Source organism: Cnephaeus nilssonii, assembly GCF_951640355.1.
Source record: "Cnephaeus nilssonii genome assembly, chromosome: 5".
Taxonomy (NCBI): Eukaryota; Metazoa; Chordata; class Mammalia; order Chiroptera; family Vespertilionidae; genus Cnephaeus; species Cnephaeus nilssonii.
Genome location: NC_137076.1, coordinates 20,317,374 through 20,387,514, shown reverse-complemented (window position 1 = coordinate 20,387,514; position 70,141 = coordinate 20,317,374). Strand labels below are relative to the sequence as shown.

The window sequence follows — 70,141 nt, the reverse complement described above, 5'->3', positions numbered from 1 at the left end:
AGGGGAAGTGGTAGGGCCAGTGAGTGCCAGATTAGGAGGGGCAGGATCACAGGGTAAGGGGGATCCTGGAGTGGGGGAAAGGGAAGAGTGGGGGTGGAGGCTGAAGCCCACCTGCCAGGAGAACAACGTCTGCCTTCTTCAGGGCGGCACTGCGGTTCTGCCTGATGTGCAGGGGGTGGTTTCGGCCCAGCAGCCCCCGTGCCATCCCGCCCAGGAAGCAGGGGACACCCAGAGTCTCCACGGCAGCCCTGCAGGTCCAGGTAAACAGAAGTGAGTGTGACCACAGGCCTGCCAGTCCCCACAAGGCACCAGGGGACCAGGGACCAGGAATGTGATAGTAAAGGCAGGGCTGAGGCTTCTCACCGAAGCTTGCTGGCAGGTGTCGGGGGCAGTAGGGCCTGGCTCCCCAGCACCACAAGGGGCCTTTTGGCCCGACTCAAGATCTCCACACAGCGCTGAACCTGGGGCAAGAGGTGGAGCTCAAAGAGCCGACCCTGAGTCACCATTAGCCCCCAAGATCAAAGTCCCAATACTGACTCAGGGATAGGCTGTCCTGCCAGGTGGGGTCCTCGGCCAGGAAAGAGAGGCAATGTACCTGCTGGGGGGATGCCTGGGGGATGTCCAGAGGCAGGGGCCCTTCGGGCCGAGGCTCCCAGGCTCCTGCAAAGAGATTGGCCAGGTAATTCTCTAAGTACCTGTGAAGAGGAAAGGAAAGAGTGGTTACCAGGATTCATTACTGAGGTTCCAGGAGCTGAAGGAGGGAAGTTGGACAGGCACAGGGGTGGTCGAGCAATGGCCCATGGACAAACCCCAGTGATCAAGTCTCTAGCAGCCAGTTTCCCCTCGGAAGCTTCTGATGACCACTCCAACCTGACACAGACCCTCAGAAACAAGTGACACAGGCATGGAGTGCCAGGATGAGGGCCACAGCTACAGGGTTAGGCAGAGGTGGCTCTGCCGCTTCCTAGCTGTGTGACTTTGGCCAAATGACATAACTTTTCTGAGCATACTGCTCTGTAAAATGTAAAAGGAAGCCTCCCTCCCAAGGTTCAGTGAACTATCCATTCAGGATATAAAGCACTTTGCAAAACCCTCCATCAGTGGAGCTATTCACATCATCAGGACGCTTGCCTTTCTCTAGCTTCTGACATCCCCTTCTCTGTATCCTTACTCATTGGGTCACAGGGCCCTGGCTGTTCATGAAGCCCCATGTAGGGCTCTGGAGATACACAGATAAATCCTGCTCAGCCCTGCCCTTAAGAACACCCAATCCAGCCAAAACCAGATACATGGGTGTTGACAGGAAGCAGCTGGAAGGGGAAGCTTCTGTTTCTCTTTAGAGTCAAGACTGCAGAGAATGAGAAGAGGCCAAGAAGGAACCATGGAGTCCCCCCAACATGGAAAGAAAACGCAAAAGCCAGCCTTGCAGGGAGCTGAGGAGGGAAGCCTGAGAGGAGGGGAGGTGGAGGGGACTATGAGGCCCGGGAGCAAAGAGGCTGTCAGGGCCACAGAACAGAACTGCTTAAAACTTCTGCCTCCCAGATATGACTACTGACCATTTCCTATGTGTTAGGACCCCTGAACCCCACTCTATTTCTGGTTCCCTAACCATGCTGAAGGAAGGATAGGAGACAACTTGCCTTTCACCTGACATGACAATGGATTCAGCCCTGTTCTTATTTAAAACTAGAGGTCCGGTGCACGAAATTCGTACACTCAGGGGGGTCCCTCAGCCTGGCCTGAGCCCTCTCACAGTCTGGGAGCCCCGGGGGGATGTCCAACTGACAGCTTAGGCCCGCTCCCCGCCTAAGCCATCAGTTGGACATCCTTAGCACTGCCGCGGAGGCGGGAGAGGCTCCCACCACTGCCGCTGTGCTCACCAGCCATAAGCCCGACTTCTGGCTGAGCAGTGCCCCCTCCTGTGGGAGTGCACTGACACCAGGGGGAAGCTCCTACATTGAGTATCTGCCCCCTGGTGGTCAATGCACGTCACAGCAACCGGTTGTTCTGCCATTGGGCCAAAACCAGCTCTCTGACATCCCCCAAGGGGTCCTGGATTGCAAGAGGGCACAAGCCAGGCCGAGGAACCCCACCTGTGCATGACCACCTGTGCACGATTGGGGCCAGGGAGGGACACAGGAGGTTGGCCAGCCAGGGAGGGACCACAGGAGGGCTCCAGGGCATGCCTGGCCTATCTCACTCAGTCCTGATTGGCCGGACCCCAGCAACAAGCTAACCTACTGGTTGGAGCATCTGACCCCTGGTGGTCAGTGCATGTCATAGCGACTGGTCAACCGGTCAACTGTCTGCCCCCTGGTGGTCAGTGCATGTCATAGCGAGCAATTGAGCGGCCTTAGCGTATCATTAGCATATTACACTTTGATTGGTTGAATGGACAACCAGACGACAGGACACTTAGCATATTAGGCTTTTATTATCTATCCTAATATATAAAAACCCTGGGTCCATCATGACCGGAGGCTCGACAAACCAGAAATCAGTCCTGCAGTCAGAGTTGGGTTGCCATGGCGACCCAGCACTGACTGCTGATGGGGCTGCGAATCAGGCCCAGAGAGAGGCCTGAAGAAAGAAGCAGGGTCTGATCTGTAGCCTCTATGGCAGCTGTTGATCAGCACTTGCCTCTCTCTTTCTCTCCAGCAGCCACACCTCCATTTCTCTCCAGGCCTCCACTGGGGCTGCTGATCAGCCCCACCTTTCTGATCAGGCCCCGTTGATAGGCCCAGAGATGCTGAATGGCATAGAAACCAACCAATCAGAACCAAATCTGGGTGAACTGTGAGGAGCCAATGGCTGCCTAGGAGGTGGAGCTTTTGATGCTGACTGGCATAGAAACCTACCAATCAGAACCAAATCTGGTAAACTGTGAGGAGCCAATGGCTGCCTAGGAGGCGGAGCTTTTGACACTGACTGGCATAGAAACCGATCAATCAGAACCAAATTGGCCAGCAGAGGAGAGCAGTTGGGGGCAAGATCAGGCCTGCAGGGGAGGGCAGTTGGGGGCGAGATCAGGCCTGCAGGGGAGGGCAGTAGGGGGTGACCAGGCAGGCAGGGGAGCAGTTAGGCGTCGATCAGGCTGGCAGGGGAATGGTTAGGGGGTGATCAGGCTGGCAGGCAGAAGCGGTTAGGGGCAGGCAGGCTAATGGTTGGGAGCCAGGAGTCCTGGATTGTGAAAGGGATGTCCAAGATTGAAGAGGGTGCAGGCTGTGCTGAGGGACACGCCCCCACCCGTGCACAAATTTCATGCAAAAAGGCTTCTAGTATATATATAAAAGCCTAAGCTATGACCTGTACTGACCACCAGGGGGCAGACACTCAATGCAGGCCTGGAAAAATGGAACAGATTGATGAATCTCAGAGGGAAGAGCTGAGGGGGGAGGGCAGGAAGAGATTAACCAAAGACCTTATATGCATACTAGAGGCCCGGTGCATAGATTTGTGCACCGGTGGGGTCCCTCAGCCTGGCTTGCAGGGACCGGGCCAAAACCAGCTCTCTGACATCCCCTGAGGGGTCCCAGATTACAAGAGAACGCAGGCCAGGCCAAGGGACCCCACTGGTGCACAAATCCATGCACTGGGCCTTTAGTATAGGATAATAATGGTTAATTCTTTTAGATTTCAGCATTTGCACTATCAAAACTATCTCATTTTATTATTCACAGACTCTTAGTCTAGAAAGAAAAGCAGACAACGTTCACCCATTTTACAGATGAGGAAGCTGAAGCCAAGAAAGGTTTAATCACATTATATGGAAGTCAAATCATTATGCTGTACACCAACTTAGAGTGCTGTCTGTCAATTATATCTCAATAAAAATGTGGGGAAATGGTTTAACCATTTGCTCAAGTTAACACAGCTAGTTAGCGGCAGTCCTGGGATTTGAACCCATGTTTCTGGACTTCCATTTCACTCATTAGAGATGGCACATAGCTCTGTGGGTAAAGCGCTGAAGGCTCCTCCAGGCTGAATCCTCGTGTGCCATTAACAAGCTGGATGACTTCATGCAAGTCATTCAGTAAAATACCTTAATTCGAAGGGTTGTTATAAGAGACCTGGAGTAAAACCGCTACTCCTTGAACTGCCCCTCAAGGTGCATCTCCCATGCCCAGGGTTCAGGAATTTGTCTTGTCTTGTTTACTGTCAACCATGTTCATCCTGGTACATGGCACATAGCGCACTTGCTAAATATATAAAGGAGGACTGGAAGGAGCAGGGGCAAGGACAGGCAAAGGGGGGGGGGGGGGCAGGGGAATTGATTCTCCCTCCTCCTGGGCAGTTTCAGCCAGGCCCCCCTAGTGGTGACCAAAAATGGACCCTTTCGCACACCTCCGCTTGAGCTGTGCCCCTACCCCCTTTATCTGCTCAACTGAAGGAAGTGCCCCTCAAACTCCTTAGCTCTTTTAAACCCTTCAGGTTTGTCCCAGACCAGCCCCACTAGCCTGCTCTCTCCAAGATTCTAGCCACTTGCCACTCAAAGCCCCAAAGTGAGCTGTGCCCATGTCACAGGCCTGCAGGGACCCACTCCAGTCCCTTTCTCCAGGTACTCATAAGTGACCCATCCATGTCTCTGCATCCTACAGCCACTACCCAGATCAAGGCCATCATCACCTCTCATCCTGGGCACAACCACACCTCCCCCTGGCTTCCCACCTTCCACCCAACCACAGTCCATTCTCCAAACAGGCAGAGAAACATAGTAAAAGCCTGAATCAGGGTACCCCACACCTCTGATTAAGACCCTGCAATGCTTCTTAATGGACCTCGAATTAAAAATAAAACTGCAGGCACTCCCAGTTAGCCATGCTGGCTGCTCTAAACTTAGCCCCTGCCCCCTCTCCTCTTTGCTCACCTGCTGCTGCCACAGGCCACCTTGCTTTCCCAACCCACCGAGTTCGTTCCTGCCTTAGGACCTTTGCATATGCTATACCCTCCACCTAGAATTCTCTTCCCATGATTGGTTCCTCTCCATTAATGTGCAAATCAATAAATGGCTCCAAGAGGGATAAATGCTGGCAAAAGGTTGCAGAAGGGAGGAAGTCATGGTAGGAGTGGGGCTACCCACCAATAAACTGCTCGACCCATGAGGCCCTTGGGTGGCTTGGCTGGCACCATCTCCTTCTGGACCATGAAGTAGGGATACAGCACATCGATGGGCAGCTCCACAAACACAGGGCCTGCGGGAGCAGGGAGGACACTGAGCTTGCTGGACTTCCCTAACCCCCAGGTCCTAGGACCTGACCACTACCCAGCCCTCTACCACCTACCTGGGGTGCCCGACTGGGCAGCAGCCATTGCAGTCCTCAGAGTGGGCATGATGTCCCGCACCCTGTGCACAGAAGCACAAAACTTGCAGAGTGGCCGAAACAAGGACATCTGATCAATGGCCTGGAGTGCGCCCCGGTGCTGGTGGAAACGGGTTCAAGGGAGTTATGGGGTAGGAGCCCTTCAAACCTCCAGGGAGCCCCTACCACCCCCTGAGGGCAGGGTACCTGCAGCAGAGTACTGGCGGCCCCACCCAGAAGCAGTACTGGGGACTGGGCTATCTGGGCATTCTTCACTGCTGTCACTGTGTTGGTCAGGCCAGGGCCTGCCGTCACTGCCACCACGCCCACCGTTCCTGGAACATAGACCCTGTCACCCTCTGCACCCATGCCCAGCCTATGGCCACCCCCCAAAGAAAACCCTGCCCCTCAAAGATCCCCCATCCCAGCCCCCAGCCCTCTCTGCTCTGCCCTCACCAGTCAGGCGGGCCACAGCATCAGCAGCAAACACGGCTGTGACTTCATGGCGCGTGTCCACCACGCGGATGCCCAGCTTCTCACAGGCCACCAGCAGCGGAGAAATATGCCCACCAACTAGTGTGAAGAGGAACTTCACACCATGAGCCTTCAGCACAGCTGCCACGCTCTCCCCACCGTGCCGGATGCTCACCTTGTCCACCTAAGCCCATGAAGCAGAAGAGGAAGACTGTCAAGAGCCAGGGCAAGGGCACCAGGGCAGGTGGGCAGAGGGGTGATCCCCACACGCAGGAAGGAGGGAGGGAGCAGGGCCAGAGGGATGTGGGGAAGGCACATCATCTTACCATCCTCATGTCATTACAGTTGACCCTTGAAAAGCACAGGGGTTAGAGTCAAAAATTCACTAATAACTTCTGACTCCCCCAAAACTTAACTGCTAACAGCCTATTAACCGGAGTCTTATCAATAATATAAACAGTTGATTAACACATATATTGTAGGTTATATGTAGATTATGCTGCATTCTTACAATAAAATAAGCTAGGAGGAAAAATGACATTATTAAGAAAATCATAAGAAAGCCCAGCTGGCGTGGCTCAGTAGTTGAGAGTCGACCTATGAACCAGGAAGTCACGGTTTCATTCCCAGTCAGGGCACAAGCCCAGGTTGTGGACTCGATCCCCTGTGCGTGGTGTGCATGAGGTAGCCAATCAATTATTCTCTCTCATCATTGATGTTTCTCTCCCTCTCTCTTCCTCTCTGAAATAATAAAAATATATTTAGAAAAAGAAGAGGAAAAAAAAGAAAGTCATAAGGAAGAAAAAGCACATTTACTGTATTCTGTATGTATTGAAAAAAAATCTGCACATAAGAGGACCCATGTTAGTCAAGGGTCAACTGTATATCCTTTTACAGCTAAGGGGACCAAGACTTGCCCAAGCAAGATTCAAAGTCCCATAAAATCAACATTGTTAAGCATCCTGCTCTGTTACACTGTCCGCCCAGAGATGTTGGGAGAATCAGGGAGAGAGGGGGAAGGTGGATCTATAACACCCAGGGAAGTGTGGCCAAAAGCACAAGGCAGGAGTTATCAGCTGTGACTCCAGAACTGCCTGCCCTCCAATATCAGGGCCTGGCAGCCTGACTGTTGACTCCAGACTGCCAGATTCCCTCCCACTCCTGGGCCAGGCCCAGCTGACCAGCTGCCAGCCACCAAATGCCTGGGAGTGGGAGCGGGCTCCCAGCCCAGCTTCCACACAACCCCAAACACCAACAGCCCTTTGCCTTAAAGCTCCACAAGCCCTCAAGGCCAGTGGTGCTGCTTCGGTCTAAAAGAGGAAGTTCTGGGAAGAGATCAAGATTGCTCCAGGCTGGGAAAGATTGGGGAAGGAATCTGGGGAAGGGGTAAATTTCTGAGGTGCCAAGTAGTTCAGAGACAGGTCAAGCTTTTGCCCAAAGAGGTCATTTGAGGCAAGCTACCACATAACCTCTCTGAGCCTCAGTTTTCTCGAAGGAAAATGCAGACAGAAACAAGGGCATCTATTCTGGGGCATGTTGGGTACATGAGATAATCACTCTGAAACACAGAGCTCAGCAGAGAGCAACTGTGCTTGCCTTCCTAGCAGTAGCAATGACCCCCCCCCCCGCCCTCCCCCCCCCCCCCCCGCCCGTGTTCAGGGAAAAGGACTCGAGCCCCCTGGGGAAGGAGGTGGATGGAGTGTTGAGTGCCCTGGCAGCTGTAACTTCCCAATTAGCTCTCACAAGGCAAAGTCCAGGGCTTGGTATGGGGTAGGGCCCTGGAAAGACTCTCCTGACAGTCCCTCGCTAGGTCTTCCTTTGGCTGCCCCCAAACCCGCCTCCCATCGGTGCCCCCGCACCTTGTGCATCAACCGATAGAAAAGCCCCAGGCGATGCGCGGCACCCAGCACGGCAGCCACTAGCGTCCCGCAGACCAGGAGCTGGAAGGAGGGGAAGGCGCTCCCCGCAGGGGCGGCGGCCGTGGACATCTCCTTCTGGTGACACCTAAAGGAGAATGGGCAGTTCCAGGGCCAGAACGCAGAGATCAATTATGCCAAGGCCGGCACGCCCCGTCTCCCGCCCGGATCCCGGGCCACGCCCCTCCTCCGGAGTTTCTGCATGGCCACGCCCCTTACGTGCTGAGCTTGGTCAGAAGCCACGCCCCTCGAGATCAGCCCACGCCTCTCGGGATCCAGACCGAGCCCCCTTGCCACGCTAGGTGCCCACCCTTAAGTTGCCAACACCCCCAGATTAGGCGACTACAGGTCAATGCAACTACAATGGCTTCAAACCCTTTTCGTCCCGCTTACCTACTTCTCCATGAATCGCCTACCTTTCACGTCAAAGTGCCGAATCTCAGCCCCAGTGGGGAGCCCCACCGGTCTAGCCAGGCCCCGCCCCCGAGCGAGCGCCAGACCCCCAGCCTGACCCCAACCCCGAGGTCAGGTCACATCAGGATGTTTCTCCAACCTCCGGAGCACTTCAACCTTCACCTACAAGAAATGACTTCACAGGAATTCAGCGCACCTCCTAGTCACGTGATCCAGGCGGACGGCCGCGTCCCTTTCACCCAAACTGGCCGGCGGCGCCAAGGAGTATGGCCACTCGCGCGTGCGCAGAGTCGTAGCCACGCTTCGGGACCTAAGCAGTTCCTACAAGACCTCGGTCGCTACTGGCCGCCTTGAACACAGGCCCCGCCTTTTCTCGCTTTTCATTGGTTCGCAGTGCAAGCCTCACGACCTTCTGTACAGGAGGCCACGCCCATCGACGTCTGCCGTTTGCCAAGACCCACTCGGGCCCACCTTCCGTGGTCTTCCATTGGCCCCACATTGCAGGCCCTTGTTTCGGGCCTCCCGAGTCCAGCCCGCTTTTCATGCCCGCGGTGCGGTAAAACCCTTCAGGTTGGGCGGTCGTGGAAGGTCACAGGGCGGCTGCCCAAAGTCCACCATCTGGGGCCTCTTCCCAAACAAGTCCCGCCCCTCGTTCTAACACCAGGTCCCGCCTCCTAGCCAATCGTAACCCGGCAAAGGCAGATGCCCCGCCCCCGCCGGTAGGCCCGCCTCCGCTGTTGTTGCCGCCCCGCCCTTGGAGTTTCTGGACGCTCCGAAGCCCAGTGGTTCGTGGTTCAAGCCCGTGGTCCAGCCGTCTGGCCTCGGGAAAATTATCTCCCCATCAGTAAAGGGAGAATAATTCTAGTACCGAGCACTCTGCTTCTGGTCCAAGACAAATCCTGCCATTTTTACACTGGCTCCCATCCCTTGACAACTTTTAGGATTTTCCTCTGAGGATTTCATCGTTAATTTTATCATCTAGTGAATCATTCCTAGGTTTTAATTCAACCTATTTTTTAAAAAAGAGAGAAAGAAAAAGGAAAAAAGTACTTTTAATTCTTTTGGCCCCACATTCTCTACCTGTTGCTGTCCTTTGCTCCTCTTTTTAGCAAAATTCCTCCAATGAGTTATCTGCACTTGCTGTCCCCTGAACCCTCCTACTTATCTTCTTGAAAAAAAACTTTAAACAGGCTCTTCCCCATCACTCTGAGAGCTGTTCTGTATTATTCCAACAGTCTCCAAACAGGTCCCCTCTCCTTCCTGTCTCTCACCCACCAACCAGCTCAACCCCGCTCTGCAATCCTATCTAATAAAGAGGGAATATGCTAATTGACCTTCACACAGTTGCAAAGATGGCAGCGCCTACAGCCAATAAGGAGGGAATATGCTAATTGGCTGGCATGCCCTCAAATATGGCGGCACCCACAGCCACAAGATGCAGCACCCAGTCCCCTCAGCCCAGCCAGGGTGGCAGGCGCACCTGCCTCCGGGGTCCCCAGTCCCCTCAGCCCCCCAGCTGCCCAGGGCCAGCCGCGGCTCAGGTAACCAGGGCCAGCTGAGGCTTGTGCTACCGGCAGTGCCAGCAGTAGAGGTGTGATGGGGCGTCACCTTCCCCTGATCACCGGGTCACCTCTTGCCCCTGAGGGCTCCAGGACTGTGAGAGGGGGCAGGCCGGGCTGAGGGGACCCCCCCCCTCCAGTGCATGAATTTTCATGCACCGGGCCTCTAGTTAATAGAATAAAATTCAAACTTCCTAGAAGGGTCTTCTAGACCCAATTAAACTCCCTAAGCCAATAATGAAATAGTGATCATATTTTTTGTCAAGCACTTATGTGCAAAGGGCTGTTCCATGCACTTTTGACATGTTAAATCGCTTAATCCTCACAACAGCCCAGTAAGGGAGGTGTATTATCATTATCCTATTTTACAGATGAGGAAACTGAAACACACAGAGGTTAAGGAATTTGCCCAAGGTCACATAGCTTGTAAGAGAAAGAGGCAGAATGTGAACTCAGGCAGTGCTGCCTGGGTTCCCATAGTGAGAGCATCTCAAGAATGGGTACACACACACACACACACACACACACACACACACACACAGAATGGGTACAGTGTTTCAACCATATGGTTTCCCAATGCTTGCAGGGTGTAGTGTTTGGGGCCCACCCAGGTCCCCTTGTGCTTACATCAGATTTTATTCTAAGTTACTTGGGAAGCCAGAGAGGATTTTGAACAGACTAAGTCACACAAAATGCACATGGTTGTTTATAGGGGCCTTATTTGTAATAGCCAAAAACTAGAAAAATCAAAATGTCCCTCCATAGATGAGTGGTTAAACAAACTGTGGTCCATCCTCACCATTGAACACTACTCAGCAATAAAACCTGTAGTTTCAGCCCTAGCCCATTTTGCTCAGTGGATAGAGCATTGGACTGCAGACTGAAGGGTTCCAGGTTTGACTCCACTCAAGGGCATGGTTGCAGGCTCAATCCCTGGCCCTGGGAGGCAACCAATCGATGTGTCTCTCTCACATCGATGTTTCTCTCTGTGTGTCTCTCCCCCTCCCTTACACTCTAAAAATCAGTGGATCTGGTGAGGATTAACAACAACAACAAAGTTACACACTATATGATTCCATTGATATGACATTCTCCAAGTAACAAAACCACAGTGAGGGAGTACAGATGAGCGGTTGCCGGAAGTGTGGGATATGAATGGATGTGATAACCACCACACTCACAGCCCTTAAAAGGGAGGGGTGTATGCCCCTTTGAGCACTACACTGTTTCCTATAGCCTGGGATGTAGATATGATGGCTGGACCTAAAGGAGTTACTTTGAACCCAGAGATGGAAGCCATGATTTAATTAAAGCAGAGCCACTTTACCAGCCCTGAACCACACACCTCTAGACTGTTGTTACATGAGGAAAACATAATATCTCTCTATTTTCAGCTACTGTGTTTCAGGGTCTCTTTGTCATAGCAGCTCATACTGTACAAAAACTACATAAAAGTTAATACCAGAAGTTGGTTCTGCAGTAGTAAGTGCCAGAAGTGGTGTTCTAGTACTACGAGGCATTGAGTTACCAAGGAGGTCATGAAGACACAGATACAAGGTGGAAAGCCAGTGATCTACGCAATGTCTTCCATGACATATTACACTGAGTGGCCAGATTATTCTGATCTCTGAACACATAATAATCTGGCCACTCAGTACACACACACACACACACACACACACACACACACACACACACACGTATTAGAGGCCCGGTGCATGAATTTGTGCATGGGTGGGGTCTGGCCAGCCTGGCCAGGGGGAGGGGACATGGGCGGTTGGCTGGCCTGCCTGCTGGTTGAACTCCTGGTCGAGGGGACAATTTGCATATTAGCCTTTTATTATATAGGATATACACTGAGTGGCCAGATTATTATGCGTTCAGAGATCATAATAATCTGGCCACTCAGTGTATTGTCTATTGAGTCTGTAGCCCTCCAGCAAGTGGTTGGGAGAAGCCACACTATTTGTGTGTTTGCTACTACTTGACTCTGTTTAAAGAGAGAGAGAGGTGGCCTGGGCAAGCAGAGATGAAAGGGACCATAATCATATTAAGGCAGTCTCCCTTCATGCAGGCTACAATTTAAATTGACTAAGTCTGGTGATTTGGGACTCACGGGGAAGCAATAATACAAAGGTGGCCCTGAGGAGGCAATTATAGCAAGATATTGTGCCTTTCTCAGCCTCAAGAGAAAACCAAGGTCCAAGCATAGAGGTCAGGAAATGAATGAGGGCAGCATTCAGGTTGGAGGACTATGTCAGGTGGATGAACCTTGAGGACATGATGCTAAGTGAAATAAGGCAGTCACAAAAAGACAAATACTGAATGTTTCCACTTACATGAGGTACTTAAAGCATTCAAAATCATAAAGGCAGACAGTAGACTGATGGTTATGAGTGACTGAGGAGGGAGAATGGGGAGTTAGGGTTTAATGGGGACAGAGTTTCAGTTTTACAAGGTAAATAAGTTCTGAAGATGGATGGTCGTTGCTCAACCATGTGAATGTATTTAATGGCACTGAACTATACACTTAAAATGGTTAAGATGGTAAAAAAAATTGTATTGATTCTCTCTTTTTTTTTTTTTTTTTTTTTTTTTTTTTGAGAGAGAGAGAGAGAAAAAAAAAATGGGGAGAGGGAGAGGGAGAGAAAAACTGTGATGTGAGAGAGAAACGTCAACTGCCTGCCTCCTGCACACCTCCTACTGGGAATCCAAGCCCAAAACCCAGGCAATGTATTCTGACTGAGATTTGAACCAGCAACCTTTTGGTGCATGGGACAATGCCCAACCACCTGAACAACACTGGCCAGGGCAAAATGGTCAGTTTCATGTTATGTGTATTTTACCACAATTTTTAAAATTGAAAAAGAAAGTAACTTTATCAGAGGAAATGTTGGGCTGTGGTTGCTTGCACATGGAGCTGCCTGGAAACAAAAAGATGGGATGCCTAGGACATTTTTGAGAGAAACCAGGCCTGGACTGGAACACACTATGATATTTGGCTTATAAAACAATGTCCCAAGGTTGAACCATGAGGCCCTCAAGATTGGACCAACAGGCAATGAGGTGCAAACGCTGCAGTAGTAGCCAGGGGGGACAGAGGACAGTGAGGAGCCTCCCAGAGGCCAGAGCCAGGGGCCATGGAGGACAGTAAACAAAGAACTCATTCACAGCAAGGGAAGGAAACTTCACAAGGCCTGCCTAACAAAATTTATCAATGGCAACATTCAGAGACTTCTGTGTGTTTCCCACGCTTCTACTAAATTTTTTTTACTATGGTTTTAACATTTACTTCTCATATAGATCAGAAAAATAAATTTTAATCCTCACCCAAGGGTATTACTTTATTGATTTTAGAGAGAAAGGAATTGGGGGGGGGGGAGGAATACACATCAATGTGAAAAAGAAACATCAATCAGTTGTCTCCCATACATGCCCCCATCCGGGGTCAAACCCACAACCTGGGTATGTGCCCTGACCGGGAATTGAAACTGCAACCTTTTGGTCTATGGGTTGACACTCCAACCAACTGAGAAATCCAGCCAGGGTGATCTGAATTTTTTTCTTTTTTAAAGCTTGTAGGTCACCAGACCAAGAGAGGCCTTCCCAGGGCTTGAAGGACAGATCTTAAGATTTCAAACTGGATGCAGTGAATGGCTGACTCATCAGGCTATATTCCTTGGAGGGGGGTACTGTATGTATGAGAAGGAGGGATACAGGGATATTTTGTGACTTTGTATCAGGCTTATTTTATTTGGCATAATGTCCTCTAAGTTCATCCACATTGTGGCATGTGTCAGAATTTCCTTCCTTTTAAAAGCTGAATAGTATTTCATTGTATGTATATGCCACATATTGCTTATCCACTCACCCACTGATGAACACTTGAGTTGCTTCCATATTTTGGCCATTGTGAGTAACGCTGCTATGAACATGGGTGCACAATGCATCTTTGAGATCCTGCTTTCAGTTCTTTTGGATGTATATCTAGAAGTTGAATTGCTACATCATATGGCAGTTCTGATTTTTTTATTTTTTGATGAACCACCATAATGTTTTTCACAGCAGCTGCATCATTTTATATTCCCAACAACAGTGTATAAGGGTTCCAATTTCTCTATATCTCTGCTAACACTTGTTATTTTGGGGGAGGTGGGAGGTTGTACTAGCCATCCTGATAGAAGCAATAGCATACTTTTAATTCATCATTTTGTCAGCAGTCTTTCTTTCTTTGATTTTGCCAGTGCTTCTCCCAGAAAAGCGATAGAATGAAAGCCCTATCCTAACACAACACACATGTCAAATTCTGTTGTGCTACCCAGTGTGTCTCAGTTGGTTGAGCATTGTCCCATGCACCGAAAGGTCACCAGTTGGATTCCTGGTCAGGACACATGCCCAGATTGCGGTTTCAATCCCTGGATGGCGTGCATACAAGAGGCAACTGATCAATGTTTCGCTCACGTCGATGTTTCTCTCTCTCTCCCTCTCCCTTCCTCTCTCCCTGAAAAATCAATAAAAACTTTTTTTTTATTCTGTTTTCCCAAAGAGGGGGTTAAGGTAATCCAGTCACACTGAAGGAACACTACAATCCATGTTTCCCAACAAGATGTTCATGCACTATTTCTGACTAATTGTTTTCTAGAACAACCACCCAATTCCCCCAAAATTGTACCAGCAGGAAAGGAGCTGAGAAAGTTTCAGTAGAGGCCCTGGGGACGGAGGACAGAGAGGGGCCTCCCAGAGGACAAAGCTAGATATGGAAAGAAAATGAGCCATCTTTACTTCCTATAACTTTTAAAATCTTGGGCCTCAGTTGTTGGCATCTGGATAGTAGCAAGGGAAGTAAAACCATTTCAGCTTGAGGGGTGGGCTTTGGGGTGCAAGTATTGAAAAACCCAAATGCAAGTGGGTTTAAATGAGACCCCTAAATAAAATGACCATTTGTTCTTTTACACACCAAGAAATGTCAGAGGATAGAGTTTTTTCATCCTTTCTACTCTGCCATTCTTGGATGCTGTGTCACAAGATGGCTGCAGAAGCTCCGGACATCACCTTCTCACAGAGACTCGGAGGCAAGAAAAGAAAATGTCTCTTCTCACAGCTTTTTTAAATGTAAGGAAACTACAGACTCCCCTCTGCTGCCTTCCCTCCCACTCATATTGGCCATAACGGAGTCATGCATGTGCCCATTTCTTATCAATCTCTAACAAGAGAATGTAGTTATGATTGGCTTAGAATAATCACAATTTTCAACTCTGGATCTAGCAGAAGCCCAACTTCCAAGATTTCCCTGAGACCTAATCTAAAGCAGGGTTCTGTGAGCAAGAAGAGAGAACATGGCCCTAACCGGTTTGGTTCCGTGGATAGGGCATTGGCCTGTGGACTCAAGGGTCCCAGGTTCAATTCCGGTCAAGGGCATGTACCTTGGTTGCAGGCACATACCCAGTAGGGAGTGTGCAGGAGGCAACTGATCGATGTTTCTCTCTCATCGATGTTTCTAACTCTCTATCCTTCTCCCTTCCTCTCTGTAAAAAATCAATAAAATATTTTTTTAAAAAAAAGAAGAAGAGAGAACATGGACGCTGTGCAAGCCGTCCTGCATCGTAGGCTCTTCCTAGAGTTCACATCAGAGAGAAGAAGGCCTTCAATGTGCTTCTTCCCCCATACACACCCCTTATGAGTTACCTAATGCTGCATTACAGATTACCCCAAACTTGGTGACTTAAAAACACACGTTTATTATCTCAACTTTTCTGTAGGTCAGGAATCTGAGTATGGCATAACTGGTACCTCTGCTTCACAGTATCTCATGTTGGTCAGGGCTGAGGTCTTCTCTGAAGGCTCAACTGGAGAAGATTGTTTTCCTAGTTCTCTTATTTGGTTTTAGGCTGGAGTCAGTTTCTCAAGAGCTTCAGGACTAAGAGCCTCAGTTCCTCACTGTTGGCTGGAGACTACCCTATCATGGCAGCTTGCTCCATCAAAGCCAGCAAAGGCAAGAGACTGCGAGCAAGATGGAAGTCAGAGGCTTTGTTACCTGATCGTGGAAGTGACATTCCCTTAGTATTTTCATAATTTGTTGGTTAGAAACAAGTTACTCAAAGGGAGAGAATTACATGAGGTCATAAACACCAGGAGGCAGGATTACTGGAGACCATCTTAAAGGCTTCCATCCCTTCTCTTCCCCTTCTTTTATTTATTTTTTATTTTTTTATTTATTTTGTTATTGTGTTGTTAATCCTCAACCAAGGATATTTTCCCATTGATTTTTAGGGAAAGTAGAAGAGAGAAGGAAAGACAAAGAGAAACATCGATGTGAGAGCAACACATCGATTGGTTGCCCTCCCGCACAAGCCTCGACCAGGGCCCTGGCTGGGGAGGAGCCTGCAACCAAGGTACGTGCCCTTGACCAGAATCGAACCCAGGACCATTTGATCCACAGGCCAACACTCTATCCACTGAGCCAAACCGGCTAGGGCTGCCCCCTCTTTTAGGTTTCAGGATTTCAGTGCCTGACCACTTGTTTCCCCAACTTCCACCTCCACCCTCTCTTCTCTCCTCCTGGTACTAGGAAGGCATTCTCCACCCCGCCCCCCAACCCCTGCCTGAAATAGGCATCACCCTCTTTTTTTTTTTTAAAGAGAAAATTTTTTGTTTGTTTGTTTTTTAAAATATATTTTATTGATTTATTACAGTGAGGAAGAGAGAGGGATAGAGAGTTAGAAACATCAATGAGAGAGAAACATCGACCAGCTGCCTCTTGCACACCCCCTACTGGGAATGTGCCCGCAACCAAGGTACATGCCCTTGACAGGAATCGAACCTGGGACCTTTCAGTCCACAGGCCGACACTCTATCCACTGAGCCAAACCGGTTTCAGCAACATCACCCTCTTTTTTTCACTGGACAACAACAGCAGAATAATTTCAGGGGAACCCAACTCAATGGGAGAGAGGGGAGGATTTCAAGAAACCCATCCATTTAGGATTTTCAAAATCTTATTCCTTTGAGAGTCATATAATCATACTAGAAGCCTGTTGCACGAAGTTTCGTGCAATAGACTTTCACTTGGCTGCTGGCACCAGTTTTCCGCCAGCAGCAGTTTTCCTCTGGCCACCCGCTGATCAGAGCGCCTCCCGCCAGCGCGATCAACTACCCCGAGAGGAACTCCGATCAGGAGGCGCTCCCCATCGGCGGGTGGCCAGAGGAAAACTGGTGCTGGCTGAAAACTGGTGCCAGCAGCCACGCAATTGGCCACCCCGAGTTCCGCCACCAGCGTCTTCCGCAGGCCCCATTTAGGTCCCCGACCCCCGCTCCTACCGCCAGCCAATCGGCCACCCTGAGTCCCGCCCCCCGCGCCTCCAGCCGGCCCAATCGTGGGCGTAGCGGAGTGATGCAATTTGCATATTACCTTTTTATTATGTAGGATACATGCTGAGCTATGCAAAATGGGCAGTAAAATTAGAAAACAAAGAAGCCAAAAGAGGCACCCCAAAGGCAAGGCACAGTGGACCATGTGAGAAGTCAGAGTTTCCGGAAATGGTGGCTAGGTTTCCCCAACACGATCAGAGGTGTGTAGATAGGGAGAGTTTTTCTTAGGTTTTGCCTCCCTCTTTTTTAAGAGATTCCACTTGTAAGTGTACCAACCAGGGTCCAACAGGAAACGGTTGACACACGCCTGATGGACAATACAGGAACCGATTCTTAAAGGGGCAGTTGGTAAAGGAATGGGTAGAGTTAAGGGCTGGTGAAGCACCCCAGAGCTAGCAAAACTGGAGATCTGTTCATACCCACTTGCCTGAAGGTACAAAGGAGAGGGTGGTTGCAGCTACCAGAGAAAGCGGCTTTGGGGAAGGCACTGTGGTCTCTGGTCTTGAAGCATAGTAACCTCCATCTTGTGTAAAAAACTGCTGTTTGAATTCTCTGCTATTGTTAGATAGTTCCTAGTCCTGTAAATTCTGTCATTATAAACTCTGTCACTTTTTTTTAAAATATATTTTATTGATTTTTTACAGAGAGAAAGGGAGAGGGATAGAGAGCTGGAAACATCGATGAGAGAGAAACATCGACCAGCTGCCTCCTGCACACCCCCCACCGGGGATGTGCCCGCAACCAATGTACATGCCCTTGACCGGAGTCGAACCTGGGACCCCCCTAGTCCACAGACTGACGCTCTATCCACTGAGCCAAACCGGTTTCGGCAAACTCTGTCCCTTTAAGACAGTCTGTTGTTCTGTAAAATGACTTTGTTTTTTAGTTCAAATAATAGGAAAAGATACACTTAACTGTCTAACCTTGCAAGCTAGCCATCCAATGTAATAGATAATTCCCATATTCTTATGCCAAGTACAAACTCATTATGTATTCAAGGTTACAACTGTCTGTAACAATAACTCACACAGAGCCCTTTGTAATATCTGCAAGCAAAGAGGCTGGAAAAGTATAAATACGAGACACTTCCTCTACGTCGGGGCTCAGAGATTTGGAAAGAAACACCTCCCTCTGGGCCTTGCGCAATAAATGACTCCTAATTAATTGGCTCATTAAGGCGTCTTGTATCTCATTCGATGATTTACAATACAACAGTTTTAAGAGAACAGTCGCCGATGGCACCAGTTAGAGAGAGATCCAGGAGAGGAACACCCTGACCTTTCTCTCCTCCTGTCCTCCACCTCCTGCCTGTGCCTGCCATTGGCCAAAACCAACCAAAAGCCGGAGAGCAGAGAACAACCACTGTGGTCCATACAGGTTGGTCTCCTGAGACACAGAGCAGGTGGACCTGTTGGGACAAGGGGAAGGTGCAGCACATTAAGCACCGACCATAGTTTCCTGGAAAATATCATGTTGGAAGACCCATCACCCGTATTTCTCTTGGTCTCTTTTCTAGTTCCTTGAGGTATAAAGTTAAGTTATTAAATTGGAATCTTTCTTCGTTTTAAGTGTTAGCAGTTACAGTTATGAACTTTCCTCTGAGCAATGCTTTTGCTGCACCCTCTATGTTTTGGTATGTCGTGTTTTCATGTTCCTGCATCTCAAAGTATTTTCTAATCTAACTTGTAATTTCTTATTTGACCCATTGGCTAAGAATGTGTTGTTTAAAAAAGCTCCCAACTGCTCTGAACTCCAATTCTGGGCGAGACAAAAAAAAAAAAAAAGAATGTGTTGTTTAATTGCCACATATTTGTGAAGTCTCCAGTTTTCCTCCTGTGACTGATTTCTCATGTCATTTCATTGGGGTCAGAGAAGATATTTTCAATTATTTCAATCCATCTCTAGGGTTTAATTAAACAAAAATGAACTATTAAACCACGATGAGATACCATTTTGCATCTACTAGGATGGCTATAATTTTTAAAAATGGAATATAACACATGTTGGCGACAATGTGAAAAAAATTGCAACCCTCCTACACTGCTGGTGGAAACATACGCCGCTATGGAAAACAGTTTGGTGATTCCTCAATAAGTTAAACAATAATTACCTTATTATTCAACAATTCCACTCCTAGGTACATGCCCAAAGGGACTGAGAACAGGGACTCAAACAAATACTTACCCGTGAATGTTCATAGCAGCACTATTCACAGTAGCCAACAGATGGAAACAACTCAAGTTTCCATTAACAGATGAGTGAATAAACAAAATGTATATCCATGCAATGGAATATTATTCAGCTATAAAAAAAGAAGGCTGTTCTGACACATGTTACAACATGAATGAACCTTCAAAGCCTGTTAAGTGAAATAAGCCAGACACAAAAGGACATATATTAAATTATGCCATTTATGTGAAATATCTAGAATGGTACATTTATAGTAACAGAAAGTAGATTAGAGGTTACCAGGGACCAGGAGAAGGGGGAAATGGGGAGTCATTGCTTAATGGATACAGAATTTCAGTTTAAGATGAAAAACGTTTGGGCCCTAGCCGGTTTGGCTCAGTGGACAGAGCATTGGCCTGCGAACTGAAGGGTCCCGGGTTCGATTCTGGTCAAGGGCACATGCCCGGGTTGTGGGCTCGATCCCCAGTGGGGGACTTGCAGGAGGCAGCCGATCCATGATTCTCTCTCATAATGGATGTTTCTATATCTCTCTCCCTTTTCCTTCCTCTCTGAAATCACTAAAGATATATTTTAAAAATAAGATGAAAAAAGTTTGGGAAATAGACCATGGTGATGGCTGCACAAAATTGCGAATATAATTGATGCCACTGAATGGTACACGAAAAAGGTTAATACAACAAACCTTATGTTCTGTGTATTTTACAGCAATAACATTTTTTAAATACCCCTTCTTCCTTTTTCTCCCATCACGCACCAAAGAAATGAAGGCTCCAAAGGGAAGCGAGCCCGGGGATAACCATGCAAACAGCTGCCGTTAGTGTACAATCCTGCAGGGAAAACACAGGGAGCCTGGGGCTGGTGACACAGACCCCCCCCCCCCGCCCCCCCAAAGCGGGAAAGGTTCTGAATGAGACAAGATAAATGGATGCTGGACCCGGTACAAACGCCTGCTCGCTGCTGACTAAATCGCCACCTTCCACTCCTGCAACAGCTGGGCAGGGTCAGTGGCGCCCCCACTGGTGACTAACCTGCACTGCAGGCCGTATTGCAGTCCCTCCACCCGCCTCCCCCCAAAGTGGAGGTAATCCAGACGAAAGGAAAAGGCAGCCTTTACGGAGTTCATGCTAGGTCTTGGGCACTGTTTGTTAATATGTATGTATATATGTGTGTGTGTGTGTATATATATATATTTATAATATGTATATATATATATATATATATATATATATATATATATATATATATAATTTTTTTTAAAATTTCAGAGAGGAAGGGAGAGGGACAGAGAGATAGAAACATCCATGATGAAAGAGAATCTCTAATTGGCTGCCTCCTGCACGCCCCCTACTGGGGATCGAGCCCGCAACCCCGGGCATGTGACCTTGACCGGAACCGAACCGGGACCCCTCAGTCCGCAGGCCGAAGCTCTATCCACTGCGCCAAACCGGCCAGGGCAGACCATTTCATCCAAGGTTCTGGGAGCTGCCCCCGTTTTCCAGGCGGAGACGTTGAACGTCAGGCCGGGCACACGACCTCGAAAACGCCAGAGCCGCACTGCGGAGCCAGTGTTCATGCGAAGGCCCCGCAGCCGCGCGCCAGGGCCCTCCTCAGCGCCTCCCGCACCTCCCGGTTGCGCAGCGTGTACACCACGGGGTTGAGCAGCGGCGTCACCACCGTGTAGAAGACGGCCACCAGGCGGTCGCGGGCAGGGTCCCCCCCGGACGCGGGGCGCAGGTAGATGATGGAGGCGCAGCCAAAATGCACCACCACCACGGTGAGGTGGGCCGCGCAGGTGGAGAAGGCCTTGCGCCGGCCCGCGCCGGAGGGGATCCTCAGGATGGCAGCCGCGATGAGGGCGTAGGAGAGGAGGAGGAGGAGGAAGGAGACCAGCACCACCAGCACGCTGAGGAAGAAGATGGCCAGCGCTTTGCCCGCGCTCTCGGCGCAGCTGAGCTTCAAGACGGGGGCGATGTCGCAGAAAAAGTGCTCCACTCGGCCGCTGCTGCAGAAGGGCGACGAGAAGATCATGCTGGTCTCCATCAGGGCCACCGAGAACCCCGAGCAGAAAACCAGGGCCCCCAGGCAGAGGCAGACGCTGGGTCTCATGAGCAGCGGGTACCGCAGCGGGTGGCAGATGGCCGCGTAGCGGTCATAGCCCATCAGGGTCAGGAGGAAGCAGTGGCTGCAGCCCAGCCCCAGGAAGAAGAACATCTGCGCCCGGCAGCCAGCCAGGGAGATGGCCTGGCTCTCCGTGAGCAGGCGAGCCAGCATATTCGGGATGGTGACCAGCGTGTAGCAGGTCTCCGAGAGGGACAGCACCGCCAGGAAGCGGTACATGGGGGTGTGAAGGGTCCGATCCACGTGGATGATGGTGATGATGGTGACATTGCCGCTGAGGGTGACCAGGTACATGAGGAAGAACAGCGCGAAGAGGGTGGTCCTCAGGTGTGGGAGGTCGGAGAAACCCACCAGCACAAACTCGGTCACCAGCCAGGTGGCATTTTCCCACTGCTCTTTAGGGGTCTGAGAAGAGAGGACAGAGCAAATGCAATAGAGCAAGTTACGGAGGGGGTCGGCGACGCATCCTTGTTTGACAAAAAGGAAAAGGGAGACCCGGAAATGGTGTCACACAGACAACAGGGTGGTGGAGGGAGGGAGGTGTGGTGGAGGTGGAAGAGGGTGTAGGGGGGACAAATGGTGATGGGGAGAAAAAAGAAATGATGTCACTTGTTTTCCTAATATCACCCAGCTAGCAAGTGTCTCTTTAATAAGAAGAAAATCATAGATGTGGGAACAGCCTAAGTGCTTGTCCACAGGTAAGCGGATAACGGAGACGTGGTGACATATGCAGTGGAATATTATTCAGGCATGAGAAAGACCGAAATCCTGCCATTTGCAACAACATGGGTGGACCTTCAGGGCATTATTCTAAGGGAAATAAGTCAGACAGAAAAGGACAAATACCATTTGATCTCACTCATATGTGGAATCTGAAAGAGTTACACTTTCATAAAAACAGAGTGAAATGGTGGTTGCCAGGGGCTGGAGGGTGGAGGAAGAGGAGAAATATTGTTTAAGGATATAAACTTTCAACTAGGAGATAAATAAGTCCTAGAGATCTAAGGCACAGAAAAGTGAATATAGACAACAATATTGTATTATAATTATCAAACTTTCTAAGAGATCTTAACTATTCCCACCACACAAAAGAAATGATAATTTTGTGACAGGACAAAGATGCTAGTTATTGCTACAATGGCAATTATATTACACCATATGAATGTATCACATTAGCACGTTATACACCTTAAACTTACACAATGTTACATGTCAAATACATTTCCATTTTTTTAAATATATTTTTATTTATTTCAGAGAGGAAGGGAGAGGAAGAGAGAGATAGAAACATCAATGATGAAAGAGAATCATTGATCGGATCCAGCCTGCAACCCCAGGCATATTCCCGGACCAGGAATCAAACTGTGACCTCCTGGTTCATAGATCGAAACTCAACCACTGAGCCACGCCGGCCGGGCAAATACATTTCAATTTTTAAAAAAGAAAAAAATCACAAAAATCTATAAGGAATAGATACTTATATTGGGGTTAGGGAGAGGTGGTAAGAACACCAGTGCCTTAATCTGAGTCCCTTAGAAACAGATCCTGAGGCAAGGATTCATAGTTTATTTGGACCATCATCCTCCAAATCATTGGCGGGAGACTGGGGGAGGGAGAGAGATAACAAAGGCACGTTGTCAAGGAAATTACCACTGGCGACTAGAATTTAATCCCACCTGAGGAACCCTTCGGGGCAGTGAGGAAACTGGGGTGTTTACCCATCACCTCCTCATTTGCCATTGCTTGAGAGTTTCTACCAGGAGACATTAATCTCCCAGCACTTCCAATTTGCCAACATGTACAGAGAATTCAAGGAAATAATAAAAGCCAAGGGGGTGTGGGCCAAGCATTTACTACTGTGTCTGCTACAGTTCATATACGCGAGAAAAGCAAAGCTTGTAACATTGTCATTATCTACATGTTTTTTACTTTTTAAATTTTTATGCTTTAGGACTGCATTGGTGTAAAGATGAATGCACGCTTCAATCCTAAAACTGCATTTATCTCTTCTGATCTTAAAAGAAATTTAAACAACATCACGGGCCCCCTTAATAGTATGGCGGGCCCCAGGCATTGTGCCCCATGAACACATCTGTATTCATTAAATGGAACATAACTCTGAAATAATTGGCCATTTTAATTCAAATTATGAGACATCAGTATAAATACTGAATGGTTATCATTGATTACTCTATACCTCAGAAAAAAAGATACAGTAATCTATATTAGAGGGCTTTTTTTGGTGTGTGTTTTTAATACATTTTATTGATTTTTTACAGAGAGGAAGGGAGAGGGATAGAGAGTTAGAAACACCGATAAAAGAGAGACATCGATCAGCTGCCTCCTGCACACCCCCGACTGGGGATGTGCCCGCAACCAAGGTGTATGTCCTTGACCAGAATTGAACCTGGGACCCTTCAGTCCACAGGCCGACGCTCTATCCATTGAGCCAAACCGGTTAGGGCAATATTAGAGTGTTTTTGAGGGTATTTTTCACTCAGTTGGAACATGGGACTCTGCTTTAAGGGAAATGGCCCCAATGCAATCTTTCCCTGCTTATTCAGAGTTAATTGGTTGAGAGATAAACATACTAGTAGTTCAACCTGGAGATGCTCAAACAACACCAACTCAGATAAGAAGGTGGGGTCCACAGAGAGCAGAGTCCTGATTTATCCGCCATCTAGTGGCACTTGGGTTGATCTGCAAAACCAGTGATCCTTATAAGAAGAGAACAAAGTGTGTCCCTGAAAATACTCACCCACAGCAATGGGGCCAGAGAAATTGACAATGGCCATCTAAATGTCTTGGAAGTTTGCTGCAAGTTTAATTCTGCAAAAATCAATTATAGATTTTAGTTCTGAAGTTATATCAAGAAAGGCAACAAAAACATGTGTTTGGTCAAGTCCAGAGATATCCTGGTTATGAAGATCAGACAAGTCAGGACCGTCAGAGAACTTAACAGAAGCAAATAGGTAATGAGGGAGGGATGCCCATGTTTTTCATGAAGAAAGAAAAACCAGTTAGCAGGCAGCAGGCAGCCATGTTGATCAAGCACCAAGTGCATACTTGTTCTGTAAAGAGAGAGATGGTGACTATTTTAGGCTTTGTGGGCTATCTGAGCTCTGTCTTAACTGCTCCATTCTGCCATTCTAGTGTAGAAGCAGCCATAGACACATATAAACAAGTGTCATGGCTGTGTTTCTTATTCTTTTTAAAGATATTTTATTGATTTTTAGAAGGAGAAGGAGAGAGAAGGAGAAACATTGATGTGAGGGAGTAACATCGATCAGCTGCCTCCTGCATGGCCGCCACCAGAGATCAAGCCCACAACCCGGGTATGTGCCCTGACCAGGAATTGAACCCGCGGCCTTCTGGTGCATGGGATGACGCCTTATCAACTGAGCCACAGCGGCCAGGGCATGGCTGTGTTTCAATAAAACTTTATTTACAAAACAGGCAGGGGACTGGATTTGGCCCTCAGGCTGTAGTTTGCCAGCTCCTAATCTAGCACAAGTAGAACTAAAAGAATATTCAGCTTAGGAAAACTCCAATGAGGTCCTCTGAAGGATTCATGCTATGAAAAAAAGGAAAGCCTGACTTGAAATGCTCAGAAACTAAAGCCAAATGAAAGTCTAAAACCAAGAATCTCAGACTCCACTTAGGAAATCCAGGTCTAAGAAACGGCACGCTGGGCAAAGATGCCCAGAGCACGTATCTGAAAGGGGCCCTTTAATGTAAATTAAACAATACCAGGGAGAACATCAAAGCCCTTATAGAGAGAGCATGATAGAAACTCAACTGCCTAGAACTCTTCACAGAGAAAGGAGTATTTGGATATGACTCTCAAAAAATGTAATTTCTGAATATCATTAAACATTGTTAAATTGAAACAAATGTACAGGCAAACCACAAACTAGAAAAAGTTGTGATCCAAAAAAAAAAAAAAATGTTTAGCTCTTACAAATCATTAAGAAGAAAATGAAAACTTCTAGTTCTAAATAAGCATTGGGGAGGTAATGCACAGCATGGTGACTATAGTTAATGATGCCGTATTGTATGTTTTAAAGTTGCTAAGAGAGTAGATCTGAAATGTTCTCATCACAAGTAAAAATTTTGTAACTATGTGTGGTGATGGATGTTAACTAGACTTATCGAGGTGCTCATGTTGCAATATACATGCATAACAAATCATTATGTTGCACACCCGAAACTAACACGTCAATTATACTTTCATTTTAAAAAGAAAAAAAGATGAACACCCAGGCCCATCTTACCCCCACCCCAATATTTGTGGAATTCAAATGAAGGCTCATACACCATATGACTGAATATTTAAAGTTAACGAACAGTTAAGTGAAGTATGTTCTAACTCCTCACATTGAGAAACATACCTTCCTAATGACCTGGGAATGGCCTACGGGAATAGGTCAGGCCTTCTCAGGCATCTTAACGACGCACTCAGTGTAGGAGTCTCTTCTACCACAATTATCCACCCTCTACTCGCATGCCTCCAAGGACAAGGAAGTCGCTCCCTGACAAAAATCCCATGACGTGGAGCAGAAACTCTGTGCTCAAAACAGCCCTTCTGGTACCTGCAAGGACAACCGAACTGGGCTCTGGAATCAGACAGGCCTACGTTTGAAAGTTGGTGCCTGCACTTCCTAGGGCAGTGTGACCTTGGGCAGCTGGTTTGGGCCCCGGGAGCCCCGTCTATGAAAGTGGAGACTGATCTGTGAGCTCTCAGATAATAGCTCGTAAGATGCCCTGAACAATGCTAACAAACCCTTTGGTCTCAGACTCCTTGCTAGGAGACACTGGATGGTCATTCTCGGCTTTGCACTGCTGAGGAAGCGGGGCCCATGTGGGATAATCTCTCCTTCTCTCCACGGCGGTGCCAGGATTCAAAGCCAGGAGTGTGTCGCTGGAGGCTGCGCTTTAGAGGACGGCGAGTCATTCTACGCTCACGCATTGAGCACCTGTTCTGTGCTGGGGGCTGCTCTGGGCACTGAGGACACAGCAGGAAACTGAACAGGCAGAGATCCCAGCTCTGGAGGAGCAGAAAGTTCTAGAGACGTGAACCGGGCAATAAATAAGGGACGTGATAACCGAATCAGTGAGACAGCATTTTGGACCATGAGCGCTGCCGAGGAAGAGAAGCAGTGTACTTAAAGGGTCATCGAGGGGTCTGAGGACGGTGGCGATTTTACATAAGATGGTCAGGAAAGGGCTTGTGGAGGCTCAATGTTCAGTCACTCAGGATTTCTTGTTTCCCCTCCCTCCTTTTCAGATCTCACCCGTAGGGCTGGGGATGGGCCAAGGTGACTTCTCCAGCCAAGCAAAGGCCCTGAATTCACACTTGAAAGAAATGAACTTGTATGCATCCATGCATGTCCCTTGGACAGACAATACAGGGGGGTGAGGGTCTGGCGAGAGGAGGAGGGAGGATGGGAGCGGGCTGGAAGAGGTTAATGGGAGGGAAAGTAGGACCTATGTAATACTTTCAACAATAAAGATTAAAAGAAATGAGCAAATGAGTCAAGAGGATACTAGGGGAAGGAGGTGTCCTAGGTAGAGGCCGCAGCCAGTGCAAAGGCCCTGGGGCTGGACTGTGCCTGGAACAGGAGCAGCAAGGAGGAAGAGAGATGCAGAAGGAGGAAGTGAGAGGGAGGGAGGTGGGGGTGGGAGGTGATGAGAGCATGTTTCATAGGGTCTTGTGGGTCACAGTGAGGACTTCAGCTTCTACACCTAGTGATGTGGGAGCCAGGAGGACTCTGGGCAGAGGAGGGACGTGACCTAACTCGAGTGTTCCCGGGTGCCCTCTGGCCACTGTGGGAGAACAGTTTGGGGAACATGAGTGGGAAGGATGAGGGCTGGACCAGGGAGGTGGTGAGAGATGGCCATTTATGGAGAGATTGTGCAGGTGGAGCCCACTGGATCTTCTGACAAGATGTGGGTGAGAGAAAGCAGTGTGTGGGAGCTGGCAGAGCTGCTACAGGAGGGTGGGGTGGAGGCCATCCAGCCAGAGGTCAGAGGAGACTCTGTTCAGCTCTGGGAATGCCAGAGGCAGACACACACCTCACCTGGTGGACTCATACGGACAGCCAGGCCCCGGACCACCCTGGCCACAGAGGTAGGTGGCAGGTGTGCCAGCCCCCTGCACACACCGCAGAGAGAAGGAAGAAGGGGGACTTCCGGAATGGGGCTGAAATGGAACCCTGCAACACCTGAGAACCGGAGACTTTGAGTTTGCCTCCAAGTGTCCAGATTGTGACAGGTGAGTGGCCAAAAGGAAGTCAGGTTACAGGATTAGGAAGTTCCTTATTTGCATACCTGGGACCTATGAAAATCCCACCTATGGCGAGATCCCCGGGCCAGCTGCTGGCTTGGTGGGAGAGTTAGCGGGAGGCCGTGGGTACTGAGCTCAGGGGCAGGCCCATGGCACTGCCACGGCGAGGGTAAGGGATGAGGAACGCACACGGTCTGGAGTCTTTCCTCTTCCTCTTTCTTCTCACCAGGAAACCACCCTGGAAGCAGGAGCCCCTTCCCCACCACCTTTAAGCCCTCGCTGCTGAGAAACTCAATGAGTATGTGTGCATTCACGCCTATGAAGCTCCTGGATATATGCGTGCATGTGTGTGCCTGCTGCTTGCAGGGCATGCGTGTGTGCGTTTGGTACCCCATGTGCTCAGACCACACATGAGCTGGGGGTGGGCTTGGGTGGCTTCTCCAGCCCGGCAAAGGCCCCGAATTCGTACTCACCATGGCCAAGGGAGTTTCCTGCCTGCATCCCTCACTGCTCGTAGCCTAAGAGGGGAGAGACTGAGGACCTGGGTCCTGTTATACAGGGGATCCCTAGAGCTGCTGTCTCAGGGGCCCCCAGCCACTAACAAGCCCCCCAGGGCTCAGGCTGGAGAGACCCTATGGGTTTTTTTTCCCTCCTGGAAACTGGAGACCCCAGGGTCCACTTCTCCGGCCCCCAGGCTCTCCCGGCAAAACATGGGAAAGGACTAATTATGACTTCTTGTTGTGGACGGCGGTCACAAATGCTCCCTCCACCCCATCAGTGCTCCCCAGGGCCTGTCAGTGCCCACCCTGCAGGGCAAAGCTGCTACCCCGAGGAAAAGGCACCTCCAGCCCTGCCCTAGAGGAGGGAAGGAAGAAGTGATCACTTGATGTTGTTATACAAACGTTCCCCAGGCTCAACTGCTTAGAGTGGCCACAGCCCCTCGATCCCTCTCCCCGTTCTCTTCAGAATTCGTCGCCAAATCCTCTCCACTCTTCCTCCCCAAGTTCCCATCCCCTCAGCCCCGCCCGAGGTCAGGCTACAACATTCCCACCTGTTGTAAAAGTTGGCAACATCACCTTCCTCTCGTCTGCCCTCTGCACCGGCCACCAGAACAGGAGCCCTGGCTGTGTTCCCGCTCTACTCAGGGACCTTCCAATGCTCCCCAATGCCCTCAGAGTAAAGTTTAAAATTCCCCACCTTCACATTTAAGACCCTTCTGATCTGGCCCCTGGTACCTTCTCCAGTTCCAAATCCATCCATTGCTCCATGCAAACGGTCACACATCCGTTTATTAAATTAACAAGTAAGAAAGTGAGGCATACACTGAGTGGCCAGATTATTATGATCTCTGAACGCATAATAATCTGGCCACTCAGTGTATATCCTATATAATAAAAGGCTAATGTGCAAATTGTCCCCTCGACCAGGAGTTCGACCAGCAGGCAGGCTGGCCAACCGCCCATGTCCCCTCTCCCTGGCCAGGCTGGCCGGACCCCACCCAGGCATGAATTCATTTACCGGGCCTCTAATACACACACACACACACACACACACACACACACACACACACACACACACACACTCTGAGTGGCCAGATTATTATGTGTTCAGAGATCATAATAATCTGGCCACTCAGTGTAGACCCAGCCATTCCAAATCGCTGACCCTTCCTCTGAGATTTCCATGCTGTATCACACCATTTTGCCCCTCCCTATGCTATTTCTTTTCCCCTCCTCTTAGCCTCCTGGCAAACTCCTAGCCCTGCTGAAAGACACAGCTCTAGCATAAAGAAGATATACACACATCGTTAGCCATTCGGCCATTGACTGACATTAGGTTGTTTCCATATTTTGGCTAATGTGAATAGTGCTGCAATGAGCACAGGAGTTCTGGCTGAGAAATTTAACTTCATGAATTAAATTTCATGACTGGACAGGAGTCTCATAATTTTGCAAACTCCTGCCCTATACCAACAACCCCTGTTGTATTTGGGGTCACCCCCAGAAGTGACCCTGAGACAAAGATTTGAGTAGAAGTAAGTTTACTTTGGAGGTGACCCTAGAAAATACAAGCAAGGAAGTGGAATAATGAGAAGAGACAGGAAAAGAAGCTAATAGAGCGTATGTCATCAGGCAACTTACCCCTGTGGCAGCTGGGATGCATTCCCACTGGAAACCTCTGGGAAACAGCATGGAGTATTTATTAGTTGCTTCCACAAAATTCCTGCTTCTGCAAACCTGATTGCCCCTCAATTTACCCCATCCCCAGTTCCAGAGCACAGACTGATCGCTTTAAAAAATCAGCACATCCCATATCCCATTACCATAATGACTGAGTAGAGCAGCAGTGCTGAAAAGCAAACCCCCAACCACCATCACCAGGGGACAACTGGCAAGACCTGGAGACATTTTTGGTTGTCACAATGGAAAAGGGGCATCTAGTGGGTCGGGGCCAGGGATGCCATTAAACAACCTACAACGCACAGGAGAGCCCCCTTTGGTAAAGAATGACCTGGCCCCAGGAATTAATAATGCCAGCATTGAGAAACTGTCAGTAAGAGGATGGGCACATGATCCAATCGGAGTCAATACAAAATCAACTCCAAGTCTAGAAGCTTCTCAGGTCCCTGGAAAGTGCCCTATGGTTAATGATCTTTGCACTTATTTTGCTAACACAGAAGGAAGGCTATAGCTGTGAGAGTGGGAAGATAAATTGGATTGGGTACCATGTGGAGCCTGAGGATGACACTGATGCCTAGAGAAAAATCTGTAGAGGTGAAGAGAAATTCAGCCCTCATTTCTGTGACTAGATGGTCCTGAAGCTGGTCCTTATTAGTTACATGAGCTAATAATTTTGTTTGTTTGTTTGTTTAAACCAGCTGGGTTAATTTTCGTGTCACATGCAACCAAGAGCACTCCAAGTGACAGGGGAATCAATGAACATTAACCCATCCTCTTTTCCCGGAGGACCCCCTATGTGAACACAACCTTCTCTTGGAGTACAATTGGTTGCAAGACAAAGAAACCCACCCAAGCTGGTATATGTAAAGGAGTATTTATTACATAGGTGCAACATTGTCTCCATACCCCAAGGAAACATGAAGTAGAGGTGACTTTCATGCAAAACTAGCATCAGGCACTTAGAAGGCAATGAAACAATAACTGTGATGTCAATGGAATGAATACTCAATTAACTGGAATTGATACTTGTGAAACTAAGATACTCCTTCCAACTCTAGAACCATTGGAGCACTTTTCTCTGATTCTCCCTGCATACTAGCTCCATTCTTATGCTGTTTGCAGAAGTACCTACCACTCCAAACTGGCCACCCATATTTCTTAATCTTCTGGTGACCTTAAAAGCTCTACCAACTGACAGCTTTCCTAGCACTTCCATTAAACAATGTTTCCAAGCAAATCTGATTGAATCATCATAGGTCAGGTGACCACCCCTGATCCAATCAGTGGAGTCATCTGCCAAAAGAAGAAGAAACACAAGTGGATAGGCAAGCTAAATGGGTTTAACCTAAGATGGCAGCTCGTTAGCCTTGGAGAGACAGAAGATCCACCACTATCACTCCCCACCTTATCTAGACACAGATGAATGATACTGAGTGTTAACTATTCCTTTATTAGGTGGTGAGGGGAGTGGGGGCTGTACAATGCAAGGCCTGGGAACTTAGCTACACAGAAATTGTGATCAGAAGCCATATTACAAAAATAGCCTAAAAATACTTATCTTCTGCCAGGGGACTGGGCCAGGGGAGTACCAGGAGAGGTGCCACTCAGGCAGCTCCTTCCCATCTTGCAGTCCCATATGTACAGGGAGACAAAGTGAAATGCACGTATCTCCCCTAATCCTCATGTTCCCACCACCCACCCCCAAGTTCCCAAAGGGAGGTGGCCCAGGCTCTAGGGAGGGGAGACTATGGGGGGGGGAGGGGCTCTCTGAGGCAGAAGGGCCCTTCCCCCAGCAAAGCTACAGAACAAGTTCCATCTGGAATGCAGTGAAGTGAGGGACGTGGGGTGGGAAGGAAGCTCCCACATCTTGCCAACCCCTGGCCCCAGAGGGTGCGCCCAAGGGTGACTACTTGGTACACACCAGGGTCATGTACTCGGTACACAGGATCCCAGTCATGCCTGTGTACTCGGTACACAAGTATCCAGCTTGGCCAAATGGGCCCACAGACTCAGCCCCATGGGGGCACTGGGGGGTTTGCAGGGGGCAGGGAGCAGCTCCATATATATATTTTGTAAAAAATAATAATAATAATAATAAGTTTGTTTAAATGAATTTTGTTTCTATACAAAATGTAAAAAATAAAAAATAAAAAATCCACTCGTGTCAGAGTGTGAGGAGTGAAAGAGGCCAGAGGAGGCAAGAAAGGAAGGAAGGGTGAGTTGGGGAGCAGGAAGAGGGGAGGACAGGAGGAGGTCCCAGACTCATCACAAGACCCATGGGTGGGGGTCAGCCTGAACCCCTTACAAATAAGGGAAGATTGAAGCCCTGGGCTGGCAAACTATGTCAGTCACACTGCAGGGGGATTGGAAAAGAGAAAGGAGAATGAAAAGGATTAGAGGAAAATGGGAGAGAGAACAGAATCAAGATAGGGCGTCTCTTCAGTTGCCCACACTCCAAGAACTGAGGAGCACCTCAAGCCAACACCTGCCTCTTGGGAGTGACTTCAGGCTGGGGCCCCAGCTGGGTCTGGGCCTGAACTAGGGGGCCAGGGACAGACAGGGAGAGTGGCTGGGCCGGAAGTGCCCCAGCAGCTGTGGCCGTGGCCCGAGTGGCAGTGGCAGTGGCCGGGCTGGGTGTGGAATCGGACCAGTCCGAGAGTGCGGGAGGCGAGGGGCTGGCCCAGTGCTCAGGGGACTCAGGGGACGGGGTCAGGTAGGGATGCTCACTCGGGACCCGGAGGAAGCGAGCCTTGGGGGGGCTGCCATGGGCCCCAGGTACTGGATACTCCTCACCATGTCCCGGAACAGCCAGATATGGTGGGGGCCGCTCCTGAGGAGACATGGGGGTCCCAGGGTTCAGCAGCTGGGGTCCCGGTGCCAGTGGCAGCAGGAACGAGGGACCTGGTGGGGCAGGTGGGGGCAGCCGGGCCCAGTCGAGGGGAACGGCCACAGGTTTCAGCAAGCCCAGGCTGAGTACACAGCCCCCGGGGGGCTGGCGCCCTAGACCTGCCCTGCCCGCACCACCAAGCTGGGCCAGGGACACCGCCGTGGTGGTGGCACTCATGTAGGGCCCCTCGAGGGGGAAACCTCCAGGGGACGCAGGGGGCCCACCAAAGGGCCGTGGGGAGTCCAGAGAGTCTACAGGCGACAGTGTGACTGAGCTCTCAGCCAGAGGACCCGGGCAGGCCAGTGTCAGCTTCTTGCCCCGGCCCCGGGTGCCCTGTGGTCCCAGCCCTGCTTTCCCTGGTGGCCTTCGGCTCTTCTTGCCCCCTGACTGTGCCGCCTTGAGGCCAGGGAGGAAGGCCCCGGGCGGGCAGAGCAGGGGCCCCAGGCCATGGGAGCCCGGGGGACTGCGCGGCCCACTGGGCTGGTCTAGCAAGCGCACGATGTCCTGGTGCAGCCTCTCCTGGGCCACGTCACGGGGCAGCCTGTCCAGATGGTCAGTGATCTCCCGGTTGGCAAAGTGATCCAGCAGGAGCTTGGCAGCCTCATAGCTGCCCTCCCGGGCAGCCAGGAACAGCGGTGTCTCCTCCTGGGGGGAGCCGAGAGCCAGCAAGGTGTCAGGGTCACAAGGGCCAGGACGAACTCCTGGCCAGCAACACCAGGGCCTCCGTCCTCTGATGGAACCTGAGAGCTAAGAGTTCATGCTCTCCAGCCTGAGAAGACCTGGGTTCAACTCCCCGCTCTGATGGGGAAGCCGAGGCAAGTTCTTTTATTTAAACCACATTCGTGGCACACCTACTAAGTGCCAGGCCGCAGTGCCAGGAATAGGGTGAGAAAAGTAAGGCACTTGCCTTAGGCACAAATTTTAAAGGGGCACCAAAACTCTCAGTCATCAAAATAAATATTTTAATGCAATGTTTTTTTAAAAAAAATTTAAGTTAATGCAAAAATTCCATAATAAATAAAATATGGAAATTTTAAATAAGGACAGAATCCATCCTGCATCCCTCTGAGCCTCACTCTGCTTATCTGAGTAGAGTAACACCACCTTCCAAGGCTTTTTAAACAACGATCAAAAAGTCACCTTTTATTGAGCTAACTGAATCCTTGGAAGAGGCAATGAGATAGGCACTGTTGCTTCTCCATTTCACAGATGAGAACACTGAGGTCCAGAGGAGTTAAGCAACTTTCCCAAGGTCACATAGCAACTGCCACACACTTCCTCCTCTGATCTACTGTTGGAGCCTCTTGAGCCCAATGCCCACCCCTGAAAGCTGGCTGCAGGCTGGGTGAACGCTCCCACTTGCCTACCCCACCCCACTCTCTGCTACCTGGTAGGGGGAGGTCTGTGCTAGGGATGACCCCCTGGTGAGCCAAGGGCTGGGGCTCACCTTGCTATCTTGCATGTCCTTGTTGGCTCCATTTTTGAGCAGGGCCAAGGTGGCCTCCACGTTGTTGACAGCTGCAGCCCAGTGCAAGGCTGATTTCCCTGGGGGGAGTGGAGAGAGGTCAAGGTCAGAATCAGGCTCCTGTCCTGGCCCTCCAAGGCAGAGAAGCAGGAAATGCCCAGAATACCGCCTGGTGAGCAGGAGCGGACCTGCCATGCGTATCTGAGCCCCTGTGGATGGCTCTGTGTATGTGTGCAGATCTGTAGAATGACTCTCTGTCCAAGGGAGACACTGTACATGTGTCTTCCATGGCCTGGGGCTCCTGTACATGTGACTCTCCGTATACAGAGGGAACTATGCAGCCCTCACTTGTTTATTCGAAGAGGTGTGCTATCTGATGCAGTTGCCACCAGTCCCATGTGCCTCTTTACATTTAAATTAACTAAAATTAAATAAGATAGGTGTCAAAACCATTCAATGGGGAAAGAACAGCTTTCTCAACAAATGGTGCTGGGACAACTAGATCTCCACATGCAAAAAAATTAAGTTGGACCCCCTACCTCACACCATATTAAAAAATAATAATAACTCAAAGACCTAAATGTAAAAGCTGAAACTATAAAATATTTAGAAGAAAATATAGGAGTAAATCTTTATGATCTTGCATTAGACAAAGATTCTTGGATATGACACCAAAAACAGAAGCAATAATACAACAAAAATACATAAACTAGACATTATCAGAATTAAAACGTTTGTGCTTTGAAGGACAACATAAAGAAAGTGAAGTCCTCACTCAGTTGTTTACCGTGCCATCCTGATATGCCAAGGTTGCAGGTTCTATTCCCAGTTAGGATACATACAAGAATCAACCAATGAATGCATAAGTAAGTGGAACAACAAATCAAGGTTTCTCTCTCTCTCTCTCCCCCTACAAATTGGGAGAAATATATCTGATAAGAAACATACCTAGAATACATAACCTTTGTAACTCAATAATAGAAAGACAGCCTGGCCAGCTTGGCTCAGTGGTTGAGCATTGACCTATGAACCAGGAGGTCACGGTTCAATTCCCGGACAAGGCATATGCCCAGGTTGTGGGCTCAATCCCCAATGTGGGGTGTGCAGGAGGCAGTCTATCAATGATTCGCTCTTATCATTGATTTTTGTATTTCTCTCTCCCTCTCCCCTCCTCTCTGAAATCAATAAAAATAGATTTTAAAAATATAGAAAGACAAATAACCCAATTAAAAATGGGCAAAACATCTGCATGGACATTTTGCAAAAGAAGACACATACAAATGGCCAACAAGCATATAAAAAGGTGCTCAAAATCATGAGCCACCAGGAAAATGAAAATCATAAACCACAATGAGATACCAATTCACACCCACTATAAACTAAAAAACAGATAATAAAAAGTGTTGGCAAGGATGTGGAGATATTGGAACCTTCATACACTGTTGGTGGGAGTGAAAAATGGGGCAGCCACTGTGGAAAACAGCCCCTCAACACAGAAAGTTCTATTGGATAGTGCTCCTCTAAGGCCATATTTCTCAACCAGGGGTGATTTCCCCCCAGTGGCATTGGGCAACGTTGGGAGATATTTTTGGTTGCCACAACTGGGAGGTGGGCTACTCGCATCTCATAGTTCAAGGCCAGGGGTGCTGCTGAACACCCTGCAACGCAAGGATGGCCCCCGCCACCAAAGATGCTCCAAACCCAAATGTCATTGGTAGGTTACGAACGCCTGCTCCAAAAGTGGAGAACACCTACTCCAAAGGATGTTTGTGAGCATCTGAGTGTGTGTGCCTCTGTGTGAGGTCCTCGGAACACAAGGGCAGGTTGTGAATCTCCACAACTCTGTGCAAGAAGCCACCTCCAGGGACTCTGCTAGCAAGCCACCGGGGAGGGAGAGGCCACCGCATATAAATGGGTCGGTTAGCAAATTTATTATAACAGCTGCCTAGCAGATGGCAGCAGGGACTTCTTCTAACAAAGCAGGGGGAAATGAAGTGTCCTGGGGAGGGCACCTTTTCCTAAGTCGCTGATGTGTCGATGAGCTAGCGGACGCCTTAAGAAAATGCACGACAGTGTAAGTCCCTGCTGCAGCCCTGTTATGTGTACAGGAACCTCCATGATCGGGTCGCAGTGTTCACAGGGGGTGAGAGTTCACACAAACAAGACAGTCAGGGCCCCTGTGACATCCTCTCAGCCCCCACCACCCACCAGCCTACCAAGTTCGTCCACAGCATTGACATCAGCGTGGCTGGCAATGAGCTCTTCCACCATGCCCTCCACCGCCAGGCGGGCCGCCAGGATCAATGCGGTCGACCCATCTGCCATGCGGGCATCCAGGTCCGTGGAGCGGTTCCGGATGAGAATCTAGGGGAGGGAGGGTGCGGCAGGGGGAGTCATGGCAGAAACAGGGGGACCAGGAGCACTTCTAAGCCCTCTGAGGACCCAATCCCCACATCTCCTGGAATCAATGAGATTCAGGGAGCAGCTACTTGCCAGAAACTGTACTCCCATATATCCCCATTTTACCAAAAAAAAATAAAATCTGAAAGGCAGAACGGGGGCTCCAACCCAGATCAGTTCGATGCCTGTCCCAGCTCTGATGTCCAAAGAGGCAGGCCCATCTCACCTGGAAGACGCCCTGGGCATCGGCAGTGACAGCCGTGTGCAGGGGGGTGCGCCCTGAGTGGTCTTGGGCATTGGTATCTGCTCCAGCATCCAGCAGCCGCTTGGCTGCATCAGCCCGGGCATAACGGGCGGCCAGGTGCAAGGCCGTCTCGCCCGTGCGGTCAGTCCGCGCCCCAAGCTGGGCGCCCTGGCAAATCAGGTCTGAGATGATGCTGGCGGACGTGTCTTCTGCCTCGTCCTCCTCAGCTGGCATGGGCTCCAAGGCCCCCCCGCAGAAGGAGGCCAGCATTAGCGGGGTGAAGCCATCTGCAGGGAACAGGAACATATTACGGGAAGGTGGATACAGGGGCTTTTCCAGGGAATCCTGCTGAGGGCACTGTATTAGGAGGAAGTGGGACAAACGGAAGTACATCTGCATGCACACACACACACACACACACACGCACACATCTGTGTCAGGGGCCCCAGAAGCCAACCCAGGATGAAGATTCATGGGCATGGGATTTGCCCCAGCAGGGGCTCTGAGGCAGAAAAGGATAAAGGACAAGGGAGGGAGGAAGACAAACAACAAGCCCCTCAGACAGATTCCCAGTGGGTTACTTCAGCCTGATCCCAAAGGGGAAGGCTGAAGGCTGAGTTATACCTAGAGTTACAATCCAGTTCGAGGCAAAGGAGCTGTGCCTGTCAAATGCCCACACCCGCCAGTTATGAGCAGCCCGCCCCCAGGGACATAAAATCCCTTAGGGACTTCAAAAGACGCGGGCCTTTTAGTGCAAAACAGCGCTAGGGGGAGAATCCCCTGAAATATGGCAAAGATGAATCCAACTGGATCCAGATAACACGGTCAGCAGCACTTTGTGAGCATTTGGCCTGGTTTCCTTAGGAAGACACTTGCACCCCATTCTCCATCCTCAAGCTCTGGTTAGAGCCAAACCCCCTCCCCAAGGGACAGGCATATGGCCCAGGCTTGGTCAGTCTGCATATTCCAGGCCCCAGACCACACTGACTAGTTCAGGGATGGGCATGTGACCCTGGTCTGTCCAATCAGAACTTATTCTGGGACTTTTTCTGGTGTAGAGGGGAAAAAAGGTTTTATAAGGCTGGTCCTGCCTGTGGCCATAGCGTCCCCAGGAAAAAAGCCTTCCTGGGCTGGAGCCAAGGGGTGGTGAGTCCTGGATCCAAATGCATCTGATGCTTCCGGTTACAAGAACCAGGAAATCCCTTGTTTTACTTAAACCTGGGCTATTATCACTTACAACCAAGAGTCCTGATTAACAACCAGCCCCATGGGCCAGGCGTCCTCAAACTACGGCCCGCGGGCCACATGCGGGTGTTTTTGCCGTTTTGTTTTTTTACTTCAAAATAAGATATGTGCAGTGTGCATAGGAATTTGTTCATAGTTTTTTTTAAACTATAGTCCGGCCCTCCAACGGTCTGAGGGACAGTGAACTGGTCCCCTGTTTAAAAAGTTTGAGGACCCCTGCCATAGACGAACACCCTGACATACCTAGCTCTCCCCAGAACACAGACCCAGACACAAACTCTCACAAGCAGGAGCGGGCAGCGGGAGGTGCCATCACGGACCTGGGCCACGCACGTTGACATCCATGCCATCAGCATCCGCATCGCCCTGAGGTGGTGTCAAGGCCATGGCTGGTGCCACTCGGATGTCAGCAGCAACCAGGTGGTGTTGAGTCCACTGGCGGCAATCCACAGCATCCTCAGCCCCCACGCCAGGCTCCTCTACCTGGAGGCACAAGGACCCAGGTTCTCACCAGGGGTTTGGAGAGACAGAGGGACAGTCTGGGTTTCTCTCATGGAGATGCACACACAGCCCCCGCCCCCTCAATTTCCTGTTTTCTAGATCAGGGAACAGGAAATTGACATATAGGAGGTCAGAGAACTCGTTAGAGGAAAAACTGGAATTTTAATCCAAATTGGAAGGGGGAAGGGCTTGGAACCCAAGGTGGGTGATCGAGGAAGAGACACAGCATCGTAACGGTCAGCACACACCTGTCCATACACGAGACACAAACACACCGAAAACAAGATTAAGTTGACAATTCTACTGGCAACAGCATCAAGAAGAATAAAACATTTAGAATTATATTTCCCAGGGGGAAAAAATGCAAAACTTGTACTCTGGAAACTAAAAATCATTGGAAAAGAAATGTGGGGGCAAGGGAATCCTTCAAGGACCAGTATTAATCTGGGGACATGAATATGATCATGAGGTATAGGGACCAAATAGTCACACACAAATGTATCGATGCACCTTCATGAGCATAGCAGCTGGGCCCCTCGCAGGAGCTTGATAAATGTCAGACCCATGGTCCAAAAGTGAGTGAACAGGACAGAATATTCTTAACCAGTCTGCCAGCTCACTGAAGAGCCTTTGGGCACCAAACACAGAGCCTGATCAAGCTAGACCTGAGCTTAAGGATCCAGGTGACGTCCTCTGAGTTCTCCCCCTGACCTTCGGGGCCCCACCCAAGACCCTGAAGCAGGGTTCAGAAGAGGGGGTACAACCTTCAGTCGCTTGGCCTCTGGGCACTCTGTGTCCATCCAGTCTGTTGCCACCTCCCCCATCAGACTCTCCCCCTTGGCCATACTCCTGTGGAGACAGTGGATAGGGGGAAGGGTAGAGGGAACAATTGAGACATGTGACCTGGAAGAAGATTTGGGGTGGGGTCACAGCAGAGGTCCCAGAAGTGAGGTCAGGGTCTGGAGTTGGGATAGGTCAGTAGGCACAGGGAGCAGGGTTGAGATACAGGGTCCAATGAGGGAGTGCAGAATGGGGTCAAGGTCACAGGGAATGCAGTCAGAAGTTATGATGAGTGACAGCCAGGGTCTAAAGGTGGAACTGTGGAAGGAGACAGGAAGGAATGGGGTCAGGAGCAACCAGGTGGTGTTGGTCATGGGTATACATCCGGGGTTAGAGAGGATGATGTCGTAACAGAATAGAGTTAACCTCATAACAGGTAAGAGACATAGCCAAGATAAGGAGGTTGTGGAGAGGGGTCAGGGAGTCAGGAGGTCACAGGGGAGGGGTAAATTCGGGAGTTAGGCCAGGGAGGGGTTTGGGTCTTGAGGGACAGATCAGGGAGTTGGAGGTGGAGTCTAGGATCAAGGCCAGGATTGAAGGTGGTGGGGAATGGACATTGAGTTGGGATGGAAAGGGGATCAGAGAGGAAGTCAAAGGTCAGGGTGGATTAGAGCCAGAGGTGATCATGGGGGTCACAACAGAAAGGCTCAGGGGTCAGGAAGGGGTTGGGGTACCCAATAGGGGTCATGGAGCCAGCAAGCATGTGGGAATGAATGCTGAGTATTAACATGAGATCTGAGAGGCAAGGGTTGGGGTCGAGTCCGAGTGGGGTCAGGATAGAATTTGAGTTAGAGCAACTGGGACATAGGAAATGGAATCAGGGGTCACGAATCAGGGGTGATCCCCAAGGGATCATGAGTCAGTCAGTGGTCAAGGGGTAAGTACTGGGGTCCAGGCTGCCGTCTGAAGTTAGGGTCCAGTTGGGGTCAGAGTCAGGTCAAGGTGGACTCAAGGGCTCACAAGGCCCCTGCAGCCAGGGACAGGGAACGGGCAGGGTCCTCACTTCATGCCCAGCGCATCTTGGCCCACAGGCTCCCTCCGGCCCTTGTGGCCAGCGGCCACGTCCTTGTGCAGCGCAAAGCCCTCGGGGAACCAGAGGGTGCTGTGCTCACGCTTGCGCCGGGCCACCATGACCACCAGGACAAGGATGACCAGCAGGAAGACCGCACTGGCAGCCAGCAGCGGCAGCAGCGGCACACCTGGCTCCGGCGGCTCCAGCGGCTCTCCTGCAGGCAGGAAACGCAGGACTTCAGCCACGGCCTGGACCCCACCAGGGGAGCCCCGGTCCACCCCGGTCGCCCACCGGCCGGGCTCACCCCGCGCAGCCCACAGGGGGTACGGGAAGTCCAGGCGCTCCACCGCGGACAGCGCTCCCAGGTAGTCGGCCGCACTCTGGGCGTCGGGGAAGCAGTGGTCATTCTCGGGCAACTGCAGGCACAGTCGGTTGTCAATCTCCAGCATCACCACTGAGCTGTGGGGACACAGAGGGGGGATCGGCCGGCTTAGCGGGGCACCGACTGCCAGGCTGGCACCAAGCCCCATCTCCCACCCCCGCGCCAGGCTCCGAAGAGCTGTGTCCACTCACCATGTCACCATGGCCCACCTGCCCCCATCTGGCATCCAACCCCACCACACTCCCCAAACCAGTTTTGCTGAGGCCACCAGAGTCCCGCAGACCATGGCTCCAATGGGCACTGTTCTCATGGCAACATCTCTTATGGCTGCTGTCGGCACAGGCCCAGATCTCCCTTACCAGGTTGCTGCATCCGTCTCCGGACTGCTATGAGCTCTGGCTTCTAACAGCGGGAGCCCCCCTTCTCGGGAGAACTGGCCTCACTCGGCAAGGTGGGAACCCTCTCCCTTGGGAAGTGACACCCCTTAGGGGAGCATCAGCCAGAGACTGGCTGATGTGAGAGATACAAAAGCTGCCCCTCCTGTCTCAAGGCGGGACTGGCACTGAGGTGCTATTCATGCTCCGGAGCACTCCCAGGAATCAGGCTGAAGGCAGACAGTGGCCTGGGCTCCCTCCTGCCTCAGTTTCTCCCCTACCCCATCCTGCTTCCCTCACCCCTCTCTCCTGAGAGCACCCTTCCACAGGGCACATATATCTGAGTGCCCATCTCAGGCTCTGCTTCCAGGAACCCAAACCCTCCAAATCCCTTTTTCCTTGGGATCCCAAGTACCCCATAACCCATCTCTTCCTATTTCTCCAGCTGCCCCTTTTCCTCTTGTAACCACAGAACTGGCCCTATCCTATTTCTTTTTTCTTTTTTTTTTAAATATATTTTATCGATTTTTTACAGAGAGGAAGGGAGAGGGATAGAGAGTTAGAAACATCGATGAGAGAGAAACATCGATCAGCTGCCTCCTGCACACCCCCCACTGGGGACGTGCCCACAGCCAAGGTACATGCCCTTGACCAGGATCGAACCTGGGACCCTTGAGTCCAAAGGCCGATGCTCTATCCACTGAGCCAAACCGGCCAGGGCATGGCTCTATCCTATTTCTAACAAGACCCCAGAACTAAAGTTTAAACCTCGCTTGGGTAGTCCTAGCTTGTGTTGCTAAGTGGTTAGAGCAGGCGTCCTCAAACTACAGCCCGCGGGCCACATGCGGGTGTTTTTGCCGTTTTGTTTTTTTTACTTCAAAATAAGGTATGTGCAGTGTGCATAGGAATTTGTTCATAGTTTTTTTTTAAACTATAGTCCGGCCCTCCAACGGTCTGAGGGACAGTGAACTGGTCCCCTGTTTAAAAAGTTTGAGGACCCCTGGGTTAGAGCATCGGCCCGAGGGTCACCAGTTCGATTCCAGGTTCCAATCCCAGCCCCAGCCAGAGCACATGCCGGAGGCAGCCAATCAATGTGTTTCTCACATCAATGTTTCTCTCTCTCTCTTTCCTCCCCCTCCCCTCCTTCCACTCTAAAAATCAATGGAAAAAAATACCCTCGGGTAAGGATTAACAACAACAAAACACCGTGGATACAGAACTCACGAGTAACTTATGAACCCTCAACTGCTCTGCCCACAGAACCAGAACATGGCCAGAACCCGAATGCTGGAACCTTTTGAGAGGTGAAGGGTCTGGAGATCTGACGCTGAAACCCCTTACATCTTGCTCCAAACCCTGCATCAGGGAGACAGATTTGAGCCTTGCCGGTGCCACAGTACTGGCTTCTATGCACATCAGGAAGCGAGCTGTTGCTTGGTGTCACTCTTTTCTGAGCTAATTTCCCCCAACCAATCCTTAGGTCTCAGTGTTCCCAGATCATTCTTTAAGAAAATAGAGCTATTGATTGATTGATTTCAGAAAGAGAGAGAGAGAGACAGAAACATCAATGATGAGAGAGAATCATTGATCGGCTGCCTCCTGCACGCCCCCCACTGGGAATGGAACCCACATCCCATGCACGTGCTCTGACCGGGAATCAAACCATGACTTCCTGGTCAGAAGTCGACGCTCAACCACTGAGCCACACGGCTGGGCCCCAGGTCATTCTTCTGTCCCCACCTCTCTCCCCATTTCTTTGAGTCCCTCTCATGACTTCAGTGATTGCCCACGCCCTTTTGTCTTTCTTGTCTCTGTCTTTAGCCCCTGGTTGCCTCCTGGGGATCTCCAGACTCCTCAGATGCTACAAGCCCCAAAGCAACCCTATTTTCCACCCTGTGTCCTCAATTTGGTGAGACGCCTGAAAGGGCAGAGCAGGCCAGCACAAAATGTACTGTACCCTCCATCCTGTGTAACTATGTATATGACTCCTTTTTCTTAGAAAACCGCGAGAATGTAACAGTTGCATAAACCTGCCAATAGGAGTGTAGAGAAGTAGACTCAGTCCAAATTAGGCAATCTCTGTAACCCACGTCACTTCCCTAAGCCCACCCAAATGACCAACCCTTTATAACCTACCGCTCTCCCGGGGTTCTCTCTCTGGCCCCACTGCTGCGTCAGGAGGAGGCTGGGAGCCAAACCCGGGTTTGAATAAAGACTCTTTGCTTTTGCATCGGAGAAAAGGCTCCCTGGTGGTTGATTATTGGGGACCCTGAACTCTGGGCATAACACGCCCTCCAGCCACTTGCTCACCCCAGCCAGGGTCTGGCACATAAGCCACCCTCTTCCATCCCCCCTAGCCCAGCTGCATCCCATCGGAGCCCACGCCGCCATCTCTAAAACTCATCCTTCCTCTGTGTCAGAGACCACACGGCTCTCTGGCACTGTCCGGCCCGGTAGACCAGGCCACCAACCTATGCTTTCCATTTCTAAGAAAAAACTACACAAGTTCTTAACGACTCTGCTATACCCCTGCCTCTCCAGAAAGAGGTAGGTCTATATCCAGGGGCAATTCTGCTCCCCTTGCCCGTATCTTGGGGGTGGGCAGCTACTTGTATCTAGTGGGTGGAAGCCAGGGATGCTGCCCAACAGTCTACAGTGCACAGGACACCCCGCAGCAAAGAATGCTCCCGCCCCAAATGTTCACGCTGTCAAGGCTGAGACGTGCTGGACTTACTGTCAACAAGAAGGCTCCCCAAGATGTTAGGGAAGTGAAACACACCAGACCTGCCCCGCGGTGCACCCTCCCGTCCCCCACGCAGTGCCTCAGGGTACAGCCACTCACCCAATCACCTCGGGGCCCAGCTCGCGCAAGTGCGGGGCTTCCGAGCCAGGGTCCTGCCGGTGGTAAGGGAAGACCATGGCCTGGCCGCGCTCGTCCAGGCGGAAGCGCAGCGAAGTGCGCAGGATGGCGCTGAGCCGCTGCAGGAAGTCGGTGCCGGAGTGCAGCACCTCCGTGGGCGGCAGCAGCACGGTGAGCACCAGCATGCCGCGGGCCAGCAGCGCCGGCACCTCGCCCGCGCAGTCCAGCCCGTCCCAGCCGCACTCCTCCGTGTTGCAGCCCTGGTCGCAGCGGCCGTCTGCAAAGTGGTCCGCGCAGTACTTCTCATAGACCGGACTGGGGGCAGAAGGGGGCACCGTCAGGGGGCCTCCAGCTCCCCCCCCCCCACACACACACACACACACACAGAACACCCCAGCTCCGGAGACAGAAGGGGATCAGACAGCAAGCAGAGGACCGGGATGTATCCGAATACATCAGGCTTTCTGAAAATCCAGCCACTCGCTCAGTAACTATGAATAAATCACTATGGGTAACACCTGGCAGGTGCTGAGCCTGCTGCGGGCACCCAGCATAGGCCCAGGCATGCCCGTGAACACGTGGAGATGGCATTCCGGGGGTTGGGGGACAGATGGTGAAGGAGACAAATGAGAGAGAATAACAGCATTTCATTTACACGGCAGTAAACGCTAAATGTAAACACACACACAGAATGCTATGTAGATTACATGCTAAGGAGGAAAATGAAGCAGTGGGACAGAAGGGACAGAGCCCAGGATGGACAGATGGAATGCATGGGACAGACAGATGGGGGCATGAGTAGACACAGAGAGGGGCAGGACAGGCAGGCAAGGGCAAGCACAGCTGTGTGGGCATAGAAAAGGGCAAAGGGGTTCGTGGACAAGGAGAATAGATGAACAGGTGGGACACAAAGATGGTCAGATGGACTGATATAGGGGGCACGTGGACAGACAGACTGGCATACAAACAGACAGATGCACAGATGAGATGGACAACATACAGCTTGGTGCACAGAGGGGCAAAAGGAATTCATGAGTGGACAGCGAGATGGACAAACGGGGCACAGGGAGGGAAAGATGGAGTGCAGAAGTACACAGAAAAAGAGAGAGGCGGGTACATGGATGGACAGACAGATGGGAACGTTGGGACGGGCAGGGCACAAGGATGGACAGAGAGGGCACAAGGACAAGGATGGACCAACAGACAGAAGTGGCACTCAGCTGGGCAGGACAGGTACACTAAGGAGCGGACAGGGCAAATGAATGAACAGCCCAACAGTCTAAGGATGGACTGACAGGCAGACAGACCAAGGCAAATGAATGGACAGAGAGAGAGGCAGGACCCGTGGACAGACAAGACACAGGCTGGGGTGAATGGATGGATGGCTAGATGCACAGAGGCGGGGCCCCTGAACAGACAGACAGAGGGAGGGGCTCACTTGCAGGTGCGCTCGCGGCCTCCAGCCCGGCAGTCAAAGTTGTCGTAGAGGCAGGCGGGGGAGCTGCAGGCGGGGTCGCAGCGGCTGTTGTTGAAGAGGCGCCAGCACTGCAGCGCCGCGCACTGCCGCCAGGGGTCGCCCACGCTCAGCGAGCAGTCGCCGCCGTCCCAGCCGCAGCCCGGGCTGTTGCATTCCCGGTCGCAGCGCTGGTCCCCGCTCTTGGCCTCGCAGGCGGCGCTCGGGCACAGCGGCTCCTCCGGGGCCTCGGGCGCCGCCGCCGCCAGCACCTCGCAGCGGGGCCCGGCCCAGCCGGGAGCGCACGCGCAGCGGAAGAAGGGCGCGGAAGGTTCCGGGATGCACGAGCCCCCGTGCAGGCAGGGGGAGACCAGGCAGCTGGCGTTGGTGGCCCCCGGCGGCGGCTCCAGGACGCCGCGGCAGGCAGACCCTGACAGCCCCCCGGGGCAGGCGCAGCGCGGCCCGCGGACCGTCTGCTGGCACGGGATGCCCGCGGGGCACTGCAGCTCCCGGCAGGATCGCGCCACCCGCTCACACCGCGGGCCCCAGAACGGCTGCGGGGGGGGGGGGGGGGGGGGAGAGAAAAAAGAAAGCCCGGGGCAGGGGGTGGAGACAGGGAGAGAGAGGGAAGGATGGGGGTCAGGACTCGGGAACGCTTGGGCCTCCAGTCTCCGCAGGTCTTACCAAACCTCTCCCCCTCCCCCTGGAATCCCATCCCCACTGTGCACACACGCCTTGCCTTCCCCAAGAAGCCACGCCTCCCAGCCCCAGCCTCACCCCTTCCCACGACTTCCAGGTAATGTCAACATTTCCCAGAACCCCGTTTCCCTGGCGCCTCTTCTCCCCTAAAGGCACGCCCTCCCACCAGGCCACAGAGACCCTGGTGTGACCAGCCACCCCCACTTACCGAGACACAATGGCAGGTGAAGCTCAGTGCACCCCCAGAGCCTGGGCCGGGCCGGCACTGGCCTCCATGCTGGCACGGCTGGGACTCGCAGGGAGACAGGACAGTCTGACAGCGGGGACCTGGGCAGCCAGGAGCCCGAGGATCAGCCACAGTGGGGGAACACAGGCCGGAGCCTAGGCCAGCCCCCTGTCCCACCCTTACCTGTGAAGCCGGCTCGGCAAAGGCAGCGGAAGCCCCCCCCTGGGTCCTGCAGGCAGTCCCGGGTGTGAGCCGCGTGGCAGGCGCCCGGGCGACACTCGTTGATATCGGCCTCGCAGCGCAGGCCAGTGTAGCCTGGGGGGCAGGTACAGCGGAAGCCGCCCACCAGGTCCACACAGGTGCCATTGTGCAAGCACCTGGGACCTGGGTCCTGGGGTGGGCCTGGGCCACAGTCGTCCTCATTAATCTCACAGAGAACCCCTGGGGGAAGGAAGATTAGGGGCGGAGTCAGGGGCGGACAGAGACCCAGCCTCCCAGCCCGTCCCCACCCCTGGCCCTGGCATACCGAGCGTCCCAGGAGGACAGGAGCAGAGGAATCGGGCCACCAGGTCAATGCAGAAGCCCCCATGCTGGCAGGGCCCAGAGGCACACTCATCCACGTCAGCCTCACAGTTGTCACCAGCGTAGCCAGCTGGACACTGCGGTGAGGGCGAGACAGGGACCCGCTCAGCCCCGAGGGGCACAGACACTCCCCGTGAAGACAGAAACTCCCAGCACAGAAAGACACACACACACAGTCGCCCAAAACACAGACATGCCCCGTGTGCGGAAAACACACTCCCCGACGCAGAGGACCCAATGCAGATGGACACACTCCTACAGACACACAGCAGAAACACCCAGATACCCACATATCCCCGAGACACACAAGCAGGAACGCACACTCAGACACCTGCACGTGCCTTCATGCCCAAAGAGACACCATGCACAGAGACACAGGTATGCCTAGGAGCCAACCAAAGACAGACACACACCCAGACAGAAACACCCCCAGAGATACCCAGGGTCACACCCACAAAGGCATACTCGGTCACTAAAGTAAAAGCCCGGCCCTAGCCGGTTTGGCTCAGTGGATAGAGCGTCGGACTGAAGGGTCCTAGGTTCGATTCCAGCCAAGGGCACGTGCCTGGGTTGTGGGCTCGATCCCCAGTGGGGGACGTGCAAGAGGCAGCCGATCAATGATTCTCTCTCATCGTTGATGTTTCTATCTCTTTCTCCCTCTCCCTTCCTATCTTAAATCAATAAAAAATAATTTATTTTTTAAGAAGTATATACTTTTTTTAAAAAAAGTAAAAGCCCAGTCATGACGCCCTGGCTGGTGTGCCCAGTGGTTAGAGCATTGGCCCACGCACCAAAGGGTCTCGGGTTCAATTCTAGTCAAGGGCATGTACTTGGGTTGCAGGTTCAATCCGCAGCCTCGGTGGGGGATGCATGCAGGAGGCAACCAATGTGTCTCTTGCACATTGATGTTTATCTCTCTTTCTCCCTCTCTCCCCGTCTCCCCCCCACCCCTTCCACTTTCTCTCTAAAATTCAATGGAAAAAAATATCCTTGGGTGAGATTTAACAAAAAACAAAACAAGCAAACAAACAGAAAAACCAGACTGGCCTAGAGAGACACACCCACACCAGGCTACAGACACACAGACCTGTGTGCCCAGACACACCTACATGTGACCCGTCCCCCTCCGCCCTCCCCTGGGGGCCCCTTACCTCGCACACATAGCCCCCCATGTAGCCTTGGCAAGTGCCCCCGTGCTGGCAGGGCCGGGCCGAGCAGGGGTCCGCCTCTTGCTCGCAGTGGCTGCCTGTGCGGCCCGCCGGGCACACGCAGTAGTGGGAGCCCTCCTTGTCCACACACTGCCCCCCAGCCTGGCACAGCTGCTCCGGCCGCACCCCTGCACAGAGAGGGGTGTCAGGCACGCACTCCCCACCCCACCCACCGCACACACAGCACCACCTCACATCCCTGCTGCCCCCCGTCACCAGGGTCCCACCACCTCCATCAGGCTGTCACACATCCCTCTAAACTGCACAGCTCTCATCACGGACACAGACACGTTTGCGGCCCACACCAGCTCAGGCGTCCGCTGCACACATCATTCCAGGGGTCTTATGGGGACGGACACACACACCAGGTAGCCATGCCACACAGTCACACGCAGCCGCACACCCCATCCCGCCCGTGTGTCCTGTCACAGCCTCACTGGGCTCACACTGGCAGGAAGTACATGCACACACCAGCCACACGCTCCCGCTCACCCATCTGGGCCGCAGCCTCTCTGCAGGGCAGGCTTTGGACGTCACAGAGGCTGCCGCTCCACCCCGGGGGACAGAGGCAGTAGAAAGAGGCCCCCGTCTGGGCACAGCGACCCCCGTTCTGACAAGGCTCAAGGCTGCACCAGTCTACCAGGGTCTGCAGGGGAAGCCCACAGTGTCAGCGCGCAGCGACCCCCAGAAATCACTCCCCAGATTCTCCCCCAGGGTGCCCAGCAGGCCCCCTGCCCAGGATCCCAGACAGGCCCCTCCCCCAGGGCACCCCTCCAGGCACTCCCCCCAAAACCCACTTCCCAGTGACCCCACCCACCTGACACTGAGCGCCAGTGAAGCCCTCTGGACAGGCGCAGATGAAGCCAGGGTAGGTGGCCGTGCAGACGCCCCCGTGCAGACAGGGCCGGGAGAGGCAGGGGTTGGCCTCCTGCTGGCAGTGCGCGCCAGTGTAGCCAGGGCGGCAAAGACAGCTGAAAGAGTTCACTCCGTCCAAGCAGGTCCCGCCGTTGAAGCAGGAGCTGGAGGGAAAGCGGGGGTGGGTCAGGCCCCGCCCCCTTGGAGGCCCCGCCCTCCACCCGGGGCCCTGCCTAGCCTTGAATGCATCTACTTGGACCCCTACCCCCTACCACCCGCCAGGAGAGACTGCAGCCCTGTCCTGTCCCTTAGCCCCAATTTACCAGGTACTTCAGCACTGAGGTGGGAACCACGTGGAGGCCCCCCTCTGGTCTGGTCTCACCCCCTTAGAGACCAGCATCTCTAAGATGACCCTGCCCCTTCCCACACTGCCCCATCAGGCACCAGGGTCCTGAGTTGGGTGCCAACCTGAGGACCCACCCTTCTTAGCCCCACTCCTGCTCAGGTCCCATGCCCCACCCGAAGCCAGGGTCCCTGAGCTCCCAGTAGAGGGCCCACCCACCTGGGGCTGCAGTCGGGTAGGTTCTGCTCACAGCGGAAGCCGCCATAGCCAGGGGGGCAGGTGCAGGTGAAGGAGGCCACGTGGTCGGTGCAGGTGCCCGGGCCACAGGGACTGCTCAGACACTCGTCCACGTCGCGGGCGCAGCGGGGGCCAGCGAAGCCTGGGAGGCAGGAGCAGGAGAAGGAGCCCACACGGTCCTGACAGGAGCCACCATTCAGGCAGGGGTCTGTGGTCAGAGGGAACGAGGTCTGGTCACTCACCCAGGCCCCCATCAGCCCTTACTGACCCGGCCAGGCCTTGCATAGCGGGAACTTGGACGTAGAACAGGCTTATTTGGAAAGGGCACATTTGCTCAGAGTGTTAAATCCCCCTTTGTTGCCGCATCCCCTCCCTTCTCTGGGAACCTCACCTCTGTGGAAGAGGAAGAGCTTGGCAGAACTAAAGGGCCTTTTGAGCTATTAAGCACATACTGTCAGTTGTGTCTGCTTAATCCCTTGACTCAGCACAGGGGGCTTCCTCCAGACCTGTACTGGCCAGTATAGTGGCCACTGGCCACATGTGGCTATTTAGACCTTGACATGTGGCTGGCCCAAATTGAGATGTGTTGTAAGTGTAAAATAAACACCAGATTTCGGATTCTGAAGACTTAATATATATATATATTTTTTAAAATAAATTTAAAAAGAGGAAGAATGGAGCCCTGGTTGTGTTGTTCAGTGGTTAGAGATTCGGCCCTTGGACCAATGGATCACAGGTTTGATCCCTGGCCCCAGACCAGGGCAAGTGTGGGAGGTAACCAATTGATGTTTCTCTCTCTCTTTCTCTCTCTCCCTTCCTTCCCTCCTCCTCCCTCCCCTCAATGGAAAAAAAAATATATCCTCGAGTGAGGATTTTTTAAAAAGAAGAATGTAAAATATCTCAGTAATTTTCTATTGATTATATGTTGAAATTATAATTTTATATATTAGGTTAAATGACCTATTATTAAATATAATATCACCTTTCTTGTTTTTTTAACTTTTTAAGTGTGAGTACTCGAAAAATTGTAATTGCTTGTGTGGCTGGCGTTGTCTGTAGGACAGCACTCCTGGAGAACTCACTAGGGGCCTCTGATCTCATACTTTACCCACAATCCTAACTTGCTTGCTCCCAGAGACTGAGCGTCAGGCAGACGTGTGCTCCGATCCCAACGTATCCCTTACCTGCTCCGCGACCTCAGGCAAGTCACGTGACCTCTTTAGGTCTCAGTTCCGGGAGTAAAATGGAAAAAATAAGAGAACTATGGAGGTGAAATTAAAGCACAATGCCCAGCACACAGTGCAGGCTTCATGAACATGTTTCCTAGGACAGCACCCCCCACAGGCTCCCCTGAACTCACTGGGGTCACAGTCATCGATGTCCTGGTCACAGGAAGAGCCACTATACCCCCCATGGCAGGTGCAACTAAAACTCCCCGCCAGGTTGGTGCAGGTCCCATGGGGGCCGCAGGGCGAGGGGCCAGCACACTCGTCTACGTCCTGCTGGCATCGAGGGCCTGGGGTGGGAGATAAGGTGACATCTAGGGTTAGAGGGCACAGGGGAGGGTCCGAGGGTGCCTGTCACACAGGAAGGACCTAAAGGCTGCGAGGTGAATGCAAGGACAAGCTCTGCCTCACCGGCCTGGGCATTCTGTACAGGCTGCCCTAGGACCGCCTTCCTGCTGCAGCGGGTGCTGACTGTACGCTCTGAGCTTTGCTCCTCCAGGAAGCTGTCCCCAAATCCCAGCCTGAAACCGAGCTTCCCCAGCCACCTCGCCCTTCTTCTTCTCTAGCAGTGACCATAGGGGCTGCCATGTCTGTGTCCAGCTCTGTCCCTTTCCAAAAGGAAGCTTCCCGGAGAGGCAGGGTCAAGGGTGAGTCCCCCACTGGGTCCCCAGGGAGGAGAGGGGAAGGGGAGAAGGAAGAGGAAGATGAGGAGGAGGAGGAGGAAGCTCATGTACCTTGCCAGCCAGGGGGGCAGGAGCAGACAGCCAGATGGCCAGGACCGGGCTCGCAGTGGCCCCCGTGCTCACAGGGGTTCGGGGCACAGGGGGACAGCAGCTCACACTGATGGCCTGTGGTGGGCAGGCAGAGTGAAATAGTCTGAAGAGATTTCTTGTTCCCATCTCCCCCTAGCGTCCCCACCTTGATCCCCACCTCCCAGGCTGCAAGGGGAAAAAAGAACAAGAAAGAAGGGCAAACATACAGGAGGAAGAGAGTGGAGCAGAGAGAAGGAAGAAGGAAGAAGGGAGAGGGAGGCAGGAGAGCCTGGGCGGGAAACGTGGGGGCACACACCCTGCATGCCAGGGGGACAGGTGCAGTGGAAGTCCATTCCATTGCTGGTGCAGGTGCCACCAGCCCCGCAGGGTTGAGACTCGCAGGCATCTCGAGTGAGACTCTGGCTGCACTGGGGGCCACTCCAGCCAGGATCGCACACACAGCGGAACCTGGAGGGGGAGGCAGTCAGGGCCAGCAAGTGGGCGGAGAGACAAGGCGGGGGGGGGGGGGGGTTGGGTCATGAGATGGGACAAGGCCTCACCCTCCTGGCGCGTCATGGCAGACGCCGTGATGGCAGGGCTCCTGAGCACAGGGGTGGCTGGGGGGCAGGCACAGCGGAGGCAGGGAGCCAGGTGGGCAGAGGCAGCGGAAGCCGTCTTCCCCATCCACACAGGAGCCGCCCTCCCCGCAGGGGCTGGACGCACACTCGTTGATCTCCATGTTGCAGAGAGGCCCTGGGGAGCACACAGGCAACCTCAGCCAAAGACAAGGACAACCGGGCCCACAGAGAGGGACAGCCTGGGCCCCTGAGCACAGCCACGCCCGGCAGCGGGGACAGGCTCCGCCTCCTAACACACCAGCTCTTCTGCAAACCAGAACAGCCACCTCCTCAACCCAGAGCGGCCCTGCCCCAGATCAACTTCACCCCCAAACCTACATGAAGTCACTTTCCCTTTCACTGGAAATTACCTCGGCCCCACTCAGAAACACCCCCCTCCCATCAGAACCCCCTCATCTATGTTCCAGGATAAACCTGAGCCAATATGGGGACAACTTGGTGACCAACAGAGAGACCATAAAGTGTGGACACTCTCACTGGACAAGCCAGTGCAAAGAGAGGGGCAAAACCCGGCCAGGAAAGATGGGTGATTTCACCCTCACCCTCTAAGGACCCCCTTTCCATGGCAGCCGCTTGCCCACCTGTGAAGCCAGGCTGGCAGACACAGTCATAGCGATTGATACCGTCCCGGCAAATTCCAAAGGTGCAGGGGTTGCTGGCACAGTCATCGATGTTCACCTCACAGTTCACACCTGCAGAAGGGGAACGAGACAGGGGTGGCAGCGCCAGGAACACCGTTCCCGAACTCTTGAAACCCTCGGGATGTGCGGTTGCCGCCCCAGCCCAGCCCTCGGTCCCACCTGTGGTGCCAGGAGGGCAGCGGCAGAGGTATTTGTCCACCAGATCTAGGCATTTGCCCCCGTGGCGGCAGGGCTGGCTGCGGCACTCGTTCACCTGGCTCTCGCAGCGCGTGCCAGTGTAGCCCGGGGCACAGGCACAGGAGAAGCTGGCGATGCCGTCCACGCAGCGCCCGTGGTGGCACGGGTCGGGAGAGCAGTCGTCCACGTTGAGCTCACACAGTGTGCCCTCAAAGCCTGCAGGGCCAGAGGGTCAGGCTCCGCCCACTTGCCAAGGTCCTGCTCACAGCCGTGCCCCCAATCAGTCCTGGCTCAGCTCTGCCTCGGGCCCATCGAGACGGCAGAAAGCGGGAGCAATTCCGACCCCGTCCCTAGTGGGCCTCCACGGCATCCAGCTACAAGCTACAAAATTCGCCCCCCGGGCCAAGACCCTTCCACGGTTAAACCCCACCCCCAGTTGTGACCCCGTTTCCAATTCTTACACCATCAGCCCAGCTCTGCCTCTCCCTCACCTGCAAATGGGGACACTGGCAGGTGCCAAGGGATAGGGTTGGTCAAGCCTCACACAGTTATCTGCGCCCAGTATCCCACCAGCTTTTGGCTCCGCCCCCTGGCTGTCATTGGCTCTGACTTGATGCAGTCCTGCCCCAAAGCGCTTTCCAAGGCTGCTATTGGCCCTCGCCCCCACTAGCCCTGCCTCCAAATCCCTGCCGGCCTGGAATGGGCCCGCCCTCACCCTCCGCGCAGCGGCACTCGTAGCCGTCAGGTTGGTCCACGCACTTGGCTCCATTCCTGCAGGGCGTGCTCGCGCACTCATCCACATCCAGCTGGCACAGGGCCCCGCTGAAGCCTGAGGTGGGAGGGAGTGGGGTGAGCAGAGGCCCAGACAGGGTCAGAGCCGTCACCCCTCGCCAGTTCTGCCTTGTATGGGTGGGAAGCCCGTTTACTTAGCTTGACATTCATTTCAAATGTTTTCATGACGTGGTTTCTATTGCAATGGTTTTCTGCTACCACGGCTCCCATAGGCTCCCATCCTGGAGCTTTTGCCCCTGCAGGGACCTTCTTTTTCACACTCCCTGGCCCCAAGGTCCTCACCAGAGGGACAGGTGCAGCTGAAGCCATTGACTCTGTCCTTGCAGACCCCGCCGTTGACACAGGGGCTGCTCTGACACTCGTCCATATCCACCTCGCAGTAGGTGCCTGTGAAGCCTGGGGGGGGGGGGGGGGTGCCGGGGGGAGAGGGAGGGGGAGAGGAGAGGGAGGGATATTAGGGTCGTGGGGGTTCCCCTCTGGCCTGAAGAGAGGGCAATGGGGTAGGTACTCCCCTTCCCAATCAGTTCCCCTAAGCATTGGCCTTCCCCCCAGTGAAACCCTACGTTCAATTTTTGTCCTCAGGCTGGACCCTCACCAAGCTGTGGTCCCAACTAGTCCAAGGCTTATGAGACTCCGTATGGACCTTGCCTTTAGACCACCCTCTTCCCTCTCCAGTCCACAGACATGCCCTGTCCCCAGCTCCCAGGCCCAAGGCCCAAGATCGCCTTGTGCACACCCCAGCAAGACAGTCTGCAGGCTCCACCTAAACCTCCCTCCAGCCCCTGCCCCCATATCGTTCACGCCCCACAGTGGGTCCTGAGGTCCAGACTCCACTCTCCGCAGGAGATTCTATTGGTTCCACTTGACCACGCCCCCAGCTTCTCACAAGGTTCTACTCTGGCCCCACCTCCACCTCACCCCAGGCTCCCATTGGGAACCCAGTTCCACCCCGTCCCTTCGTCCCTTCCTGCAGGCTTCTCTTGCCTGCACCCAGCCTTAGGCCTAGCCTCTACCCCGCCCACCACGCACCTGCCATGCAGATGCAGGTGAACTGGCCTATGCGGTCCAGGCATGTGGCCTGGTTGCGGCAGGGCCCGGATAGGCACTCATTGACGTCAGACTCACAGCGCGGGCCCGTATAGCCTCGGCCACACTGGCACAGGAATGAGCCCTGTGTGTTCACACACTTGCCCAGGTGCTCACATGGGTTGGCGCCTGCAGAAATAGGCACAGCCAGTGTGGGTATGGCCCGCGGAGGAGCGAGCTGTCCCCGCCTTCCACCTCAGACAGTGACCCCCTCACCAATGGAGCACTCGTCCACATCCTGGTCACACGCGCCACCGGTGAAGCCCGGTGGACAAGTGCAGATGGCCCGGCCGTTCACCGGGTTTGTGTCGCAGATAGCATCCTCATGGCAGGGATTGCTGACACAGGCGTCGTCCAGGTGACACAGAAGCCCTGGAAAGGGTCAGGCAGAGGTCAAGGGCAGACCCTCCGCTCTGTCCAAAGGTCCCACAGACCCACATAGTGTTTTACGTTTTGTTCTTATTAACCTGTAGCATATTTAGTAGCTATTTTCTCCTAATTGTTTATTATGAAAAATTTTAAACATACAGAGAGGTTGCTTTATACACCCACCAACCTAGATTCAGCTATTGTTAAGACTTATCTGCCCTTTTTTCTGAATCATTTGAAAATGAGTTGGAAACATGAAAGGGTCCTATCTCAAGCCTTTGCTTCTGTAGCACCCTCTGCCCTTCCCTCCATTTTCAAATCCCCCTTCCAAACACCTTCTCTGACCTTTGATACTTGCAAAGGTCTCCTCTCTTTCTTGCTTACAGTATATCTCTCTATGTCCATGGCGTCTGTCCTGTACCATGCACAACCCCTCCTCCCAGGCCTCTCCCAGGCTTACCCTCCTCCCCATACCTGGCCTCCAGCATAATCATTCTAACACTCAAGTAAGTCAGATGCCATCCTTGCCCCCATTCGAGAACCATCAATGGCTCCCTTGCTGCCTTCATGGGATACAGCCACTCACCAGTCTTGCCCATGGGGCAGGCACAGTAGAAGGAGGCCACGCGGTCGTGGCAGGTGGCCCCGTGGAAGCACACGGTCGTGGCACAGTCATCGATATTCTGACTACAGCTCTCACCGGTCCAGCCATTGACGCACACACAGCTGTGGCCACCCAGTGTGTTAGAGCAGGTGCCCCCGTTGTGGCACGCATTGGGCTGCAGCTGACACTCATCCACGTCCTCTGTGCAGAACTGGCCTGTGCCACACAGATGCACCAGCCCAGTCACCTGGACTGGTGCATCCCCACCCAACGTCTGCCACCCAGCTCCCTTCAGCCCCAGTGCCCACCTGTCCACTCCGGAGGGCACTGGCAATTGTAGGTGTTGACGCCATCGACACATGTCCCCCCGTTTAGGCACCGGTTCCCTGGGCAGTCGTCCACATTCACTTCACAGTTCTGGCCCTCAAACCCTAGCATGGGAGGAGGAGGCGAGTATTGACTGTAGGCTGGCCTGCGGGGTTCCCACCCCTGCTGCCTCCCCCAAGAGCAGCCTCCTCACCAGGCAGGCAGGCACAGTCATAGGTGAGATCGCCATTCTGTCTACAGGTGCCTCCGTTACGGCACGGTGAAGGCGCACAGGGCACTGCAGGGGTCTCACACAGTGGCCCCAGGTAGCCGGTTGGGCACTGGCAGCGGAAAGAGCCAGGTGTGTTGAGGCACGTGCCACCGTGATGGCAGGGACCGCCCCCCCGGCACTCATCCACGTCGCTTCGACAGCTGCGGCCCTGGTAGCCAGGTGGGCAGGAACAGATGTAGCGGCCATCAGGCCCCACTGAGCAGCGGGCCCCATGGGCACAGGGGCTGCTGAGGCAGGGGTCTGGCAGGGAGCAGTCAGGGCCTGGAGGGACCAAAAGAGGGTGAGTTAGGTGGGCCAGACCCTTACTACCTCGGGGTCCCTTCCAGATCATCCCTTACCTCTGAACCCACGGGGACAGCGGCAGGAGAACCGGGCAGTGCCTGCTACCACCGAGCTCTGGCAGACACCACGACCAGCACAGGGGCCCGAATGGCAGGGATCTTCCAGCTGGCACCGCTCACCCACCCAGCCTGGTGGGCACCTGTAGGCAAAGACAGCTCAGTAGGGGCAGGAGATACACAGACATACGCACAAGACAGGCAAGAAACACATGGGCAAACGGATCCATAAATACACATACTCATTAATTCACGCAACATTCAGTAAGTACCTACTATGTTCTTAGCAATTGGAATACAGCAGCAAACACAATAAAAGTGGTCCCACCCTCCTGATGCTCACAGCTAGCTTGGGGGAAGAGAAGATATACAAATCACAAGTTAGTATACAGCATGCCAGCAGGGGGCAGTGGGGGCCATGATGGTCATGGTATAGTATAGAGTGGTGGCCCTAGGAAAGAAATGTCCACGTCCCAGAACCTGTGGCTGACAGTATTTGGAAAGAGTCTTTGCAGATGTAACTAAGTGACATATCAAGATGAGATCATTCGCCCAGCTGGTGTGGCTCAGTGGTTGAGCTTCGACCTGTGAACCAGGAGGTCACGGTTCAATTCTGGGTCAGGGCACAGGCCAACGGGTTGAGGGCTCGATTCCCAGTGGGGAGCATGCAGGAGGCAACTGATCAATGATTTTTCTCTCATCATTGATGTTTCTATCTCTCCCTCTCCTTTCCTCTCTGAAATTAAAAAATATATATTTTTTAATAGTTTTGTGTGTTTTTTTTAAAGAGATGATATCATCCTGGATTTTCCAGGTGGGCCCTAAATCCAGTGATAATGTTCTTTTAAGAGCAAGGCAGAGGGAGACTTGGGAGGAAGAGGAGAAGGCCCTGCAGAGTCAGAGACTGGGTGGTGTGGCACCCACAAGCCAAGGAAAGCCTGGAGCTGCCAGAAGGTGGCAGAGGCAGGCAGGCAGGAGGCTCCCCTCAGGCCATTGGAGAACGGTGGCTGCCAACGCCTTGGTTTCAGACGTCTGGCCTCCAGAACCGTGAGAGTGCATTTCTGTTGTTTTAAACCCCTCCGTTTTGGGTCATTTGTCACAGCAACTACAGGAAACGGAAACTAAGACACAAAATAAGGGGCATAGAGGAATGGGGGCGGGAGGCAGATATCTTTTCGTGGACTGAAGAAAGGGAGGAGGCCATGGGATGTGCGGGGAAGCGTGCTCCAGGCAGAGAGAACTAGTCTCAGACTCCAGAAGACAAGCACCCAGCACACACACACACACACACACACACACACAGATCCAGGAACATACACAAACATACCAACTCCACGTCTTGCCTGGCAATACTCAGACACCAACCCACAGGCCGGGCCACAGAGAGGGGCAACTTTCACATGGATAGACAGAGGACCCCACAAAACATCTACTCCTTTTCTGGGAACACATACATCCCTTCTTTCCACTGGTGGGAGCGAGGTAGACACTAATATTGATGCCTCTTTGGCGCGGGGAGGGGGGGGGTGTCCTTTAGCCCGCAGTCCCCTCCCCAAACCCACCAAAGCAAGCTGGTCGGAGTGTGAGGGAAACACGAGACCTGGAAAAGGGGTGGTCTTAAGACTGGAAATCTTCTGCGTGGTCAGAGGGAGGGGCCCCGAGAGGCTCGAGGACCCAGACCCCACCCCCGACGCTGCCCACTCTCCCGCTGGTCCCTCCCTCTGGCTTGTTCCAGGCGCTCAGGGCTACACTCAAGCAGCTGACTCAGTCCTCAGCGTCACCCACAAGGTCCCCCCACCCCGGCCCCCAGCGAAACAGGTCGGGACATGGCCGGACAGAGGCGCAGGTGGTGTCGTGAGGGGAGAAACCAGCTCCCAGCCCCCTCCTCAAAGGCCCGCAGGGCCAGGACAGCCACCACCACTGCGCGCCAGGAGGGGGCGCGCTGCACGGGGCGCCCCGAACTGCGGGGTCCCACCGCCAGGCAGGGCGCGGCCCCGCGGCCCTCTCCTGGCGCCCCCGGCGGGTTCCCACGATCTGTGCCCCGCGCCCCTGCCGACCGGTCGGGCCGGTTCCAGCCTCCGCCCGTGCCCCGCCCCACGGCCTGGGTTTCGGGGGAGACGGAGGGGAGAGCTGACTTGGGGGGGCAGGGGAGGCGAGGACTGGGAGACAGAAACAAGGGCTTAGAAGCCTACTTTGGGGGCAAGACTTGCGAGACCATGGGGGGGGGGCGTCCCTGAAAGCACATGAGTATTTGGGATGTGTAAGGAGACTGGGGGTGCGTGGGGCGTGGTTCCCACAGCCCAGCTCTGGGGACTGAGTCCGCTCCACTCCGGGGAATCCGGGCTCCGGGCGGCCACGCGCGCCGGTGATTCACCTGTCGAGGGGCGGGGCAGCCGCGGGCGCATTCACCTGTCGGCAGTATTCCAGGCGCGGAGCTCTATTGCGCAGGCGCTCGGCCCTGGGGCTCCACCTCCAGGTGAGTGGCTTCAGATGAGGGGGGGGGGGGGGGGGTTGGCACTTTTCCCTATTTTCACCTTTGCGGACTCCCAACCGGAAAAGCCCGCTCAGCCAGGCTAAGCATCCCACCCAGATGAGCTCAAGTGGTCTCCATTCAAAGTGTGTGTATAACTTCAAAGCGGCTCTCCTGGGTCTAAAGTCGCATGTTGTTGAATAAATGAATAAATCAATTAGTTAATGGCTACTGGATGAACTGCTCTTACTAAGGACAAAATTACAAAAGGAACCAAGCATTTCCCCATAATCTTGAGAGGTTCCCCCTTATGGCACCTACTTCCTGTGTCTCTGCTGTTATTATTTATAACTAAAGGCCCGGTGCTCAAAATTCGTGCAAGGGGCTCGGCCCTCGAAGCCCCTCGCAGCCCCTCGAAGCCCCGGCTTCATCTGGAAGGTCGTCAGGATAAAGGTCGTTCTGCTGTTCGGTCTAATTAGCACATTAGCTCTTTATTATATAGGATAATAACCCCTATTGGCCCTCCTCACTAAAGACAGCCTAGAGGGGACAGCAATGAAGAAGACAAGGAAATCAAGGAGATGAGACCCAAGGTCAGCAGCCACAGCAACGATGGTACCCGTACCGCTGCAACGCTGCAGCTTCAGTTACCCAACTTCAATTACCGATGCCGATGCCCAGAAAACCCTAAGCCACAAGATGGCAAAGAGACAAAAGCAGCGGATCTACCAGCGGAGAGGCTGAGAATTCGTTGCTCCAGAGGCTGAACAGGCGGGGCTGAGTAAATACTGGCTTCCCATCTCTGCCACCATCTGGTTTAGTCATCCAACAAGAAGTGAATATGAAATTCCAGCATAAAGAAATGAACATAATATTGGAGCTGAAGACCTTCAGTGCTGGCTTTTTGCCCAATGACCAGATATACATTTTTTACCTAAAGATGTCTCTTTTTGGTAATGACAAACATGGGTGTGTTTTTTTAGATGGGTTTTTTTTTAAGCCTAGTTTTTTCTCAATTCACCTATAAAAGTTTTTTAATTGTTACATGTCTGTTCAAGCTGTGATTTTTAAGATCCTCATTTTTAATTTGTAAATAAAAGTTTACAACTTTTTCAAAAAGTCAACAAACTGCAAGCACCTGTTAATAAAGCTCTTAAACAATAAAAATAAGCCCTATTTATTGAGCACTTGCTGTACGCCAAGCAGTATGCTGAGTTCATTGTATGAAGGGTTTATTTAAATCTGTACAATAAACTCAAATGAGGAACTGTTATTGCCCCAATTTGCAGATGCAGCAACTGAGGCTCCGCAAGCTCAAAGATCTTGCACAAGGTAACCCAGAGCCCAGAATTTAAACTGAGCTGTTTGCCTCTGCTCAGCTCTCTCCCAGCCTCTTCCCGACTCCCCCCAGCCCTCTGCCTTTCCCAAATTCTTGGGCTCCTTCCTGGTCACAAGCCCCTGTTTCACATATGCAGTGAGGTTCAGAGAGGGGAAGTGACTAATCCAAAGGTCACACAGCAATGAAGTGGCAAAGCTGGGCTGTATTACAGGCCTCCAGTGCCCCCACCTTGAAATCTTGAGATAGGGGAGGGTGCAGATGGTGTACCCTCCCAAGCCACTGCTATTGGTCCCTGAAGATTTGTTGATCAAGTTATAACTACCTCCATTAGGGGCTTTACATATGACCTCAGGCAGCTGAGAATTCTGTGAGGTTGGGGATTACTGGGCTCATTTTCCAGAATAGGACACTGAGACTTAGAGTTAAGTCCCAGCCCTGGTCCGTGTGGCTCAGTTGGTTGAGGACCATCTTTGCACCGAAAGGTGTAAGGTTGCCAGTACAATTCCTGGTCAGAGCGCATGCCCAGGTTGCAGGTTTGATTCCCCATCCAGGTACTTGTGGGAGGCAACCAATCCATGTTTCTGTCTCACGTCAATGTTTCTCTCTCTCTCTCTCCCTTTCTCTCTAAAATCAATAAACATATTTAAAAAAAGAAAGAGAGAGAGCTGAAGTCCCAGCCAGTCTGCAACACGATGTGGGATTTGAAGCCAGGCCAAGCAGATGTCAGAGCTCCTGCTTTTAACCCTGCTGATTCCAGGAATCAAGAAGTTGCCCAAGCCGCACATGTAGGAAGTAGTAGAGGCATTCATGGTGGACACAGAAGCAGGGGGGCAAGACAGACTGCCTCCCCACACGGGGCCCACTAATGGCTCTGAGCCAGGCACTCACAGGCAGGCAGCCTCCCGGGAGGACAGCTGGGTGCAGCGACCTCCATTTGAACACGGGCTTCCATCCAGGCAAGGGGGAGCTGTGTGGGGTGAACAGAGGTGGGCAGGTCAGACAGGTGCCCAGGAACCCCAGCTCAGAGGGACAGCCCCCCTCCTTCCCTCTTCCAGGCAACAGCTGCACGGAGCTGGGGGTGTCTCTGAGGGTGCAGGGAGCCCCTCCATCTAAGGTTCCCACGGCTCCCCACCCTGGCCCCAGCTGTTGGGGCCGCAGCTGTCCCTGCCAGCTTGAGCCCTGGGAACCACAAGACAGGGGCGGACAAGAGGAGGTGCTGACTTGTGCCAGATGTGGGGGCTCAGGAAGTGGCCAAAATGGGGGGAGCAGAGGCAGGAAGTGAGGGTGCGGTGTGTTAAAGGGAGGTCCGAGGCTGTGTGCCCAGATCCTGGGGTAATGGAGGGGGCAGCGGCAGGGAGTCCTGGGCCATGGCTCTCTCTCTTCCACTGATGTTGGGCGCCTCCTCCAGCTGTGCAGCCCTGTGCAGTGGCTCTGGGGAGCGAGGCCGGGGCATGTACCCCAGGCGCAGCCAGCATTGGGTGTTGCAGGGTGTGTGTTGAAGGGAGGGGCAGCTGGCCCCAGACATGTACTGCCCTGTCCAGCATCCCCAACCCTGAGGGCTGTCCCTCTGGGGTGTGGCACAGTCTAACTGTCCTGCCAGACGGGTCTGGGGCATGGCTGGGTGTGAGCTAGTGGAGAATTGTGTGTGCTGGCAGGTATGGGGCCAATGTGTTCATGTGTGTGTCACCGAGAGATAGAAAGATGGAGGGAGATAGAGAAAAGCAGAGACAGATATAAAAAAGGAAGCTAGGAGCAGGCAGCACAGAGAGAGGAGACAGAGAAGTATAGAGACAGAGACACAGAAAAGGAGACGCCGTAGAGACAGGAGTTAAGCGGGACATGAGCATGGGCCAATATGGCATATGTCTCCTGAGGAGGGGACAAGCAGGGACAGGACATCACCCCATAGGGGCCGATGCGTGTTTGTGAACTCACACTGGGGGCCATGAGACCCAGCCTGAGGGCCTCTCTCAGCTGTGGGATCCGTGAGCCATGCATGTGTACGTGATGTGCATGGGTGTACAGATGTGTGTGCCATGTGTGTGCAGGCTGGATCTGTTGTGTATTTGGGTGTCTGTGTGTGTACATGTGGCTGTGTATAGGTTGGATGTGCCCATCTGCACGTGTGAGCTGGGCATGCCCTTGGATCTGTGTCTGTATGTGTCTGAGTGTGTGAAGACAGCATGTGCAAGGCCTGGGGCCTGTGTGCGCACTTTGTATGAACACGTGTGATTATATGCGCACATCAGTGTGTGAGCTGTGTGTGCCTGGGTATGTCTTGTGTGAGCTGGGGGACATGGGGGTGTTTGGGGGTGTACTCTGTGTGTGCACATGTACATCTCGATATGTGTGACCCAGGGCTGTGTGTGCCTGCGAGTGTGTGACAGACCATGTGGGTGCCCGCTGGCCTTGCGGGGGCGGCAGCTCTTGCCCGGTCCTGCCCGGTGCGGGCGGGGGCACGTTGGGGGGTGGGGGTGGGGTATGGGCTTGGGAGGCCCGCATGCACTCCCACCCCTCCCAGAACCCAGCCCCACAGAGGCGCCCCAGGACCCTCAGCCAGGGCTGCTGGGCCCGCGTCCCTCCTCCGCCCGCCAGGCCTCCCTTGGGGGGGATGCGCCCCCACAGCCCCCGCTCGGCCCCGCCGCCCATCCCGCTTTGTCTGGCAAATAAAGCGCGAGGCCGGCCGGGGGGAGGGGGTGTCTAGACGCCGCGGCCATTGTCCCAAGCGAGGGAGGGGAAAATGCGGAGGGGGAGGGGCGGGGGGCCCCGGGCCCGCTGGGGAGGGGCTCGGGCTGCAAGGTCCGGGCACAGAAATCGAAGAGGAGCACGTGGGCTCGCGCTCCCGCCCCCCACTCCCTTCCCAGGGCGGGGACCGGGTCCGGGCCGCCGGATCCGGACGGGTGGGGGAGGGAGCGGGGCCGGGGCCGGGGCCGGGGAAGGGGCGCGGGTGCCGCAGCGGCTCCGGCTCCCGCGGCGGCTCCGGCTCCGGGTTTTGCTGCGCTCCGGCCTGGGAAGTTTCCTCCGAGTTCGGAGCTGCGAGAACTTCGCGCCCCCTCCCCGCCCTCCGACCCCCGCCCCGCGGGTCTGAGAGTTGGGGGTGGGGGTGGGGTGGGGCTTTTGTACGAGGGGTCCCCGCCCTGGGGGCACTTGAGCTCCAGTCGTGACCTTCCCAGGACTCCGGATGGGCGTGGGTGGAGAGGGAGCTCCAGATTCTGGGTACCCCCCCCCCCCAATTTTGAGTCCCAGGTCCCCGCATCTCGAGCTCCCAGTCCCGGACTTCTGGGTCTCTACATCCCCAGCCCTGATCGCTCCTGGGCCCCTGCGTTCCTCGCCCCCCAATTCTGAGTCCCTGTCCCCCGGGGCTGGCACGCAGTCCGGGCTCCAGCGCCCCTGCTCCTGCCCCTGCCCCTGCTCCTGCCCGTGCGCCTGCTCTGGTCCTTGGCTTCCAGCCCCCCCCCCCCCCCCCCAGCACCAGACTTGGGGGTCCTTGCACTCCGCTCTCCTCCCTTCCTCCCCCCATTCGTTCCACCCTCAGGTCCCGACCCCTCACCTGCAGCCCCGGGTCCCGCCAGCAGCAGCAACAGGAGCGGCGCCCGCACGGACGGCAGCGGCGACATCAGGCCGCGGCGGCGGACCCGGGTCCCCGGCCCCATGGCGGCCCGCCGCGACCCTCCCTCCTCCCTCCTCCCTCCTTCCCTCGGCTCCGGGCGCGTCCCGGGCCAGCCTCAGCGCCGCCAACTTCGCCGAAGTGAGGCTGTCGGGCCGCCCCGCCCCCAGCCCTGGCGGTTCGCTCCGCCCCGGGGCCAGCCCCGCGCTCCCCGCCCCTCGCCCGGCCTCCCAGGGTCCCTGCCCACCCTCCACCCACCCACACAGCGTGGGACCCGCGGACCCGCAGACACTCGGGCCGGCCACGCGGGGGGGATGCGGGACCAACCCACTCGCGGTGGCAGACGCACCCAGCCTGGTGGTTACCTCTGCTCCCCACACACCCAGAGCCAGAGGCACACGGGGCCCGGACACAAACACGGACCCCCCAGACACCCCCAAACGGAGACCAGGCAGGTCCGAGAGGCTCAGGAGCACACAGCCCCCAGGCACCGATGCAGACACGTGCACCGAACTTCAGGGGACTTGAAATCTCAAACACTGGAAAACCTGAAACTCAGGCCCAGCCAAGCCTTGAGCCCGGGGCCGTTGGCAGCCTCCGACCTCACACACAAGCTAGAGGCGTCTCATGAATAACGGCAAGAGGCACACACACACTCCCAACAGCCCTTCCTCTTCACAGCCCGTGTGAACCCCAGAGGTGACTCCAGTCCCACCCCATACTCCACACAGCTCTGCCACGCAATTCGATCCACTGACTTTTCCAAAATGTCTCCATGGTGAGAAAGGGGACCCCCCAAAAGGCCACCACCCCCCACCCCCACCCCAGCCCTGGAGGAGATGTCATTCTGCGGAAGAAAGAGCCAGACATCGATGCACCCAGCACTGGGAACTCAGGGCTGGTCAGAGGAAGGCGCAGGGTCTGGGGAGGGCGCAAAGAAGGGCTGGGGAGGGCTCTGCCTGGAGGGTGGGCTCCTTATTTTTTCATTCATTCATTCATTCATTCATTCATTCGGCAGATAGGTATAAAGCCCAGCTCTCTGTCTGGCTTTGTTCCAGAGGCTGGGTGCACCTTTTACCTCCAGAGAGGACTTCCCAGAGAAGGACCCAGTGGGGCTCAGGCTGCATGAACTGAAGGAATGCCATCCCAGCAGAGGGGCAGCCCTACATCCGGAGAAGGCGCCGAGTCCTGAAGGAGAATGGTCAGGCCAGGGGTGGGGCTGGCCATGAGCAGGAGAAAGGGGTCAGGCCGGCCCCCTGCTCTCTGGCTTAGTGATGAGGCTGCAGGGAGGAGGAATGGGTTGAGGGTGAGGTGCTCAAGCTGAGGAGCTGGAGGACCACCCAGAGGGCAGCTGAACATTGGGGCTGAGCATACAGGAGTCCTGACATGGGCACCCCTGAGATCTTTGGGCAATTTAAGACTTTTTCTTTTCTTTTTTTAAAAATTAATTTGAGAGAGAAAGAAAGGAAGGGGGGGGGGAGAGAGAGAGAGAGAGAGAGAGAGAGAGAGATGAGAGGGAAACATTCACCAGCCACCTCCTGCACATCCCCTACTGGGGATCAAGCCCACCACCTGGGCATGTGTCCCGAATCAAACCGGTGACCACTTGGTGCATGGGACCATATTCAACCAATTGAGCCAGGGCTAAGACTTTTTCTTTTAAAATACTTTTAAATGCACAATAATACAATTTTCGTATGCCCTTGGTCCATACTTACCCACACTTTGCCACATTTGCTTTATAATTACATATATACTCCCTAAAAACAAGGGCACTCTCTTATCTAAACACAGCACAGTTTCCCCCTCAGTCCATACCCAAAGTTTTCTGTTGCCCCAACAATATCTCTGTCGCATGTTTCTTTGCTGGTCCAGGATCTAATCTCTGATGACGTGTCGCATTTAATTGTTATGTTTCTTTTCTTTTCTTTTTCTTTTTACTGATTTTAGAGAGGAAGGGAGAAGAAAAGAGAAATGTCAATGATGAGAGAATCACTGATCAGCTGCCCCCGGCACACCTCCTACTGGGGATCCAGCCCGCAACCCAGGCGTATGCCCTGACCAGAAATCCAACAATGACCTCCTGGTTCATAGGTCAACATTCAACCAGAGCCACGCCAGCCAGGTTGTTTCTTGTTGTCCTTTAATCTGAATTGGCTCCTCAGCCTTTCTGTGTCTTGCACAACGTTGACATTTCTGGAGAGTCGAGGTCCGTTGTTTCACAGATGCACTGGGCCTTCTGGCTCCCCTTGACCAGGTTCAGGTTGTGTGTCTGGCAGCATGGCTGGTCCTCCCCAGCACATCGGTGCATCGTATCAGGAGGCACCTGACATGAGTTCCCAGCGTTGCTGGTGTTCAACTTTGATCACTCGAGTGAAGTTGGCCAAATTTCCCTATTGTAAAGTACCATTTTCTTCCTATCTCCCTCCCCCATAATAAATAAATGTCAGTATTAGATGGGGAGATACTTTGAGACTGTGTGAATATCCTGGTGCCCATCAAACTTTCATTCACTGTTTTTGACAGTTGTTAATAATTTCCTCTGGTGATTTTTTTTTAATTGAAGCAAAATTTGCATAACATAAAATGAACCACTTACCTGTTTATTAATTTTTTTCAAATATATCTTTATTAATTTCAGAGAGGAAGAGAGAGAGAGAGAAAGAGAGAGAGAGAGAGAGAGAGAGAGAGAGAGAGAGAGAAACATTAATGATGAGAGAATCATTGATTGGCTGCCTCCTGCATGCCCCACACTGGGGATGATGCCTACAACCTGGGCATGTGCCCTGACTGGGAATTGAACCGTGACCTCCTGGTGAACCAGGCCAGTCAACACCAGTTGCCTTTTTAAAGTGTAGAGTTCAGTGGCATTTAGTGCAACCATCACCTCTATCTTGTTCCAAAACATTTTCATCACCTCTAAAGGAGACCCCATATCTATTGGCCGTTGCTCCCCATTCCTCCTCCCCCAGCCCCTGGCAACCACTCATCTGCTTGCTGTCCCTATGAAGTTGCCTGTTCTGGACATTTCATATAATGGAATCATATCCCAGGTGGCCTTTGCGTCTGGCTTCTTTCACTCAGCACGATGTTTTCAAGGTTCCTTCACATTGTAGTGTGTGTCAGTGCTTCCGTCCCTCTTAGAGCTGAGTAATATTACACTAAATGGCTGCACCGCGTATTGCTTATTCATTCATCCACCAATAACTTGGGTGGTTTTTAAATACAGGAAGAGGAAGATGTGAAGAAGGCAGAGAAGTACCATTAGACAGAAAGGAGAAGCATGAAAAGCCAAGGGTGAAAGTTGAATGACTGACCAGGGCCTGGCATCAGAGATGACCCACAACCCCATTGTATGAGGGGGGGGGGGGTATATGCCATCTTATGGTGACTTGCTGGAGGCTTCTAGAGGAAGAGCTGAGATTGGAACCCAAGTCTGAGTGACTCCAGGCCACATGGAAAGTGAGGGATCGGGAAGAGAAAGAGACTAACGTTACACAAGAAGGGGCACAGAATGACTCATAGGAGTGTGCTGAGTCAACGGGCCCGTGGGCCAGGCCCAGCTTGAGTCCTCCCCATGCCTGTCACCCCAGGAGAAAACCCAAGTCCCGCACCCTGTGGGTGGGGGCCTGACCTTCTCTGGCCAGTCCTGCCCCCCTTAGCATCCGACTGAGCCAAACTTCACCCCCACCCAGCAGCACTTGTACTCTCCTGGCCTTTGCCCTCTGCCTGGGATCCCAGTTGGACAGGGACCCTTTTGCTTCCTTCCTAAGCAGGAACTCACAGGAAATGGGTTCTCTTTGAAAATGCATTTTCTTCTGGTTATAGAAGGCATGCTCTACTGTTTCCCACACATGCCACCCCTTTGCCTATTCTGGTCCCTCTTTCTAGCGTGAATCCCCTCCCCTCGTTCATGTATCTGGTGAACTCCTGTTCATTCTTCAAGGTTCCAGCTCTAGGAGCCCCTGCTCCCCACCCCTCCACCCCCTGCCCTCAGACCCAGCTCCTCCGCCACCCAGGGCTTTACCTGGGCCCTCCTGCCCTCCAGCTCAGTCTTGCCCACAAGGGGATGGCGGCATCCGTGTCCCGCTCTGTCCCCTCCCTAAAGGGGAGCTCCCCAGGGGCCAGGCATCATCCAGCATGGGGTGGGCACAGAAGGGGTGACCTGGGAGGTTTTGTTGACTTAGGAAGTGGCTGAAGGAATTGAGATGCCCAGCCCAGAAGGGCCACAGGGGCCTAGACCACTCTCTTCAGTACCATTTTTGGGGTCTGGGGTTCAGAAAAGAACCTGGGGCAAAGATAGGGGCTTTAAGAGTGTGGGGGGGGGGCTAACTCCTCCCCTGACCCATCTGAGAAAGGGTTTTCTGCTGGAATGAATATTCTATGAGAGGCTGAGCTCCCCATCTCAAGGACCAACCCATGGACTGGACACACATTTTGCTAGGCAAGAAGTCCAGAGTCTACTACTCTGCTGATACAGCAGCCCCGGGTGTGTGGCAGACGGAGAGGAGAGGGAGCAGTAATGGTGAAAACGTAGGCTAAGGATGGCACGAGGAGAGTGGGGACAAAAGGAAGACACGTTTACAGAGCTCCGACTCTGTGCCAGTCCCTTTCTGAAGGCCCCCTGTCTTCAAAGGAACCCACTCAGCAAGGAGGAAGCGGGGTCCTGGCTTCAGGGTCCTTCTGCTGTCCTCCGGCCACATGGCAGGACCAGCCCCAAGGTGTCCTGATCCCTGGGGGACAGGACAGTTGAAGAGACCATTCCCACGGCCTTGCAGGGGGCAGCCACGCAGTTCCCAAATGGTGGGGGTAGGGGATGCTTGAACCCTCCCCCTGGCCCTGCTGGCTGCCTTGGCTGGGGAAAGCATTTCTCCTCAATGAGTCAGTCCCCAGGGATTGGGGACCTGGGGCCCGACCAATACACAGCTGCTGGGCTCAGGCCTGCTGACCAGGAACCTGAGAACATGCCCTCGGCTTCTCTGCTGGGACCACAGTCCCGCCCTCTGCATGGAAGCTAAGCTGGGGCCAGGCCTGCTGCCCAGGCAGTGAGCCGGGCCAGACCCAGCAGTAGTGAGGGTGGGTCCTTGGCAAGAGTGGGATGGCTGGACCCCAGGGGCTGTGGGCTGCAGACCCAGCCAGGTCTCCTGGCCACTGCCTTCCTCTCCTGCTCAAACCCTCCAAGGCGCCCCCACTGCCCAGAGAGACACCCTTCCCACCTTCCCACCTTCCCAGCTTCACTTCCCTGTCTCCCAGCCTTTCTCCTCTTTGCACAGGCTGTGCCCACTGCACACGCTCCCTTCTCGTACCCAGAAGACTCCTTTCACCTGACAGCTCACTCTGACCCTCCAGCTCTTCCTCCTTCCGTTATTCAGCAAACATTGACTGAGTCCCTCCTCGGTGCGAAGCCCTATAATATATAGGTAGAGAGGACCAACACGGAGCAAGCTTCTTCTACAAGAAACAAGACTGCCAACAGCTGGGCTGGTGGTGCTCAGTGGTTGAGCATTGACCTATGAACCAGGAGGTCAGGGTCAGGGCACATGCTTGGATTGCAGGGGATTGCAGGCTCAATCCTCCATGGGGGGGTGTGCGGGAGGCAGCCGATCAATGATTCTCTTCCATCATTGATATGTCTATGCTTCTCTCCTTCTCCCTTCCTCTCTCTGAAATCAATAAAAACATTTAAAAAGACTGCAAACAAATAAAAACCATGAGGGAGGAAGAGATTTCGGTGCTGGGGAGGAGAGGTCTGTCCTTGCTGATGAGTGAATATCAGAACTGAGACCTAAAGGAGAAAAAGCCAGCGAGGCAAACAGCTACAGGAAGGGTGTTCCAGGCAGAGAGAACGGCATTGCAAAGGCCAGAGGAGGGAAGGCCAGGTGGATG

At 53.1% G+C, this 70,141-nt stretch overlaps 3 protein-coding genes across 6 annotated transcripts in view; all 3 read right to left on the bottom strand.

Annotated features, from left to right (window-relative positions):
• ILVBL (ilvB acetolactate synthase like) overlaps positions 1 to 8,644 on the bottom strand; it is a gene marked incomplete at its 3' end in the record, with an annotated part of 11,858 nt that extends 3,214 nt beyond the window's left edge. The window contains exons 1-9 of one of the 4 annotated variants that reach the window (XM_079770615.1): positions 8,301 to 8,644; positions 7,634 to 7,778; positions 5,757 to 5,958; positions 5,508 to 5,635; positions 5,283 to 5,421; positions 5,081 to 5,192; positions 596 to 695; positions 364 to 461; positions 112 to 248 (exon numbers count right to left, since the gene is read on the bottom strand). In XM_079770615.1, the coding sequence (XP_079626741.1) occupies positions 112 to 248; positions 364 to 461; positions 596 to 695; positions 5,081 to 5,192; positions 5,283 to 5,421; positions 5,508 to 5,635; positions 5,757 to 5,958; positions 7,634 to 7,762 (1,045 nt within the window). In that variant the 5' untranslated portion in view covers positions 7,763 to 7,778; positions 8,301 to 8,644. The other 3 variants (XM_079770613.1, XM_079770614.1, XM_079770616.1) reach the window with 3 other exon arrangements.
• A 12,146-nt stretch (positions 8,645 to 20,790) lies between these two features.
• Positions 20,791 to 23,079, bottom strand: LOC307100374 (olfactory receptor 10T2-like; the record flags this gene model as incomplete). The annotated part of the gene is made up of 2 exons (XM_079772748.1): positions 20,791 to 21,744; positions 23,065 to 23,079. The coding sequence occupies 2 exons, from the start codon at positions 23,077 to 23,079 to the stop codon at positions 20,791 to 20,793; spliced, it is 969 nt and encodes a 322-aa protein (XP_079628874.1).
• Positions 23,080 to 31,235: 8,156 nt separating this feature from the next.
• Positions 31,236 to 64,377, bottom strand: NOTCH3 (notch receptor 3). The gene is made up of 33 exons (XM_079770580.1): positions 64,199 to 64,377; positions 61,537 to 61,615; positions 56,840 to 56,982; positions 56,424 to 56,762; positions 56,212 to 56,334; positions 55,886 to 56,119; positions 55,147 to 55,302; positions 54,874 to 55,059; positions 54,127 to 54,240; positions 53,768 to 53,881; positions 53,035 to 53,268; positions 52,816 to 52,926; positions 52,157 to 52,349; positions 51,913 to 52,064; positions 51,579 to 51,692; positions 50,979 to 51,134; positions 49,601 to 49,826; positions 49,001 to 49,202; positions 48,676 to 48,829; positions 48,127 to 48,311; positions 46,920 to 47,052; positions 46,577 to 46,834; positions 46,376 to 46,494; positions 45,454 to 46,022; positions 43,998 to 44,330; positions 40,704 to 40,858; positions 40,391 to 40,613; positions 39,312 to 39,396; positions 38,367 to 38,529; positions 36,784 to 37,088; positions 36,374 to 36,521; positions 34,140 to 34,237; positions 31,236 to 33,337 (listed from the first exon to the last, which is right to left on the bottom strand). The coding sequence occupies exons 1-33, from the start codon at positions 64,299 to 64,301 to the stop codon at positions 32,279 to 32,281; spliced, it is 6,966 nt and encodes a 2,321-aa protein (XP_079626706.1). The 5' UTR covers positions 64,302 to 64,377; the 3' UTR covers positions 31,236 to 32,278.
• Positions 64,378 to 70,141: the final 5,764 nt, after the last annotated feature.

Excerpts from the sequence above, each read along its gene's own strand:
- NOTCH3 (XM_079770580.1), bottom strand. The coding sequence starts at position 64,301 with ATGGGGCCGGGGACCCGGGTCCGCCGCCGCGGCCTGATGTCGCCGCTG. Across the intron at positions 55,303-55,885 it reads CTGCCCCATGGGCAAGACTG|GGCTTCTGTGTCACCTGGAC; the intron begins GTGAGTGGCTGT and ends GACCCTTTCCAG. Across the intron at positions 49,203-49,600 it reads CTACCCGACTGCAGCCCCAG|CTCCTGCTTCAACGGCGGGA; the intron begins GTGGGTGGGCCC and ends CTTTCCCTCCAG.